Source organism: Liolophura sinensis, chromosome 11 (assembly GCF_032854445.1).
Source record: "Liolophura sinensis isolate JHLJ2023 chromosome 11, CUHK_Ljap_v2, whole genome shotgun sequence".
NCBI classification, from domain to species: Eukaryota; Metazoa; Mollusca; class Polyplacophora; order Chitonida; family Chitonidae; genus Liolophura; species Liolophura sinensis.
In genome coordinates, this window is record NC_088305.1 from 24,851,456 (window position 1) to 24,907,628 (window position 56,173).

The following is a 56,173-nucleotide window of genomic DNA, read 5'->3' on the forward strand; positions in this document are numbered from 1 at the left end:
CTGTAAGGATTTCTTCGTCGTCATCTGACTGAAAAATTGTTAAGTACGACGAGAAACCCGAAGCACTGACTCACGCACTCTTTAAATGCACACACGTGTGTTTAACAGTGTATTGCAGGTATTACTCCCATGGATACAGGGCTAAATCATGCTGTGTTGGAGAATAATGAAACGTTTAAGAACATCTGAAGCTCAAATTGTGGTTTGTTGTATCATGTATAAGACTGGTCAATTGGGCAGATGTTAAGTAACTTGTTCCTTGAAACCAGATTTGATCAAATTAATCACATGTGACCTGTCTCAACCTTTCTGTTCATCTGTTTTACTTGCAGTTGCTTGAGTAATTTTACCATGTGTACAGCAATGTTCCCTGGGTAACATTTTCTCTTGAGAGATTTTTTATTGAGGACATAGGTTGATGGAAGACATTTGCATCTTATAAACAACTAGGGTATTACATTTATTTCTGTATGTACAGCTTTAGGATGTTGTGGCAAAAGATTTTTGCCCAAGGGGAAAAGGTGTACTTCGTAGTTTTGGCTTAGTGGAAATTCGATAAAGCTGATCAGAACGCATGTAAGATGTTCTGCGAGACACTCAATGCAACAGACGAACCGATATTAAAATTTAGTGAATTTGTTTTACGGTCTGCCAATAGAACTATCCCTAAGACATCGACAAATCCAAAACTTAAAAGTAAACCCTGGTATGATAAGGACTGTCGCAAAGCCATTAAGGACCGTAAAAAGGTCGAGCGAAGTTTTATTATATGTCCCACTGATAATAATTTAAACTAGGTTCGTATTTTTCGAGCTAAGGCTCGTCTATGACGTCCAAGAGACGATCTTGTTGGTGGAACTTTGTTTTGGGCATTACGTCAAAAAAGCCTATGGGTAAGGTCTGGAATATGGTTCAGAAACTGAAGGGCAAAAATTATCAAGGGAAAGTTTAGGATTGGACAGATGGTATTATCTATATGTTAACTTCTCAACCTGATATAGCAAATAAACTAGTTGAAACAATTTTTAAGAAATCTTGGTCTGACAATTACAGTGTTATTTATTTATTTATTTATTTATTTATTTGATTGGTGTTTCACTTATACGACGGCGGCCAGCATTATGGTTGGTGGAAACCCACGACCATCCGCGGGTTGCTGGCAGATCTTCCGACGTAGGGTCGGAGAGGAAGCTGCGCTGCGCTAGCAGGTTATGCTTGTTTTTAAACGAGGACACCAGACATGACACCGCCCACAATTCTCACTATCTTGAAACCAGACCGACTAGTACTTCGCTTGTTTCTCTTATGATGAGCGCCAGTTAGATAGTAAAAAGATTACCGATTTTAAAGTGTTAGACATGGCCATACCCTAAAAGCATATATGTCGCTCTCTGCGCTCGCTTAACATCACTGCCACCAGAAGACAATAATATACTCGCGCGGAATTGTTTGATCAACATTCACTACTAAAACCGCTCACATCTGTCTAGCCATGCGTATACAAGAGAAGTGGAGGTGAACTTGAGGGCGGTGAAAGTGGAATGAGGACGGTGAATCTATGAAGAGATCGATGAAACGGCCAAGAGGTTGATAAAACTACCATGAAGACAGCGAAACTGGAAAGAGGACAGTGAAACTGGGCATTAGACGATGAATCTATAAAGAGATTAATTAAACGACCAAGAGGTTGGTGAACTACATGACAGCGGTGAAAATGGCAAGAGATCGGTGAAACAAGAGACACAGACACATTCAGATAGCATAAGCAGTAACACAACTCTCGCGCAACTGCCTTTCAGCTGCAGTCGATGAAACATATCACGATTAACGTGACGAAACGAAAACTATGTACATTTGATGATACTGTAAACACATGGATAAAATCAGGATTAACATGGCAAAACCAGAACTATGTGCATTTGATGAAACTGTAAACACTTGGGTGAAATCTGGATTAACATGACGAAACCAAAACTGTGGACATATGATGAAACTGTAAACTCTTGGATGAAGCCCCAGTAGGACTGAGCAAACTGTTCAGTTTACACAGACTGATTCGGTCTTAGACTTTGCCTATTTCATATTACATGTAGGTTTATGATTATAGAACTGGTCACTTCACGAAAATGGTCAGATTGAAAACTTGGACTGAGACTTGACCATCGAGTAAGCATTGTCAGTTTCTCAGACGCAAATGTGGTGTGTATTATGAGGTCGAGTCTTTAAAGGTTCCACACCTCCAACATTTGAAATGTTGGAAAAAATCGATTACCCGTTTGGTATTCGTTTTGTGAGGAGATGTAAATAGTAAAATACATGATCAAATACCTGTTCTTTTTTCACAGATTTACCTCTTACCTTTTTATTCTTTTTTTCTTTTTCTTCATTTTTTCTCCTTTTGTATTCTGCACGTTGACATAGCCATTAAGAAAACATGTATAAGTTTATCAGTAACCCCATATTTTCTATTAACATTAGATCTTTCTTCCACGAAATTCTTCTCCACACAGAAGTAAATAATGATGGGGAGAAAAAAGCATGTCATCTGCTTTTCGCCCAATCCCTGCTTACTTTCGTAAACGAAAATGGCTCACATTTTTTAGGCTATGGTCGTCAAACTATGGCGGGTTAAAGAATGCAGTATATTTCTTTGTCATCCGTTAGCTCGCTCCACTCATAAACACAAGTTTTGTTTACCTGGTCCTTCATTTGATACCGGCTGTACATACAATAAAATACCAGCTTGATATTATTAAAATCTGATTTTTTTTAATTCTTCAGCTTTGTCTAACCTTTAAATCTGCGAAACATACCTACACAACATTCTTTTTCTCACACAGTCTTTTTTCTCAGAGGTTACCCCACAAATCTTTCATTTTAATAGAGCGTCCAGAGTTCACTGAGCACAGGTGTTGCTTTCATGGCGGACATAACAAGACTGAGAAGAAAAGCCCGCTTCAACGTTACGTAATCCGTGGGGATGACTCCCATTACCTTGCGAAATTCTGACTCATCACGAATGTCACCTCAACCAGTTTGAGGAAGTCGTCTCATGTTCCAACCAAGTCCTCGATGTTTTGACTGCGGTTTGAAATTATTACATCTAAGTGAATCAGCTGTTTTCCCCATGAGTTCAAGTTTAGCGAAGATCATGAGATAAATTCTTATGGCCTCCGCTGCATAGTTTGATATGACAATCTCATGGTTCGAATCCGCAGTAAGATTGGAGTAAGGCTGAATCGCGGATTAAACGAGCGAAAGTGCAAACAAATAAACAAATTATCGAATAGATTTCGGTCATTACCGACCCTCCAACATTTCAGCAAAACAGGGATTATTCTGTTTATCATCGTGCTTTCCTTTCTTCACAAAACTGGCCATCGTGGTATGGGTGGAAATGTTTTGAGTAAATTGATCAGATATATAAACAAACTATCGAAGGCCAGTGAATGTTACATAAGCGTCATCAGGTGAAAAACGTAGTGGCCATTCAGTTAGCAGCTGTCAGATATGGTCGCTTAATACAACCAGAGGAGTGGGCCTGTGGTTAAAAATGCTTGTCTTTTAATCCCAAGGACACAAGCGTTACGGGTGTTATGGGCTCTGTCTCTCTTCAGCTATTCTTGGTAACATTAATCAGTTGACGACGCTCTTGTGACCGTTTGTACAGTCTAGTGGGGGATGAAGATCACTTGTCCGCCACAAATATAGAGTGCATATCTGCACGTCACACGAGAGAAAGCTCGTAACTAACATGCCAAAGCTCGGTGGTTTCCTCCACCCTTAGAACTGAAGTGAACATTTCTTCAGTGTAGATTTGAACAACAAAGAAGTAAATAAATACTGTAAGTTTAATTTTTTGGGTTAGTTAAATTTTTAACATTCTGTGTTTTAAAATGGTAGTTCACTTAACAAAGCTCTTGAGAGAAGACGACATCGATTATCACGAATTTGTGCTTTAGTTCAGCTCATCTTATCGCTGTAAAAATGTCCAGAATTTCCCAGAAAAACAAAGCCTTATCCTATCTCCTAAACACCATTTTGTTAAACATAAGACGGCCTAAAATACACCATCGTAATCAGACAAAACAACAAAACAATGGATCTGAAATCATCAAGATCATTTATGGATTAGTGTTAGTTGGATTTAAATGTTCAGCTATAACAGCCTCCATATAGTCTATGTTTACTGTTGTTTGGTAGTTTGTTGTTTGTTTGTTTGTTTGGGTTTGTATAAATACGTTAGACGCATCCAAAAGAGCTCTAAAGCAAAGATTATGGTTTTAACGGAAATAAAGAAAATTTTGCCATGTCATTTTTATTAACGGTTATCGATCTTTGCCTTCAGGACGGCAGGCAACTTACTTTCCGGACTGGCCACTTAGGTCTTTCGAAAACTCTTTAAAAACCATTTTTAAAACCATTTTTTACGCCTTTTTTTACCTTGATATGTAAAGAAACATTCCAAACTACATATTAAGAAATGAAAACTAAACGTTTTATCTACCCTTTAACCCCATGCTAAAGAAGACTTTTACTTATGCGATGGCGATGACTTTTAAGGCTGGGGGCAAATCAGAGTGCCCGGGGAAAACAACTCTTGGGCAAGTTACTGACGAGCTTTTCTACATAGATGCACATCATAGTGGTGTAAGACAAGTGATCTTTAACGAACTTTAGACAGCATAAAAGGCCCTCACCTGAGCGTCGTCTACGGCTTATTATTCTTCAAGGTTCAGATCAGGCGAATATACATGTATAAACCTTGTGTGCTCTCGCGATTGCATATTACAATTTATAACCCAAGAGATTAACATTAATAAACATTAATTACATTAATAAAATGTATGACTTCATGCACCCCAAAAATATAAATATGATCCATATTTATTTATTTATTTATTTGATTGGTGTTTTACGCCGTACTCAAGAATATTTCACTTATACGACGGCGGCCAGCATTATGGTGGGTGGAAACCGGGCAGAGCCCGGGGGAAACCCACGGCCATCCGCAGGTTGCTGGAAGACGTTCCCACGTACGGCCGGAGAGAAAGCCAGCATTAGCTGGACTTGAACTCACAGAGAGCGCACTGGCGAGAGACTCCTGGGTCATTACGCTGCGTTAGCGCGCTAACCAACTGAGCCAGGGAGGCCCCACTATGATCCATAAAGCTGACCTATAAATTCAGGTATATAAATGCGATTAATTAGATTCAAGAAAGTTTTAATAAGATAATGACTATTTTTTTATATACAGTTTTCTTAGATTTCTTAATCTCATAATTACTAATTTTTCTCCTTATTTTTACTCATTCTTCAATGTCCATCCAAGAGCTGGCTTCCTCACAGACTCACTATTAGGCTTACCTTTACATTCAAGTACATGTGTGTCTATCTCTATCTCTTGGTGTTTTTAGCTCTCTTCAGTTAATGGACATAAACACCTTATCGTATTACTGTATTTCACCTAAAGTTTACCCATTTTCAGGTGGCAAATGTTGCTTGATTAAAGCCTGTCACATCAGCAAAATGTGTTTTTTGACTAATTTTGATTAATGTCTTATGAGGAAAGTGGCATTAAAACTGTCATCTTGAGGCCTTTATGAGCTTCAGAAAGTGCATTATTAGATATAGGCAGCAAGCCTTAGGCATGTTACATGAAACACAGTGGATTCTAGTGACGTCTGGTGTATATCCAGCTATCAATACCACATGGTGACAACTAAAAGAACCTCCTGGAACTGCACGACCTTGATCAATATACATGTATAATGCTAAATTAACCTGAATACCAAACCATGGATTCCAACAGCCCAGGCACAACGCACACTTTACTCTTCATACTTGCCACAATGGGCAGGGCGGATACCGTTTTACACACGCTCAAGGCCACTCGACAATGAGACAATAACCACATGAGAACATTTACACAACACAAGACCAAGTCCGATCAAAGGCTGTTGAATCAGATGTTTACATATCAACTGAATATCATGTTTTATGCTAATGGGCAAACATGTAAAGACCATATAACTCTAACCAAGGTCACCGTCATACTTTTTCGGAGATATGTTAACAATTAAAAATTGTTAAGCACGACGTTGAACCCCAAGCGCTCACTCACTCCCGGATAAGTTAGGGGCTTCCCCGCTAGTTTCTGGAAAAAAAAACAAGTCCAGACATACTAACCTTTGTAATTTCTCACGTATGACATTGTTATTGTCTACAATGGATATAGACGATTGCCATGCAGTAAAACGCTCTAGAATAAACATATACTGAGAACTATAAGTGGAGTACACCGGCAACGTATCAACGCGACAGAAATTCAGTTTCATCATGTAACCAAACATATTAGCTTTTGTGCCAGAAACTAGGCAGAAACAGAAACAGAAGGCTAGGAACAATCCTGAACTCAACCAAGAAAACAGCATCTTTAGTAGCTTTATGCTGGGAGGCAATCAAAAACTGCAAAACCCCAGACAATCCGAAGGTTGCTGCAAGACCTTCTCACATAAGACCGGAGAGGAAGTCGGCATAAGCTGGAAAATAGCAGGTGTCAATAGAACACAATTTTATATAGTCCTACATTACATCCGGCTAATTGGCCTTATAAGGCATATATATATAACATATCTTATACTTAATTCTACTATCCTTACAACTGTAACCAACAGAAATAAGACAGTAATAAGGAATACGAAACGTATTCCGCGTTGAAGAATCAACCAAATTTTCCTGTGCAATTGTTCTTAATTTATTTCCAAAATATGAAATATTTCTTTCCACAAGGTCTAATGACAAAAATCCTCTACTATGAAATTACTGAACTGGATACTTTCCATAAGATTATTATTTTAAGAGTGTAAAATAATCTTAAGTCTAGATGCGCGGATTTGCCTTTTGGTTTTACCAGGCCAGTTTAGTTATTATGTAATAGGAATTCGGCGGGATTTCGATTTGTATGAAGTGCTAACTTCTACAGGAAGGGAAGAAGGAATGAACTGTGGTTTAATGCCACATCGGCAATATTTTACCCATATCGTGGCGATGCATGGGATTAAGCTAATATTCCCGGGGATAACAAACAGAGTCGTCTGGTCTCGCCATTCATGTTGTAGAAAACAAACCTTTAATATAGAAGTTTGATGGATTGGGATGTAACGTCGCTAACAACATTATTTCGGTCATTTTAGGACGGTGTGTCCACGTGGGAAGCTGGACCCAATGCTGACATACTCATAGATCTGACTCACCAGAATGCCATACCGAAGACACCAAACCCGACACCTCATTAAGTCACATTGCAATTCGTGCCCACCAGTACCTGGCCGATATTCCACTCATGTTGAGCGTCTAGCCAGGTGCGAAGACTAAATCGCAAATATGCCAACTCCTACGGACCAGGGAAATCCGAGTGTCGATTTCTTTATTCAAATTCAGGTTAAAAGATTTTTTAATTAACAATATTTGATCCACATTAGTCATTCAATCTACGAGACAGAATGTGTCACACAAAATATTATTCACACTATTGTATAGTTAACTTAGGTTTTTGTAGTGTTACATTTCTATGTTCATTTTTTCCCAAGTAAATTTGTTTTTTGTTAATACAATTGTTCAATAATTATCGTTCCTCACCAAGCATGTAGTATTATTATTTGATAATAATGAGTCAAGGATAGAACAAGTAGAACGCCTTTCTAAACCGGAATATTCCATCCGTATTTCATTGTTCAAATACATGTATATGTATTGAACTTATTCAAGCGTATTCGTGTTTCTTTGTTTGGTCTTGTGTTAGGCCTATCCCTAATTTGAGCGTTAAACAAGCCAGGTGTTTCTCATCTTTACTATCCGATAGTGGCACCCTTACAAGTGAAATATTCTTTAGTAAGGCGTAAACACCAATCAAATAAATAGACAATGTATGAGGGAAAGAGAAAGCCTGTGAGACAAAGCATGGTCGCATCTGGTTTCAAAACCTAATGCAAAAGTTTTTGAGCGTTGCGTTGACACTTTGCACCGCACAAGCGGTAACTTGTTCGTAGATAAATCTGGAACAGTATGCAAATGAGCATATTAGAGCAGAAATTAAGATTGTGCAAATAAAAAACTTTGAAAAGAGACAAATGTTATGCAAATGTTATGTAAGGAACGTTATTTTGGCCTTGATTTTTTTGAGAGTGAAAGGTTGAATTTGTAGCTCCTCAATGCCCTAATGAAATTAATTCTTCTAATGTTCCAGTTTTAGCCCTCCATTCAGGAATTCGTCGAGGATCTCCCGTTTACGAGGTAGCCTTTTGAATATATAGTCGTATAGTCATATAGGTGACATATTTATTATTTTGGCGTAAGATTTATTTATTTATTTATTTATTTAATTGATCGGCCATCATGGTGGGAGCAAACCGAGCAGAGCTCGGGTGAAGCCCACAACGATCCACAGGTTGCTAGAAGGCCTTCCCATGTACGACCGAAGAGGACTTTGGCGTTTTATTGCCATCAAATCAGTTTACTGGCTTATTTATGTGTTGGGTGTGTGCCAAGAAACTGGTTTACCTGAACTGGTGCGATCACATCCGGGAGTGGGGACATCCGGGATCTGTATACTATCTGTAAAAAATACAATAAAGTGAAATTCAACTCCGGCAACTTTCAACCACGATTCTCACGTGTGCTTTAACTCTTTTAACCGCACGATTAGCCCTTTGTTGATGCACTATATAAAGGGCTTTGCTGGTGCCCAAACTTGCAGAGTACTTCGGTGAGATGTCACAATGAAGGCTGCGAAGATTTTGCTCTTTGCTTTCTTAGCAAACGTTCGTGGACAATATATAGAACTGAACTCGTTTACTTTGGGTGGTAAGTAGCTGACATTTTAAAGATAAGATAATGTTTACTATATTTTCTCAGTTTTATTTGTGTCTTTGTTTTTTGGAGTTCTATTTTCCGTATATTCCGGATAAGTCGAGGCTTGATACACTGATTTATGAATTTCAATCATTGGTTTAAATAAACACATAAAAAAAAACATGTGAAATGCAATAAGGTGTTTGATTCGCTCTTTGATCGTTTTATTTGATATGGTTATGGTGTTTTGGTTTTGTTCTTTTAATTTGTAGTTTTTATCAATTATTTACCGATAATTTTAATTTGTTTCACTGTTATCAGTCTTTCTTAATCTATACCGTGAAGTTTTCGTTGACTTACTCCATTAAGGCGTTGTTCTCAACACAGCCGTTCAGCCCTCAGTCAGTGGTGTTGCGAGTTCGAATCCAGCTCTTGCCGCTTGTTATGATGCAAGTTGTTTATCAGGTACATGTACCTGATAACGGACCTTAGCAGCTGCCAGGACCGCCCTCAGCTGTGTACTGCATCGATTAGCCCGAAACCCACAGCTTTGGGATTTAGGACAAACCATGTCAAAACTGTTCGAACCAAGTTGTCTAGTAACTAAGAAAAACATAAATACATAAATATGAAAGCAATTGGTTTTTCACGATCGATGAGCTGAATAATGCCACAAACAGTGTGCCAGTAAGTTTAATTGTTTCAACAAAAAAGAGCACATGTCCAATAAAGAAAAAAACATTGTTTTCCTTCATTTCTGTCTTTTTTTTTTTTAGTGCTTGCGCCGGAAGTGGCGTCCCAGCTTGAGATTTTGATTCAAAACGACTTTGTTGCGGTGAACAAGACGATAAGTAATCTAAACGACCAGTTCAAAGTGTGCACTGACCTGGTCTCAAGAAGACATGAGCAATGTGGGAATTGCATCAACGAAAATTGCCAGATCAAGTGAGTTATACATGTATAGCCAGTCATTCTGCTGCGGCTTTATTTTTGTTTATTTATTTGATTGGCGTTTTACGCTGTACTCAAGAATATTTCACTTATACGACGGTGGTCAGCATTATGGTGGGAGGAAAACGGGCACAGCCCGGGGGGAAACCCACGACCATCGGCAGACCTTCCCACTTACGGCCGGAGAGGAAGCTGGACTTGAACTCTCAGCTACCGCATTGATGAGAGGCTCCTGGGTCTTTACGCTGCGCTAGCGCGCTAACCAACTGAGCCACGGAGGCCCCGCTGCTGCTTTAAGTCAGGCAATGTGCTAGGGATATGGGGCCACCAAGCCATTTCTAACTTGAGTCAAAATTTAAATCCAATTCACAGTGCTTTGCTTTTCAAAGCTGAAATTTAAATTTTAAGATAACACTGATGAGGTGGACCCAACTTTAATTTATAAAGCCGAAAAATAAGCTTTAAGATCGTATATCAAATTTTGAATTAAGTCGGAAATGGCTCGTGAAATCGACCTCTGATAAACTGACCGATTGACGACTACTGAATTATCTCGGGTCAATCAGGAAGTGGGCTAATAAACCTCAGTGTTGACATCTTCTCCGACAATCACCGCTTGACGGTGACGGTTGCTTCGAGCACGTTAAATTGTCAGATCGATCGCTAATATCGGCAAAATTCCTGCAAAAAATATAAATGATCTCGTTGGGCTGTCCAAATTTCTCTGAAATTTTACCACAGAAGAGTGAGTAGCCTACTCCGTTATCCCACTTGTCACTTACACTGGGTTAGCCAGTCAGCCTTCAGGCGGTTCAGTCCGTGGGGTAGTATGCCTCCCGAAACCGGACAGAAGTGTTGAAAGCTGCATATTATGAGTCCTGTCAGCACATTCTCCGATTTGTGCACAGTCGTGTATATATATATATATATATATACACCCTGGAAGTTCACGTGGAATAGAATCTATCCTACCTCCTTAGATATATTAAAAAATGCTCCGCATGGTAGGGTTATTATTATTATTATTACAATAATAATAATAAAAATAATAACAACAACAACAACAGCAACACCAACAAATAATAATAATAATAATAATAATAATAATAATAATAATAATAAAAAAACAAAAAAAACAACAACAATAAAAATAATAATGGGGTAAAACACTAATGAAATAAAAAAATAATAACAACAATAACAGCAACAACAACAAAAATAATAATAATAGCAATAAACACAACTATAATAATAATGAGGTAAAACACTAAACAAATAAATAAATAATAACAATAACAACAACAACAACAGCAGCAACAACAACAACAACAGCAATAATAATAATAACAACAAAAACAACAATAACAATAATTGGGTAAAACACTAAACAAAAAAAAATAATAATAATAACAACAAAAACAACAATAATAATAGTGTAGGACACAAAATATCCACATGCGTTATGCATAATGGATAATTGTCTGACACGATAGTTTGGGGCCCTTTATTTATTTATAAGATTGGTGTTTTACGCTGTACTCAAGAATATTTCACTTATACGACTGCAGGCAGCAATATGGTGGGAGGAAACCAAGCAGAGCCCGGGGGAAACCCACGACCAGGTTGCTGGCAGACCTTTCCAGGCACGGCCGGAGAGGAAGTCAGTATGAGCTGAACTTGAACTCGCGGTGGTCGCATTTGTCAGAGGCTCCTGAGTCACTGAGCCGAGCAGGCACGCTAACCTCCTAGACGACGAAGGCAGTGTGTCCGTTTATAGCTTTACTGCAAGCTCAATAAAACCATGCAAGAAAAAAAAATCAAGTATTATACGATGTTATGCTTGGGCATAATTTTTTTTTTACTACAGACAGCGGGTCATTCGATGTTGGTACTTCTCCTACATAAATTTCTGAAGCTATACGTACTTGATTTTAAATAATATGGTACGAGTTAATGGACCTGTGCTTTCCTCATGCACAAAAAGAACACCACAAAGACTATGGGACCACCATAAAGACGGTAGGAGCCTGACGTCTAGCTTAGCTGTCGGAACACTGTGTGAATGTATAACGTGGGCTATGGAGAATGTCAATAATTACGTTACAGGCGTCAAGTCAAAGACTAAAATGTACTGGAGTTCCCCACAACAACTAACACGTAAAACGTAAAACTAACACGTAAAACGGATATTACGGAGTGAAAGGGACATGGCGTGTTTCTCTTTTTTTAACTGTACGTTTTTGTTTTTTTTCACTTTTGCAGACGGAGGTTTTCTTTTCTTAAGCAGGTCCCCCCCCCACCTCTCCCTCCAAAAAGGAATAATGTCCAGAAAAAGAGATCAGGGTGGGTTTTTTTATTTAAGCAGATAAAAAAGGGCCCAATCCTATATCTTTTTCTCAAAGTTTTCCTTTTTTTTATTCATCTGCCTAAATAAAAAAAGAAAAAATCCAACCTGATCTCGTTTTCTGGGACTTTTATTCTTTTTGGAGGGGGAGGGGGCGTGGCTCAGTTGTCGCTGGCGCAGCATAATGACCAATGCGGTCGCTATGAGTTCAAGGCCAGCACATACTGGTTTCCTCTCCAGCTGTGTGTGGGAAGGCCTGTCAGCACCTGCGGATTGTCGTGGGTTTCCTCGGGGCTGTGCCCAGTTTCCTCCCACCATAATGCTGGCCGCCGTCGTATAAGTGAAATATTCTTGAGTGCGGTGTAAAACACCAATCACATCAATAAATAAATTTTGGAGGGTGGGGGTGGGGGGGGGGAGCTGGCGACCTGTTTTAAAAAAAGAAAAACTCTGACTGCAGGAAGCGGGAAATGAACAAATCTAATCTTGATACATATTGACCCAGGAGCCGGCGTAAAATACCAATCACATAAATCAAATCAAATAAATCAAAATGTGGTTTATTCTTATGATCAAACTTAAAAATCGAGAAAAAAAACCTTGCGACTGTCCTTGGACACATTTTGAATTCCAACGCCTCCTATTTCTGCTACGGCTTTGTCAGGATGATTTCTTGGTACTTTGGTACAAGGGTTCTCTACCATCTCAAACTTTAACCGTATTTCTATACTTGAAAAAGTATATAAACGTTGTTGTTTCATTCTGCCAGATTTGGCAATTGCTTTTCTTGGGGTCAAAAATTGTTTTGTGACTTATTAGATTGATTTTCAGGCTTCTGTACCCAGTGGAAGAAAAGGCGACCAACAATTAATTCTAAATGTCCAGACATACTAGAAGTAAATAGCGTTCGTATTAATTGCATTGAAAATGTAATATTTAATCAGTCATTTGGTAGTTAAATAATATGTCAACCAAAACCTGATAATTATATCGTTACAGGGCCCATGAATGCTCCGTGCATGTAGACATGAAGAAATTGCCATGCCAAGCATCTCCTACGGCTTGTAAGGTTATAAATGTGGTGAAGAAGGCTGTGGAACTTGTGAAGAAAACTGGAGACAAAATCAAAGATGGTCTCAAGAACATACTTGGTAAGATATTTTATCTTTTCGTTTTATTGGCTGAATGTTACAAATAACCTTCATTTAACTGTACAAGGCTTGATGGGCCTCCTTGCATAGGTGGTTAGCGTGCCAGCGCAACGCAATGACCCAGGAGCCTCTCACCAATGCGGTTGCTATGAGTTCATGTTCAGCTCATGTTGGCTTTCTCTCTGGCCGTATGTGGAAAGATATTTCTTTCTTTCTTTCTTTCTTTCTTTCTTTATTTATTTATTTATTTACTTGATTGGTGTTTTACGCCGTACTGAAGAGTATTTCACTTATACGACAGCGGCTTTTTGGTTCTTTGATATATTGAACTAGCCATTCTGATTGTTAGTAAACTTTGACCTCTGTAGTCAGCGATGTTTGCGGAGTATAAGATAGAGGTAGGGGTTTTCTTCTTCAGATTTTGTTACCAACTTTGTAAAAAGCAGCCAGTAAATTGGACTTCATATTAATTTAATTCAGTCATTCAATCCTTGAGCATTCCTTGTGTCTTTCCATCATCAATGAAAGCACCCAACATCGTGTTCAGTATCTTGGGATGATCAGTGGTCAGTACCGTTTATAAAAATAGTACGGTAGTATATTTATTCATTTTCTTTCCAACGAGTACGGAGACTCACTATTGGTAGGGCATTACTATATCACAGCTTTTTTTTAAATTTAATAAATTCTACGTCGGTCGTATTTCAAAAACACTTACGGATCCACTAAATCCAATGTTGTGTTTTACTTGTTAAACCGTCCGCTTCGGGAGCGGTAGATCCAGGGTCAATCCTGGGTCGAGTCACACTGAAGACTTTAAGAGAGGAAGTTGTAACTTCTTCGCTTGGCGTTCAGCATGAAGGGGATAGTGGAACGACTGGTTGAACCGTAACAGTATAATGATTCGAGTGGGGCAGCTTACTTGCCTTCAGTAAGGCGTCTCAGTAAAGCAGCACTAGATAAAAGAACGGTGAAAATCCGTCCTGCAACAAGGAGGCACATTACATCCACTTTAAGGATTTCTTTGTCGTCATATGACTGAAAATTTGTTAAGTACTACGTTAAACCCCAAGCGCTCACTCACTCACTTGTTAAACTACAGGGGGAATACGTCTACGCAGAGTCTCACTTCCCCCGATAAGGCTTCCGAGAATTAGATTGCCGAGAATCCAGTTGCCGAGAGTCAGGTTGCCACGGATCAGGCTGCCAAGAATCCGTTTGCCACGAATCCGAATCCGGACGCCTCGAATCCGTTTGCCAAGAATCCGCTTCCGAAGTGGATGGGGTCGACGGAAGCGCCAGTCGGCAGAGCCTAGTTGTGAGGACCTGGAAAGCAATGGAGAAACGGCTTGTCTGGTCTACGCGGCGCAGTGTTCTGTCTGTTCCGGAATGGATGAACCTCATGTACTTGTGTTACTTGAGAACGGTAAGTCAAAATTGTTATGCAGGTGAAACAATCTCTAAGTATTTATTACACTGTTAAAACTATTATGGGGCTCGGAGACATAATTTAGACTTCGAAATAAATGATCAGTGGACCACAGGTTTCTGTGAGAATGCGGCTAAAATTCCACAACTCCAGACTGCAAATGGCACCGTTTGAACGCGGGTCGTGATCTAGTGAAGTTCGTGAATAATTTGCCAAAAGTCGCTGGTTTACGACGAGGTTTATCAAGTTCCTGGCTGAGCAGCGGGGGTTTACCCCGGACCCTCCGGTTTCCTCTACTCATAAAACTGACTTCCATCGAGTAACAGAATAAATTTTTATTAATTACAGGCGTTAAGTGAAATATTCTTGAATACGGCGTAAAACACCAGCAAATAAATAAAAAAATAAATAAATAATTTTTTAAACATTTTTATTCGTTTCAGTGTGCGGCAAAAATGTGACACCCATTTTCACCAGCTTGCAAGCTAAAGAGGAAAGGCTTATCAGATTGGAAGAAATATTTGATATCAATAATTCCAGTGTCTTCAGTATCACTTCTGTAAGTACTGAATACCCAAAAGGGTTGAATACTCAGAAGTAGGCCTCTAACTAAAAATCCATTTAGACTCAAACAGTATGCAACTCTTATCCAGAAACATTTAAAATAGATGTGAATACTGCCTGAAGATAATAGTTGCGTTGGAACTTTTCATGGACTTTAACAACAACTGAGCAACAGAACCGTAGCTCCTTATTTCAATGCCTCTAACAAGAGGGAATGAACGAGATTGTTTTAATTAAGCACGCGAAGCAGGAATCCTTTTCTGAGAAGCTTTTTAAGAACACTTTCAAGAACGTGGTTATTATACACAGAATACTTCCCAATTCTTCCAACAGCAAATGTTAACATTGTTTTTGCTACAAAGGCACAAATAAATACACTGAAAAATGACATCAGACCACTAATGTAAATCGGATGTCTTGTTTTGGGTTTGTTCTTGTTAACAAACTTTTTCAGAGGCAAATTCGTTCACTTATTTACCCATTTAATCATCCGACTATTTCGTTCATTGGGGTGATCGTTTTATCCATTTCTTGTTCAGTGATTTTCTCCAGCATTTGATAACTCAAGTCCCATCCATTCAGGAGAGAATACTGATAAGCTGAGTTATGTGTGCACAAGTAGGTCATAGCCTCATTTACATAGAGATGAGAACTTCCCAGCTTGTTGAGGGAATGTGACCTGTTGATCTGTTCAGGATATAATAATATGTTTGCTCAAGTAGGTCTTGGCCCTGCTTCAATATCGATAGAAAATCCTTGTTACTTACTCTTACAGACAGGGGAGACTATTATGTCAAGTAATATGCGCACTCGTAGGCAGCTGTCCGATGTAAATTTCCCTAGTACGTATTTCTATAGACAAGGGAGAATATCGTGTGAAACTATGTGTGTACAAGTGGGTTATGCTGGTTTAAATATCAACAGGTATTTCCCTATCTTTTACGTAAATATGACCTCATCCAGTCAGCCAATCATTCACTCAATCAATAAATCGATTCATTTTTTCAGATCCAGTTTGACCCGTCCCAGTATAATGCTGAATCCTTAGGATACAACGCTGTCCGTGTAGGATACTCTCTCCTAAGAACCTCCTACGTGGTCACCATGAAGGATCCGGTTAATCCGACAAACCCTGTCGCCGCTATCCCAGTCATTTCACGACTCCTGTTTGAAGAGCTGGTAAAATAAGTTTCACGTTTACCGCATGAAACCAGCTTAAAATCCCACTACCAGTTCTGCCCAGTTTAGAAAGTAGTCCCAACTGGTAGAAAGTTTTTAATTTTCTCCAGCTTTGCATGTGGGGGAAACGTTTTCTTGTCTGCAATTATATTATTACAATATTCCTGTGAAAGTGCTACTTTGTTCTTATTACGTATTATTACGTAAAAAAATAAGTGAACAAGTATTGTATTACTTATTCCTTTAATATCTAATTAGTTACTGCCAGACATCTTTATTACTTGTCCTTTTCAATACCTAAATAGTTACTGTAAGGCATCTTATTATTTGTCCTTTTCAATAGCTACATAGTTACTGTCAGGCATCTTAATACTTATACTTTCCAATAGATAATTAGTTACTGTAAGAAATCTGATCACTTGTTCTTTTTAGTAGCTAATTAGTTACTGTAAGAAATCTTATCACTTTTTCTTTTTTGTAGCTAATTAGTTACTGTAAGAAATCTTATTACTTGTTCTTTTTAGTAGCTAATTAGTTACTGTAAGAAATCTTATGACTTGTTCTTTTTAGTACGTAACTAGTTACGGTAAGGGATCTCATTACTTGTCGTTTTCAATAGCTAATTAGTTACGGTCAGGCATCTCATTACTTGTTCTTTCCAATAGATAATTAGTTACTGGCCGGGGTCTTATTACTTGTTCTTTTTAATACCTGATTAGCTACTGTCAGACATCTTATTACTTGTTCTTTTTAATAGCTAATTAGTTACTGTAAGAAATCTTATCACTTGTTCTTTTTAGTAGATAATTAGTTACTGTCAGGCATCTTATTACTTGTTCTTTCTAATAGCTAATTGGTTACTGTCAGGCATCTCATTACTTGTTCTTTTCAATAGCTAATTAGTTACTGTCCGGCGTCTTATTACTTGTTCTTTTTAATACCTGATTAGCTACTCTAAGACATCTTATTATTTGTCCTTTTCAATAGCTAATTAGTTACTATCGGACATCTTATTACTTGTTCTGTTTAATACCTGATTAGCTACCGTCAAACATGATATCACTTGATCTTTATAATAGCTAATTAGTTACTGTCAAACATCGTATCACTTGTTCTTTTTAATAGCTAATTAGTTACTGTCAGACATCTTATTACTTGTTCTTTTTAGCAGCTAATTAGTTACTGTAAGAAACCTGATCACTTGTTCTGTTAAGTAGGTAACTAGTTACTGTAAGGCATCTTATTATTTGTTATTTTCAACAGATAATTAGTTACTGTAAGAAATCTTATCACTTGTTCTTTTTAGTAGGTAACTAGTTACAGTAAGGCATCTCATTACTTGTCCTTTTCAATATCTAATTAGTTATTGTCCGGCATCTTATTGCTTTTTCTTTCTAATAGCTAATTAGTTACTGTCAGGCATTTCATTACTTGTTCTTTTTTATAGCTAATTAGCTACTGTTAAACATCCTATCACTTGTTCTTTTTAATAGCTAATTAGTTACTGTCAGTCATCTTATTACTTGTTCTGTTTAATACCTGATTAGCTACTGTTAAACATCCTATGACTTGTCCTTTTTTAGTTAATTAGTTAATTTAGTAAATTAGTTGATTTAGCTAATTAGTTATTGTCCGGAGTCTTATTACTAGTTTTTTTTAGTAGCTAATTAGTTACTGTAAGAAATTTTATCACTTGTTCTTTTTAGTAGGTAACTAGTTACTGTAAGACATCTTATTATTTGTCCTTTTCAATAGCTAATTAGTTACTGTAGGACATCTTTTTACTTGTTCTTTTTATTACCTGATTAGCTGCTGTGAGACATCTTATCACTTGTTCTTTTTTATAGCTAATTAGTTACTGTTAAACATCCTATCACTTGTTCTTTTTAATAGCTAATTAGTTACTGTCAGACACCTTATTACTTGTTCTTTTTAATACCTGATTAGCTACTGTGAAACATCCTATCACTTGTCCTTTTTAATAGCTAATTAGTTACTGTCAGACACCTTATTACTTGTCCCTTTTAATTGCTAATTAGTTACTGTCAGACATCTTGTAAAATAAGACCCTCACTGCATGAGGTCGTACTGCATCGATAAAACATGTGGCCATTCGCCAACATTTTGCCCTCTATGATGTAGTCTTCAATATATGAGTAAACCCGCAGGACAAATAAATACATTTGTAGTCTGCTAATGACCGTATGTTAATTCAACCAATTTTAGTCGAGCAAATCTCCTAACATACATAACCTGCTGTGTGTAACTGTTGTCCGTATAATGTGGCTGGATGCGACATAGTGTTCCAGTGAGGCAGCACTAAAAAGATGTGGACACTGGTCACAGGGAGACACAGGCGTGATGTGAAGCGATCTATCATACATACAAAGGAGTGAGACTAATTCAAACCCGGTCGCTGTGAGTTCAAGTCCAGCTTGTGCTGGTTCTTCTCCGGCCGTAAGTGGGAAGGTCTGGCAGCAACCTGCAGATGGTCGTGGGTTCCTCTCGGGCTCTGTCCGGTTTCCTGCCACCATAATGTTGGCCGCCGTCGTATATGTGCGGCGTAAACACACCGAATAGAAAAATGGACACTCGCTTCTTCGGGCTACAGGAAAACCATTCGGACAACCGAAAATTAAGAAGCGGATTGCCAAAGGATGATCACAAAAAATACTTTTTGACCACTGAAACTATATTGCACAGCTTCAGGGCAGGAGTTTTCTTTAGAAAAAGCCCCAAACTTAGGTAGGAAAAACGTCTCCGAATCATTAGAGGAACCTCCGTGGCCCAGTGGTTAGTGTGCTTAAGGCAGCACAATGGCTCAGAAACCTCTCACCAATCAATCAGCCAATCAGTTGCGATTTCAATTTCGCATGGATGGAAAATGCAGGTACACATTTTAATTAAATTATTGCTAAGTTAAAACAAAGGCGCACTTTTTCATCTCGGATGTCGACCTGAAAGTGTGAAGCAATGAAGGTGTTCAAATCCATGCGCCACTAAGAACTGCGGTATATTCTGCGTATGTAAGTATGTACAGTAGTACAGACTACAGGCTCAAAAAAAAAACTGCAGATTTCACGGTTACCTCAACTAGAGATGCCCATGACGTGACGTATAGTCACAGCTGAGCGAAACTGTAGATCCGATAACTCAGCCCTCTAGAGTGATGTAGTTGCCCCAGCTGAACAAAACATGGAGACGGAGCGATTATCCGATGCTCATGAGGTGACTTAGCGGAAATAGGAGTCCGGCTCGGCCAACCCAGACCCCTGGCGTGATTACATGTACATCAGCTGAACGGAACTGGGGGTCCGACATGGTCATACCAGTCCTATGACGTGACGTAGTTACCACAACTAAACGTACCTGGGGGTCTGCCACGGTCATTTCAGGCCCATGATGTGATGTAGCTACATGTGCCTGCGCTGAACGAAACTGGGGATCCGACATGGTCTTCCCACGCCCGTGGGGGGACGTAATTACACGTACATCAGGTGAACGGAACTGGGAGTGCGGCACGGTTAACTCAGGTCCATGATGTGACGTAGTTATATGTACTTGAGCTGAAACGAATTGGCAGTCTGACACGATAACCCAAGCCCATGACGTAGTTATATGTACCTGAGCTGAAAGGAACAGGCAGGCTCTCACGATAACCCAGGGCCATGACGTAGTTACATGTACTTGAGCTGAAAGGAACAGGCAGTCTCATACGATTACCCAGGCCCATGACGTAGTTACATGTACCTGAGCTGAAAGGAACTGGCAGTCTCACACGATAACCCAGCAATATGACGTAGTTATATGTACCTGGGTTGAACGGAACTTGGGGTCCGGCACGGTCAACCCTGCCAATGATGTGACGACACAGGCAATGTCACCCCAGGCATGTCAGGCTCATTATGTGACGTAGTCACCTGAAGTGGATGGTAATTGATCTCGAGCTTGGTTTTCGCTGACGATGACGTGATGGAGTTACCGTAATCATTGGATATTAGAGAGCCATGCTAACGAAACTTAATCTATAGTCTCCAATAATAATCCTGTACTCACTGAATCACATTTCACGAAACATGAATGATTTTCTTCATAATTAAACGTTAGTCTTTTTTTTCCTGTCTCTGTTTTGATAAATGTGTGTCAGGGACTCGTAAAGTGTAGAACCACAGCACCCGATTGGCTTGATCGGAAATGATAGCGGTCGCCAGATTTAAAATATATGCCTTGTCTTCTTCATAAAGATCATTTTATTATTACCCATAATTATTTTAGTAAGATTCCCTTATGATTTACAACAAAGGTAAAAGGTACAACATCAGCTACTTCTTGGAAAATTTCGTACAAATTAGATATTTTAGGGTTTTAGGCAACGTACTAAGTAACTGAATAAACATCTTATTTTTTTTCAAGTGGTAAAATTGAAACATTTCCTTTTCATTCTATTTTGCGTTATTTCTAAAACCAATTTCTGACAAAATGCATGATATGTACATGAATGGAATAAATGTATTCATAAGATAAATACATGGGCGGCTATGATTTTTTTTTTGTGGCAGATGATTCAGTAGGTGAGTTTTGACATCGAACTCTTTCTCAAACGGTAAAATAATCCCTACTGTATCATATGAAGAAAATGTCTAGAATGTTCGGCTCCGTTTGTTGACATGAAAGCAACGATCACTTGCCTCATCTTCTTCTTTCAGGAACTTGTTAGGTGCATAAACACTCAGACCCCCACCCCCACCCACCCCCGTCCCAAATCTCACCGCACCCACATCCTAGTGCTCTCTATCGTTCTTTTTCTATAAACAACATTGTGTGAAACTTTTTAAGACACCCAACTTTACAGTAAATGGAATCAAAAATAGTTGCATCTTTACATGCTGATTACCTGGTCGAGTAGAACGTTTTTGCCTTTCGTGAAAAAACAAGTTCAAAGTTGCAATTTCCCCGTGAGTGACAATTTGATACGTTGCAAAACACAATATGTGCAAAAGTTATTTTCTAAAAAGTCACGCTTCACGATTAGCTGATTTTAAAAACATACAGGATCCAATCATTCTCAGAATGCTCCATTGTGTCAACAGGAAGTGGAATGAACGTGTGAAACACCTGGATCACTCGTACATTTACAGCAGATCAAAGCATGTGGTTCATTAATCAGTTACTGTAACAGGTCACCATTGTGTGGGTGAACGATTCTGGAACTTGGATTGAACAGTAGATAAATAAATAGTTTTCCACATCTAAAAAACCAATATATGTTTGTTCATTTATCTGAATGGATCGCAAAAAGAACCTTTCACTTTTACGACAGCGGGCAAAGCCAACCGACAATAGCAAATATTTTATTTCAACCTATGTAGTGCAGCCTTAATGGCAAAATCATGCCGCTGAAAACATGTGTGGCCTATAGGCCAGTCACCCCGTATTCCGCGCACCTCCCACCCACTCTCCGGGACCAAACGTACATGCCATCTTCCTTCAGGGAGAGCATATTTCAAACTTAAAAATCATTCTAACATTCCACATAATGCGGGTACATGTCGAATATTTTCTGAAATTTAATACTATTAGCTGTTTTTCGTAAGCAAAAAATTGTTTGATTAGCGAATATCGATTTTGACTAAAAATCTCCAGTATAGTTTAAATGAACGACCAGAGTGTTATAGTCCACAAATCCATTAACACAATGGCTGCGAGAAAGAGGGGTGTGAATTTTACAGTTAATATTTTATCAAACGATACAGGATCAATTTGTGAATCAGTGTATACAGTTTAGTCAAAACAAACCATTATCATAATACACATCCCCACGGTTTGATTTGCTGTGTCCTTCAGTGCAAACTAAACAAAGGACAAAGAAAGTACATGAGATAAGAAATTAGAAAGCACTGATACGAAGAGAAGCAGTCAATTATTTTTATTGATGACGGAACGACGCAGTGAAGGGTTTACTGACAAAGCGCTAATGTGTATTGTTTTATGTGTATCAAAGGTAAAGAATCTGGTACACATTTAAAGTGTATCTGCATACATATGATATGTGCAAGGCACACATTATTTTCCTGTGCACATTTGTTAATTTACTGTGTACCTGTAATACAGATCTTTTGTATTTTGGCTTATAACGAGTAACCGCCGAATGAATTAAAGCAGTATCCGAAAGCTATAGTTCATGCATGCAAGCTGTGGCTGGAGAGATCAGGCAGGTGCGTCATTGTAAAGCACGTGTTTTGTAGTCAACATCTCGTAGACAGCGAGAACTGCCATCGCTGAATGTCATCGGTCGGAATCCCCGTACCAGCGATCATACTTCGATACCACGTTCCCGTACTGTTCGTTCTTACACCGTCCATGTATTAAGGCGTAAATGATGTTCTTCAGGGTATCTCCGATATTCCCCCGACAACTTCTAACAGCGCCTATCACACCAGCTGAGGTGTGCCAGTGGAGACTAAATGAGTAAAGTCAAAACATACGCAGATATTTATTTACTTCTTTTATTTATTTATACATTTATTTCATCGATTGGTGTTTTACTCCGTTCTCAAGAATATTTCACTTATACGACGGCGACCAGCAAACCGCGCAGAGCCAGGGGGGAACCCACGACCATCCGCAGTTGGCTGATAAACCTTCTCAACATATACAATCCAAGCCATATGTCCGACATTCGTGTCCCACTCGACGACCCAAAATACGGGGTTTAAGTCGGTAATTGTAAGATCCTTTCCATAACAACACCAGTTACCAAGGAAATATGAATGGGTTAATACAGTGATAGTAAATAAAGCAGGCCATATGTGAGTGAGATCCAGTCGATACTTTTCAGTGATGCAAGGAAGAGAGTTGACAGTATAGGCATGTGATTCGAATCAACTTTCAAACCAGAGGTCCGTGAGAAATTTTCAGATCGAACACAAAACAAGTATCTCAGCTGCCTTTTTATTGTTACATTAACTGTTTATAAAAGCGGAATTTGATACAGCTTTGATATAGAGGTCTTCAACGGTCTGTCCTTATTTTTGTCAGAGTGTTATACTTGTGACCGAATTTATAAAACTCAGAATGAAAGCATTTGGTGGAGTATTTTGGACACTGGAGTATTTTTTAACTAAACGTTTGTGACGCAGAGAGAATATCACATCTTTAAGAAAACGCTCTCTAAATCTGGCCCTAGATTTCTAGTCTATAGTTAGCGGAGCTAACTTGTGGAGCGCTAACTTTCATGAGACGTAAATAGAAAACAATCAAGAACACTTATTCCTCAACCCCAACCCCCACCTCCGTCACCCGAAGAAGGTATAAGATAACTTCATTTTGACCTTTGTGTCGTTTGGGGTGGGTGGTATGGGTGGGGGAGGGGGTGGTTTGGTTGTGAGGAATTTAAATGTACACTGAACAGGTTTACTGTTGCCTTTCAACACCTGTGGATGGAACATTGATCTGTCTTATCTGAATGTAATCTGGATTTACTTAGTTATTTATTTATTGGATTGGCGTTCCGCGACGTACACGAGAATATTTCACTATACGGCCAGCATTATAGTGGGAGGCAATCGGGCAGAGAGCGAGGGAAATTCACGACCATCTGCATGTCGTTGGAAAGCCTTCCCCCATAAGACCGAAGAGGAAACCAGCATTACATAGGTTTGAACGCACAACGATCGTATTGGTGAGGAGATCATTGTGCTGCATTTGTGCACTAACACGCCAACCGTCTGTAAATAAATTAAGACAGCTGGCTATGTATCTACGCGTGCTTACGGACAAATCGTCTCTTAGAATGTCTCCCAGTCTCTCGTAGCATTCACTTCAATCATGGTGGTATATCGAGCAACAGAGTGAGTGATCACGCAGTCCCAGATTTCAGCACTGCTATCGTTGAAACACGAAGCTCCTCTAACATAAACTGGGGAATAAATAAACAAATACAGATGCATTCACAAGTATACCGGAATTTGTCAGTTATGGCCAACTATGACCAGTCTGTCTAACTAAACCAGTCTGTTCTTGAGAATGATGGTTTCTAAAAGTACCAAGGCCACTACCATTCAATCTTTGTAATTAATTATTTTTTCCACGTTTTGGTTATTTCGTTATTAATTCACTTTAGAAAAACTGAGTTAAGACAACGTGTTTTGAGACAAGGCAGTTTTGAAGAAGCACCCCTCACATAAACTGGAGAACAAACATATAAATACAGATACATTTACTAGTATACCAGAATTTGACTGTTATTGTTAGTTATGACATATTTTAACCGAGTCAGTCTGCTCGTGAGAATGATGATTTCGAAAAGTACTGAGGCCACTACCATTCAATCTTTGTAATTAATTGTTTTTTCCACTTTTTTGTTATTTGGTTATCAATTCACTATATGTAAACTGAGAAAAAGCAACGTGCTTTGCGACAACATATGAGACAATTTCAAAGGTCTGTAATTTTGTACGTCCACCACTATCACTCCATAATGGTAGTGTATATGCGGATAGAATCATGGAAGATAATAGATTCAGATCTTAAGAGCGTTCAGAAATCATGGAGGAAAATAGACTCAGATCTTCAGAACGTTCAGAAATCATGGAGGGCAATAGACTCAAGTCTTCAGAACGTTTAGAAATCATGGAGGACAAAAGACTTAAGTCTTTAGAAGGTTCAGAAATCACGAAGGACAATAGACCCTAGTCTTCAGAACGTTAAGAAATCATGGAGGACAATAAACTCAAGTCTTCAGAAGGTTCAGAAATCATGGAGGACAATAGACTCAAGTCTTCAGAACGTTCAGAAATCATGGAGGACAATAGACTTTTTCAGAACGTTCAGAAATCATGGAGGACAAAAGACTCAAGTCTTCAGAAGGTTCAGAAATCACGGAGGACAATAGACTCAAGTCTTTAGAACGTTAAGAAATCATGGAGGACAATAAACTCAAGTCTTCAGAACGTTCAGAAATCATGGAGGACAATAGACCTCTTCAGAACGTTCAAAAATCATGGAGGGCAATAGACTCAAGTCTTCAGAACGTTCAGAAATCATGGAGGACAAAAGACTTAAGTCTTTAGAAGGTTCAGAAATCACGGAGGACAATAGACCCTAGTCTTCAGAACGTTAAGAAATCATGGAGGACAATAAACTCAAGTCTTCAGAAGGTTCAGAAATCATGGAGGACAAAAGACTCAAGTCTTCAGAACGTTCAGAAATCATGGAGGACAATAGACTTTTTCAGAACGTTCAGAAGTCATGGAGGACAATAGACTCAAGTCTTCAGAAGGCTCAGAAATCACGGAGGACAATAGACTCAAGTCTTCAGAACGTTAAGAAATCATGGAGGACAATAAACTCAAGTCTTCAGAAGGTTCAGAAATCATGGAGGACAATAGACCTCTTCAGAACGTTCAAAAATCATGGCGGACAATAGACTCAAGTCTTCAGAACGTTCAGAAATCACGGAGGACAATAGACTCAAGTCTTCAGAACGTTAAGAAATCATGGAGGACAATAAACTCAAGTCCTCAAAACGTTCAGAAATCATGGACAACAAAAGACTCAAGTCTTCAGAACGTTCAGAAATCACTAAGGACAATAGACCTCTTCAGAACGTTCAAAAATCATGGCGGACAATACACTCAAGTCTTCAGAACGTTCAGAAATCACGGAGGACAATAGACTCAAGTCTTCAGAACGTTAAGAAATCATGGAGGACAATAAACTCAAGTCCTCAAAACGTTCAGAAATCATGGACAACAAAAGACTCAAGTCTTCAGAACGTTCAGAAATCATGGAGGACAATAGACTTTTTCAGAACGTTCAGAAGTCATGGAGGACAAAAGACTCAAGTCTTCAGAAGGCTCAGAAATCACGGAGGACAATAGACTCAAGTCTTCAGAACGTTAAGAAATCATGGAGGACAATAAACTCAAGTCTTCAGAACGTTCAGAAATCATGGAGGACAATAGACCTCTTCAGAACGTTCAAAAATCATGGCGGACAATAGACTCAAGTCTTCAGAACGTTCAGAAATCACGGAGGACAATAGACTCAAGTCCTCAAAACGTTCAGAAATCATGGACAACAAAAGACTCAAGTCTTCAGAACGTTCAGAATCATGGAGGACAATAAACTCAAGTCCTCAGAACGTTCAGAATCATGGAGAACAATAGACTAACATTTTCAGGATTATCAAGAATCATGGAGGAGGACAGACTCAAATCTTCAGAAGTTTCAATTCGTGAAATGGTTTCAATACTCAGTTACCTCCCACTAATTCAGTGACAACGGCAACTGTATGTCGACTACATGTAGGTTCTCTGTTTCGTCTCTCGGTCGCTACAGGAACCGCCTAAATATCTGTTTAAGTCAGTTTTCTCTGCATGTTTTACAGCCGTTACCCTGCCATTCTAGGACTGAAGCTAAATCTTTTACAGTTTCTACACCACACTTTTCCACACTGTGAAAACCTCTCAACCACTAACTCACTGAACATGTAAATCCTTACCTTCTCTATGGTCACAGAAGCCTATAAAGGCGATCCGCGTGCTCTCTTGATCGTAACCTTGCACGCTTAGGAAGGATTCGTCTTCTGGACAATCTTCGATTAGCTCCGACAAACAATTTTCATAATCCTGGTAGACACTTGAGTTAAAACGAACAGTATGGTGTACATGTCATTTTCCCAGACCGTTGTTATAGTCTTTTCAACTGTTTGACGAAACTAGTAAACTTACTGTAAATACACTGTCATTACAATTTTGTATTTTACTGAAAATTTCCTGGCAGATTATGTTATAGTGTATTTCCCTATAGATAAGCATCTCTCTTTTGAATGTAAATAACCTGTATCAGCCAGACGCATGCAATTAAATAGACAAGGTGTTGTCTAAGTACAACAAAGTCTCCTTCGCCATCAAAGTGCTATAAAATGCCAGTTAAAAATAAACCATCATGGTGTAAAGTTACAGGAGAAATGTGTCCGCAAATCGATGGTAAATCACTTCCTTAAACCTACTGCAGGTACTTGCGTTTGTACAATGTTTTTGTAGATCTACTGGGTTAATCATTGTATTTTTGTATATACAGTACTTTTTCTGCCGTAAAGCAATGCCTAGGGTTTAACGCCGTACAATTTCACATTGACGTCACATGACGACGCGGAATCATTTAGTGTGTGTCTTCGTGTGGAAATAACGCCAAAGAGCTGCCTCCACTGAGATATCATTCCGTAGACACCAGACAAAACACACCGCCACATTACACTGACACTGGTTCACTTAGCTAACCGGTCAATGCTGGGCACAAAGTGAGGCAGTAACGAGTACCATTCTTAAAGTCTTTGGTGTGACCACACCGGGGTTTGATGAGCTGTCAGTGACACGTAAGTGTCTGTTTACGCAGCATAACGTTCGTTTAAGGCCACAAGCACGTTCTTCACCGATATACAGTGCGCATATCTTTACGAAGCACATGGTAATGTTTGTCAGTAACTTCGTAAATCGGTGGTTTACCATTGTCACTCCGGCTTCTTTGATGCACAAAAATAATCCACATTGTATAATCAGGTATGTAACGGTAAAAGATAGTCAAATAAATAGAGCCTTCTATAAACAGTGTTCGATTCACAGACCATGTGCATATGCGTCATTGCAAACGAAGAGTTGCTTGTGCCAGCTAAACATTCATATATATAATTATACTCTCATAGCCGAGTAGAAAAACGCTGAGCCGAAGTTTTGATGTTTGTCTTCCGGGTTTGTTTGTAACAGGCTGGTTCAGCGACCAAACAATATGTGGATAGCGCGCTAGGTCAGCGTAATAAGCCAAGAGGCTCTAACTAACGCGGTCGCTGTGGGTTCAAGTCCAGCTCATGCTGGCTTCCTCTCCAGCCGGACATGAGGAGGTCTTCCAGTAACCTGGGAACGGTTGTGGGTTTCCCCAGGGCTGTGCCCTTTTTCCCAAGACCATAGTGCTGACCGCTTCGTATACGTGAAATATTCTTGATTACGGCGTAAATCACCAAACAAATAAATAAATTAATAAATATAGCATTTGCAGAGCCATTACAGGAACAATGAAAAGAGTTGAGAAATTTCTACAAAAGAAAATATATAAGAATATTTCTCTGTTGTTTTGAGAAATTTTATAAAGTAAATTGTGACTTTAAACAGCCTACCTGTTGCCATAAGAATGAGAAATACTCCCATATGTCGCAACGTCTCCATGTTGGTCCACGGCTCACTTGGAAAATGAGGGAAATATTAAACACTAGTGTTTTATTGCCTATTTCCTCCGATCACGTGGGAGGTAATGGTGCGCATGCATCCAGGTAAATATGTGTCGCTCTAGTCCATTAAAAGTGACATGTGTTGAACGCATTAACAAATGGGCATACGGAAACTACACTCAAAAAATTAATCTGCTCATTTTAACAAAGTCTTTTGTCTGAGTGATGCTAGATTTTATTCCGTTATTATAGCATGATACTGTGTTCTATTCAATATAATATCCTATTAGTTTAATAGAATCTTTCTGTCTGTTGGATTAATAGAATATTGCTGTTATATTTAACACGATAGTGTGTTACAATAGCAGAATGCATTCTAGCATTACTCAGACAACAGATTATACTTTTGAGTGTACTGTTGTGGTACTAATTATGAGCAACTATAGTCGTTTGGAAGGAATGGATGTGTTGGTGTGTTATTAGACTGAAACCATGTATGCATGTATGCTGCAGGTTTAACGCCGTACATAACAATTTAGTTATTAGGTATGTGTACATTGATGGTGTCTTCTTGTTGCAGGGCGAGACCATGCCGCCAAAGTGCTGCCGCTACTAATTTATCATGGCAAGGACACCAGACAGGACACCCCACAAATGTCACATTATACTGACACCGAGCCATCCAGTCATGTTTCCTTGCTCTAACCTTTCATTGCTGAGCGCCAAGCAAGGCAGGAGCAAGTGCCATTGTTAAACTCTTTGACCAGACCCCGCTGAAACTTTTGGGGAATGAATATATTATAAGTGGTAAAAAATACATTTGCTGTGGTATTAAGGAATAAACATGTAACTCTTTCAGACAAATATGCGAAAACAGTTAAAACACATAAACACAAAGTTTTATGTTGTATCCATATTAAGATATTACATGTGCAAATCTGAGTCGTATAAATAGAAGCTGTAAACCGAACTTTGCATGAATTGCTGCTATGATAAAACATATTCGCGCTAAGCAAATAATGGACACGAATTTACTCATGTACATATTACTGAAACGTTCAGAAGTCATCGAAAAAAGGTAGAAATCCACGTGACACTTTGCCTTACTCTGAAATCTTCGAATGCGCAAAACACATAGGAAAAAAATTGACTGTGCTGAGAGAAGTCCCTGTGCTTTGTTACGTTTTCAGGTAATTTTAATAATCGTTTCTGTTTTGTGGAAATAGTTATTACTTCGAATTTCACTACTCAAAAGTGTATACCATGGGAGCCTAGCCAGGCATTGGTCTTTGTCTGATCCAAAGATTCATTTGGCTTGCGGCATGACCTGGAGCATGACCAGTTTTAAGAGCCACGCACTCCACCACCTTCTCTCTACCCACCTACCCCAATCCCACCAAAGAAAATAAATAAATAATTTATTAGCTTCATTAAAAGCTACTTACCAAGAGTACACGTCACATGATTTAATCTGAGCGCAAATAATACTGGACAAACTGAATTTCAAACTAAGTTTGTTGATAAATAAACCCGTTTAACAATAAAGTTTGATGGCATAGCCAGGTTATTGTCTCAATGGAAATACTATATACATACATGTTATTTGTACATTACAGAAAAAAAGCGTCTTTCTGATATTTATCCGTAAACAACATGCCTCATAGCCAACTTTCCATTTGTTTTGTTAGCTGGAGTCTCCGTGGCCGAGTGGCCGAGTGAGTGAGTGAGTGCTCGGGGTTTAACATTGTACTGAAGAATTTTTCAGTCATATGACAACGAAGGAATCTTTAGAGTGCATGTAATGTGGCTCCTTGTTGCAGGACGGATTTCACCGCTCTTTTATCTAGTGCTGCTTCACTGAGACGCCTTACCGAGGGCAAGTACGCTTCCCCGACCGAGCCATTATATCGATACAAGTCTTTCGAAAGGTTGTTGCTGTTAACAGAAGAAAAGTATTGTAAAGTGGAATATGTGGTATGATCTTAATTGTATTAAACAAATGGTAAAATCTTTATATTTTAATTCATAACAGCGGATTAACTGTCAGGCGTAGCTCGCCCCAATGGGTAAACGGTGTGCGCCTGAGGGGTAGAATGTATCAGCGCGTGTTCAAATCAGAATCTGTGCAACCTAGGTTCTCCAGTCGGTGTGATTCACTCGTTGCTAAGACCAACAACTATAGTGAGTATAAAAAGCCTTGCCTGAGGGAAGGAAGTCATTTTACCTCATGTTGTGAGCCCACAGCAGGTCGTATTTTCTTAAGGGCAAATTGTAAAGACGGCTATACCATGTAAATCGTTGTGGATGTAATACACGAAACTTAACTATATATGTGGAATTGCTAAAGTTTAAATATGATCTTACTCATGTATACGCCTTTGTATGACAGGATTCTGTTCATTATATATACACATCCGTATCCTCTTATTTATAGCTTGATAATTGTGTATTGTAAGGATTCTGCCTTCTTGCCAATAAATTATACAAGTACTGATTGGAGAACCTGCGTTGTCTAGTTTCCAGCTCCTAACCAAACCTACCTCAACAATAACTATCCTGGCAAACAACTATCCTAACAACATAATAAGTGGTGGAGAGCTAAAGCCGATCTCAGTACGGAACTCTATCAATTCAGCAAATACTGTCTTACCGAACAAGAACCTTCATCTCACAGCGACGAGAACACTACGCCCTGAGGAGCAAAGGAACCATTTGAGAAGAATACAAAAGTCCAGAAATGGCGGTATCCAGTGCACTTGTCCTTGAAAAATACAACCGTTTGACAAAGGGACAATTTTGGTATGAAAAAGTTCGTTCGACACGCTGCATTCAATAAATGACAACAACAAATGATAAACAGTGTGAATTCTCATACAAGATACAAGTTTCGTACGTAGGTCCAGTCTAGTTGAGCAAGATGAAAGACGTTACACGTCTCTTCTTACTAGTAGGTGCGCTGTGAAAAGTGGTATTCTGCAAAGATGCCCTTTGCTCAGCAAGGGGCGCTCTGCGTGAGCCTTGCCGTGACCTCATTATTCGAGGCTCTATATAAGGGTACGCTGAATGTGAAAACAACTTCTCTGTTCAAGCCATGTACACTATTACACGGCAGGCTTTGGTAGCCTAATAGTTTGCTGTTCTTGTCATGTGCTATACATTTAGAATAAGGAAGCGAATTATATTAACAGAAAAATTAGTCAACATATTTGACCACCTGATTCAACTGTGGCCACCATATGTGGCTTTGGGGAACGCAAATGGCCGCCTCACGTCCTCGAGGTGTCCCTATATACATGGCGCACATAAGTCATTATTTTTTCAGATTTCAGGATTTTAAAACTACATGTAAACAATATAGCGCTTCATTTTCAGTTGTTAAGTTTATTGCACAAGTCTAGACAAGTCAACCTTGCCAGCAGGGATTAGGCTCAGCGGGTTGTTGAAAGATCTTGTTCCCATAGTTCCATGCAGAGAGAACGTATATTTGTGGCTCAACTCTTAGTATAGACAAGTAAATAGAGCTGAGTTCCACAGTTGCCAATCTGATGTGTTTTATACCAAAATACCTTGTTTCTACAAGAATGTCGACATTTGTCATTTGATATATAAGACTAGAAAGCTGCTGCTTATTCACAGATGAATCTCCGTCTGTTTTTGCTGGCGTATATTTGCTTGTCAGTCTGATAGTCAGTCAGTCAGTCAGTCAGACAATCAGTCTGTCAGTCTTGAAGTATCTTACGTATTTCTACATATGTATATATGCAGGCGGCCACGTTTATTCAAGCATGAGTGAAATAAACCAGATCAAATCTATGCGTCGAAACAGTCTTTCCTATACCAACCCGACAACCCACATGGGCGCTTCCAGGATAATATTCACAACGTCAGTTCTCAAAATGACGTCCAACGCAAACCACCAAGAAAACTTAGAAAATGAAGTACGAAATTAGGATGGAATTATGAAAAGAGACAATCTTAACAATCTTAAATGCTGTTGGAAACGTATGTTTTAAGCGAATAAGTGAAAGTAGTATTCAAACCCTGTACTATGCTAGTATACATGATGTCGATAATAAAATATGCATCTCAGTTGCCCTTTGATTTTTTTTTTTTTTTTTTTTTTTTGATTGGTGTTTTCCGCCGTACTCAAGAATATTTCACTTATACGACAGTGGCCAGCTTTATGGTGGGTGGAAACCGGGCACAGCCCCGGGGAAACCCACGACCATCTGCAGGTTGCTGGAAGACCTTTCCACTTACGGCCGGAGAGGAAGCCAGCGTGATATGGACTTGAACTCACAGCGAGTTGCGCTTTGATTGTAGCCTAATGTGATCTAATTCAGCACCATGAAAACGCATTCCTAACCCCGAATTAAGCGGAACTGACACATGCATGAAATGGATCGCTAGATATTCTGTGCGCTCTGTCCATATATTTACTTTGAAGAGAATTATAATCATTGTAAGACTTAAAAAAAACTTAGAGTGAAGGCGTTTGATGGAATAACTTTGACACACTAGATTTTGCAGTATAATTTCTGACTTTGATAGAAATCGTCACATAACACACGATCTAATGAATGCTACAAGGCCAGATATGTGCATGCCATGTACAGGGCCCTTCGGTATATTAGTGTCCAAGTAAGGATGATTTGCAATGTCAAAATTGAAGCTATCCGTTTTGATTGCGGGGGAGAGAACCGTTTCGGTCTATGTACAAATGTAGGTCTAGGTAAGACGTACCATCTGGGTGGTTTTCTTTTCAATCCTGCGAAGGTGGGTACATATTTTTCACGGTCTTTGCTCTTTGTGAATTGTTTAAAGCTAGGATATCATCAATATACCGTGAGAAAAATCGGGTCAGGTGAGGAGTACTCCTTAATTGTTTCTGCATTTAGTCGCATTCATACGAGAACAGGTATAAATCAGCCAAAAGGGTGGCACAATCTGCACCCAACCGAATACCTATACACTGTTGATATCTGGTTACCCCAAATTTCACATAGATTCTAATAATGAGAAATTCAAGCAACTTGAATGCTTGGTATCAAAATGATGGAAATTGTCTAAGATTTGGGCAAGTATGAGTTTGAATGGTGAAAGTTTGAAAATCCGGGCTAGAGGACACAAGGAGACAGGTGGTGATGAGGATGCGAGTGACGTCCCCTTGGCGTTGCTAGGCACCCCTCCCAGCTGCCGGCATAGAAAGGTCCAGATTTTGACGGTCAACCTATATCAAAAATTTTATGGCTTCTTTCTCACAGACTGGGCCAGGTATGCACCAAGCTAATTGGCCACGGAATATTTGGGACTGAGCTACAGCGCTGAACTTTAACATTGTCGCTTATAGAAAACTAATGGGGGTCTGTGGCCTGATCTGTCCACTTGTGCCAAACCACTTAATATGTCACTGTGTGCTCAGATTTCGCAGCAGCCTGATAATATTTGGTGGGCACATCTGCGATGTGGTTTGCATTGAACTTGACTGAGCAGTTTTAAAGCTGTTTAGTTCTGTATTTTCCTCACATAATTGTCTAAAAATCGGCTAAAACACTCTGTGGTCAAGGGTAGTACAGGTGTATGAGCAGGCTTGAACAAACACAGACAACGTTTCATTGTTCCTGGTTTTTAAAATGTCTGTTTTGGGGCTGACATTGGATAAATAATGCAAAATTTGAGTGCTGTGAGTGAAATTGGAGTATCTGGCTGGTAGATAGGGTGTGTGATTATGGATGGTTAATAAGGCCTTGCATCACATATAAGGGCCCAGCCTCACACATGTGGATGAAAACACATCAGACAGATTAATTTACTTGGCTAGAGTAGTAGAGAGGGCCAGCATGTATTTAATTTACAAACCTAATCAGGTTCTTCCCATGTGTGCCACCACACACTAGGTAAATGTGCATCAAATCAACCTGTAGTCACAAAACAATAAAATCAGGCATCTCTGCTACAACACTGGCTGCTGTTTTGGGCATAGATTTGAAGTGGATAAGGTTAATTTTACTCTTTAAACTTAAAAATAAACCACTGTAGGCATGTAGTTGCTATTGCATGTGTGTATTCATTCCTCTGACCAGTTACTCACACATTATGTACGGCGATGGAACAAAAATTATCGATTTCAAGTATCTAGCATACATGTAAGTGCAGTCTGTTGGGATATTGTTGTAGTATTTGGCGCAGTGTGGCATCCACTTCCCTAGGCAGCTGGGATTTTTTTTCTATGTTTCCAATGTCCTCACACACAGGTTGAGAAAACAGACAGCTACACATGGCTTTCACATCCTAGTTCAATACCTTTTGGGCTTTCTTCTTGGTTTCCCTCTTTAGACCTTGTCTCTCAAACATGGCTTCAGTGAACTTTGCCTGGTTTATGCATATATTAAACTGGGATCTACCTAGGTGGGTGAGGTCCGCTAGCAGTTCAGCTTCCTCAAAGGCCTGACCAATCGAATGCAGTCCTCCACTCCCTTGGCCGATCTAGAATCCCCGTCATTGGTTCGGAAGTACACCATGACACATCCCCCCAATCCCCCCCAACCCCTTCCCGGGGGAAACTTCACAGGTTTCTCATATATGTACGGGCAGTTTAAATGTCCATTCCTCATGCCCACCCAGGAGTACCCAGTGTGGAACCTTATTACGGATGTAATTTCTCACTGATTATTTAAGGATTTCTGTGTTGTTAGAGGTTAAAAAGTATAACATTTTACCCCTTTTTGGGTCCCTTCATCATGTCTTGGGAAGGTTGCCTTGCTGACTGTCTGAATGTTCAATGTGCATGTACTGTGTGGCTTTCTTTTTGTAAGTGGCAAATTCATATTTCTCCCCTCTATTTATCTCTTGTAAATGCCAGTGTCACACTTTGGTGTTTGTTATGTGGAAAGTACTAATTAAGTCTGAGGCAACAACACAGGTGGTGGGATTCTTTTGCACTGTGAGTTGAGGTAAGCCAGCCAACCAATGGCAGCCATGGGGAGACGGGGAAGGGGGTGGGTGGGTGTTCTTTTACAGGGTTTTATATCATGTGAATCAGTATGTAAACGGGATACTAGTCTTTTTTTAAGCCCTATCTATGGAAACTGTGCCTATGAGCATTTCTGTATCAGTTTGGATACATATGTTTACTTTGATATTGATCAAAGTGGACTTTTCTGGAATTTTGAAAATCCGCTTTGCTACTCTCCCTCACCCCTGTATCACTGTAAGTCAAATTTTTCACAAAGTTACCAAAAGGCATGTCCTATATTTTGTAAGTGAATTGTCAGATAAATTACCTATCTTTTGATATATATTTTTGCGCCTTTGGCCTTTAACTATTTTCTTTGCACTGCTGTAAACAAGAAAATCGTCAAGAAAATCCATAATTTTCTAAATGTTTGTTATTGGAAAATGTAAAATACTTAGTCATTGGATTTTTTTCATTTTTCTTGCAAATATACATAGCAGCTTTCCAAAACATTTGACCTGGTTGAGATATTTTGAACGGTATGTGCACTACAGAGCTTTGAACTTCGTGCTTGAGAGCGGACAAACAGACGCATTTCCAAGATAGGGGTACCCGAAGTTAAATTCCTCCTCAAAAGTTTTTGCATGTATCAAGCCCTAACTTTGTGTGTGAGGTTAAGAGATAGTAGGAACTATGTGGTGCAAAAATTATTGATTTTGCAAAAAGTTGGCTGGTGTGATAAGACACAGACCCCCATTACAACTTCCGTTTTTCGGTAGGACAAATGTAATTCTGTGTTTTAGGGTGTTAATTTTTTTTTTCTTGCTGCCAGCCTGCCGTTTTTGCTGTACAGGTGCATACTTGGTATCAAAATGGTGGAAATTGTCTAAGCTTTGGGCAGGTATGAGTTTGAATGATAAAAGTTTGAAATTCTGGGCGAGAGAACACAAGGAGACTGGTGGTGATTAGGATGCGAGTGACGTCCCCGTGGCTTTGCTAGGCACCCCTTCAAGCTGCCGGCATAGAAAGGTCCAGATTTTGACGGTCAACCTATGTCAAGAGTTTTATGGCTTCTTTCTCACAGACTGGGCCAGGTATACACCACAGCTTATTGCCTACGGAATGTTTGGGACTGAGCTACAGCGCTGAATTTTAACACTGTCGCTTATAAAAAAACTAATAGGGGTCTGTGGCCATTTCTTTGGCCACATGGTGGGAGAAACGCTCCTCAAAGTCGAATAGCTATCACACTGTCGTCGCTACTCGGATATTATTCTCTATGATGTGCGTCTTTAATTATAATTTCCTATACAACGGCTAATCATTATTCTCTTACGGTGAATGTTTAATACGTTGCGAGTCAGCTAACCAAGCGTAGACGCAAAGGAAAGCATAAACAATTGGCTGGGCAGCAAAGGTCAGAATCACATGATTACTTTATGCAGGAAACATCTCACTCATTGGACAAACTGACAGGTTGACTTTAGTAAATATTGCACTGCATCATTGGGCAGTTGCAGAGACTAGGTTTGTTCTTTTGTTAGTCAATGAGCCTCTTCTCAGAAGATCATTGTGGAAAGCTGGTCGTCAGCATAATACTTTATTGGCGACAGTACTTTGGTGGTATGGACTTACCCTGCCACAAGAAGACACAGTATATGTAAACACACTAAATGGCTCCTCATCATCACATGACTGAAATATTGTTAAGTTTGACGTTAAACCCAAGCATTCATTCAGATCACATAAAAATACTCCTTGTTTTTGACCCGCCATTTCCATTTTATTTAGACACAGGTAATTGGGGCAGCGCTTCTTGCGTCATGTTAATCGACTGTTTCATGACAGCCATTAAATGGTCCCGGTGGAGATGGTCAGAAAGGAAATGAGTATGTACATTTTCTTCGAGAAAGTCATCGTCAAAGGTGAAATGTTTTCATGCAACAAGTGTGAACAATGGTAAGTAGAAGGTTCACCCAAAATTACATCAATAAAGGCAAATGCCCATGGCAAATGAGTCAGGCACCGCTGAAACTGCTTCTGTATTTCTCCTTACATAAATCCATCCTAGTTTTCTTGTGTTGATCGTTGTTTTGGAAATTGGTGTGGAGCATGCGTTATTGGTATTGGAATGTTTGTTTTGACTCCAAGTAATTCGGTGTCTAGCGTGTGCTGTGGATTATTAGTTCCTGAATTGGGACGGCATTTATTATTTGGTGGGATGGGGGGTGGGGGGTGCGGGGACAAACCGGCAAGGTTATGAGAGCATATTCTAGGGTTAACAATCGTACCATAAATTAGCTAAGTGTTCCGTAGTTTTGAAATATCAATAGGACTGAAAAAGCATTTCCGAGTCGAAGTTAAACCCCAAGCATACATATATACATAAATACACCGAACGGCAAATCAGTGCAGGTTATGCTTGCTTTTAAACGAGCGACATAATTTAGCCGAAAAAGAACATAGTTTGTTTCTGCAAGACTTCAGTCTTCAGTTATTAAGGATGAAACGTCGTCCGGTGGATACATTCATGGTCTTTATTGATTGGGTTTATTGTTTTGGTCTTTATTGATTGGGTCTCTAGCTATACTGAGGTAGATGCTGGGTATTGTTCTCCACACAAAATGTTATGACTGCAACCTACATGTTCGTAGCTCCATACTGCAGCTCCTACGGCATGCCTCTTTTCTTCGTTTTCTGGGCATGCGGAGTCCTAATTGTTTCGAAGCTGAGAGTGAAACTGTACGTTCACAGTGTGTAGATATGTGGATAGATAGGATAAATTTTAGCACAGTTGAAAAATCATCTTGTTTTAAAATAAGTTTGTTGGTTTCCCCAAAAAGTACAGGTATAATCTGTAATACTTTTATGTTACCGTCTTTGACGTAAGAAAGTATAAGTAAATAAAGGACTCGAAACAGCGTCTCCTTTCAGACAGTCACACTATTCCGCTCCCGGGGGTCTCCATGGCTCAGTTGGTTAGCGCGCATATAGTGAGTGAACCTATCCCAGACAGCGGATATATTATCCAGTGTACATGCATTTGTCAACAAAATTCAGGCGCCAAGACCGACCACGTGATCACCCATGGGTCATTTTGGGCGCCAAGGAACTGAAGAAGCTGGTCAACTCCAACATACCAAGACCGCGTGGCTGCTCATTGGCCCATCACGCAAGATCGCGTGGTCACCCATGGGTCTGATTGGTCGCGAAGGAGCTGAATGAGCTGCGGTCACTGGTCCGTTGAACGCGGACTCAACGACACTTTAGGCGCCAAGATCGCGTGGTCACCCATGGGTCCGTTTGGGCGCCAAGGAGCTGAAGGAGCTGCTCTCGCGCGCGAAGTCACGCGCCTCATTGGTCAGTTTTGGCATGAAAGAGCTGAACTAGCTGCCCTCATTGGTCTGTTGGCGGGCCTCGCGTGACGTGTGACGTCACACGCTTCGCTCATGGGAGCGTGGACTCAACGACACCTTCCACCTCCTCAATTCCACCTGCTTAATCGGACACGTTCGGATCCTTCTGTACTACTCCCCACCAAGACTGACGTCACAGACGCAATCTCGTTTCCACATGCAGATTTCTTGTTTTAGATATTTCTGTGATCCTTCAACTTTTCCGCATGTTTGCAAAGTGTTTATATATTCAGGCATAATTCGAAGGAATCATTCTTTGCAGATTGCTAAAATTACACTTTGTGTCAAGCAAACATTTGTGAAATTGGCCAGTCCACAAATTGTAGTTTTGTTTTCAAAATCAGGTTGCAAAATTGATTAAATTGCATTGAAAGTTTATATGCGAAGAGGTTCAGGAAATAGGTTAATATGATTTGCTGTGTAGTGAAAAAAATTTCACTTTGCCTGTAAAAGGGCAGTCATTTTTAAGGGTTGAATAACCCGAAATGCATGCTGTAACCTAAATGCCTTTGGCAAGTAATGGTGAACCGTCTAACAAATGACGTGTTGGTGTACGTCATACTGATAGAAATCAAGTGACCTGTAACAAAGTTTACGCGAGGTCATCTGATGAGTACAAGGGTGTCTGCCCACCGCCTATAACATATATTTGCGATGCCCCGAAGGCGTGCAACGTAGTCAACTCTCAAAAAATGATGTGTTAAATTTAATAGAAAGACTGCTGTCTGTGTGATGCTAAAACGTATTCTCCTATTGCAGCAGATTATTCTGTTAAATATAACAGACATGTTGTATTAAACCATCATATAGATCCTGCCCCGTAGGTGGGAAGGTATTTCAACAACCTGCGGATGGTCGTGGGTTTCCTCACACCATAATGCTGGCCGCAGTGGTATAAGTGAAATATTTTTTTCATGCATTTATACGGTAACCGTCAGAAGTGGAGGAAATCGGAGTTCTAGGAGTATACCACCGACCTTTGACGGGGGAATTTTCCAATATGTGGTGCTAGTGTGTACAGATATTCGAATTTTTCTTGGATCCACTAATTTAGCTTAGCATATATTAAACCCCATCTCACAGAGCCCCGCTTGTTGGCCTGATGGTTAGAGCGTCCGCTTCGAAGTCGGGAGATTCTGGATCAAACCCTGGTCAGGTCATACCAAAGTCTTTAAAGACGGCTATTCTTGCTGCATCTCTTGGCTCTCAGCGCTGAGAGGATAGAACAAGGAAACAGGACTGGATGACCCGGTATCAGTGTGGACTCGCCCTATTCACACGAAGACACAGTATATGTACACAGGCCTAATGACCGTCGTTATATAGCTGAAAAATTGCTAAGTACGACGTTAAACCCCAAGCATACAAAGATAAGCAGAACAGTGAAATCGGTGTAGGTTATGCTTGCTTTTAAATGAGCGACATATTTTAGCGGAAAAGAGCACAGACAGTGTGTTTCTGCAAGGCTTAGTGTTAAGGGGGAAACGTCGCCCGGGATACGTTCACGGTTTCGTGCTTTATTGATTAGGTCTCTAGCTAAAGTGAGGTAGATGCAGGGTATTGTTCTCCAGACAAAATGTTATGACTGCAACCTACACGTTCGTAGCTCCATACTGCAGCTCCTACGGCATGCCTCTTTTCTTCGTTTTCTGGGCATGCGCAGTTTTAACTGTTTCGATGCTGAGGGTGAAATTGGACTTTCACAGTCTGTAGACATGTGGATAGATGGGATAAATTTGAGCACAGTTGAAAAATCATCGTCTTTTAAAATACGTTTGTTGGTTTCTCCGAGAAGTACAGGTATAATCTTCAAACGTTCGCCAATGAACAGTCTCTGTGCTGTTAGGAATTCAAAGCGGCACCACTCACAAGAACGATAACTCTCGCTAAAAATGACCATCACTCGTCGGCATTGATTCATGGCTTCTACTATATTGTCAGACTTGCCTATGAATGGTAAAAAAACAAAACATAACAAATACAAACAAAACAAAACAGACAATTAACAAATTAGCGACAAATATGATACTCATGGTAAGATGTACGTAAACAAAACTATTTGTCTTTGCCTGACCCACTACCAACATTTTTACAGTGCTACATCACTCTAATGCCATGTCATGACACCAGACATGACACCGCACCCAATCACACTATCCTGAAAACAGACCGACTAGTTATTCGCATATTTCTCTTATGATGAGCGCCAAGTTAGATAGTAAAAAGATTCCCGATTTTAAAGTCTTAGGCATGGCCATACGGGTATAAAGTATGACTAAAGCGAAAAGTGGAGAGTTTTTATGTTTTCTGACATCACGGACTGCCTCATGACCTCAGGGTTGTTCGAAATTTCTGTATAAAATGTAGCAGTGATGTAAAGCGAGCTGAGGGAACGCCGACTGCGCTGTAACAAATATCAGATATGACTCCATTTCAGGATTGTGGATGGATGGAATAAACAAAGCGCAAAGAACAAAGCACAAAATGTAGCTTATCTAACTACACCCAGTATCAGAAAAAACTGCATCGTTCACAGTGGTGAGTGTTGATTACTAAATAGCCTGACAGATCAGACGGATTCAGACAGACGGGCACATCTCACAAGCTCTTTTATAAGTGCCTTCATAAATTTTATCACTTCGTGTACTGCATGCATTGGCTTGATCCGAATTTATGCAAATAGAAAATTTCAAACGTGCCAATCGAATGTACTGTGTAGTTGAAGCACTTAAACTAACTTGTGGAAGGGATCGAACGCCTCAGTAAGTATCTGACATCATGTTCGCAAGATACATGGAATATTTATGCTAAACCTTCCTCACTGGTGGTAGGGGAGCTTTTGGTTTCGGAAATCTCTTGTCGTCAGAGGTAAAATCAATCAGACTGTGCCATGTGACTGGTGAAAAATGTTAGGCAACCTTTTTTGAAAATGACTTACTGATCACGTCTTTCACCTTTTCCCATACGCACAAAAGACACCTCTTTCCTTTAATCCTCTCCTGAATTTTTGTTACCATTAGTGCATTCTAAATGATTTTATTACACTTTTCAGACGCCGTAATATAGTAAAGGCGATCAAAATAGTTGCCTCACATTTTTGACAGGTCACATGATACAGTTGGACATTTTCTATCTTCTACTGTGAAAGAGTTCAAACATAAAACTCCCCTGTTCCGGCCTATGCTGTGTAGCCTGTTTTCTATTCTTGTCTTTGCGGTGACGGCTTGTATGCAATCTAGTAACGCATTGACGATTTGTATGCAATCTAGTAACGCGATGACCATTTCTATGCAATCTAGTAACGAAATATAATAATTTTTTCTTTCAAGAGAACTATGGTGAAGCTGTGGTGCACCCGAAATAAGCTAGTTACATATTCTTGGCTAACTGGTAAAAATTCGATCAGATACATAGTGTACGGCATGAGTTATTTCCCTTGTTAAGTAATTGTACACATGTACATTAGACTTACGGTTTAGGGTGTAAACCGCTTGTGTTTGGTGATTTGCATTAGTGCCGAATTAACTTTCATTTGTAAAGTTCCTTTCGCTGCGCAGGTCTCCATCTAATTTATGTGGATGTTTTGCTAAGCCCCGTCGACGTTAGGAACCGTGCCTAGAATAACGATGCACAGCATATAAGGAATGGGTGTGTTAAGTTAACTGGGACTTTGTAATGTTATACACTCAAAAGATACCATGCTTACCTGAAAGGCCTAAAGGATGGAATTAAGCTGCCGATAGGGAGATATTAGATCCCCTCACTATGGCACTTGAGAAAGCGACACGTTAGGATTGTTTGCCATCTGTACAGTCTTCATTATCGTTAAAGTCATGTATCTGTTTAGCAAACATTAACTTCTTCATGGTTTACGTTTTAATTCTGTAGTGTCTTTGCTGTACTCTCTAGAATCCGTGAAATCTCTGCACCGCCACCGATGTTTATATAGTGCAGGCATTCATGCAGACACCGTTTACCAGCCGTCAACCAAAATGGACGTTCCCGACCAATAATCGAAAGACTAGTTTCCACAACGACGTTCAGTACAAACCATGAAAGGACTACGGAAGCATATAAGTTAAATAAAGAGTAGTGATCAGCGGTACTTACTCATCCCTGGCTGGGAGTCCACAGGAAACACGAAAGCTGTGTAGTCATTTTGTTGCATAAACTCCCGAATTTTACACAGGACAAAACGTAAAACGGTCTGGTCCTCAATGTCAAAGGATACGTAGACGTCGTACAATTTTCCATCTGAAATAACATAAAATATGAAATGTAGACAAGATTTTTGATCTTTAAAAGTATAACTTTACAATTAATATCAATGTAGTTTTAATCTAAACAGTTTCAGCATAGAGTGTGATAGTTGGTAAATGGTCAAACGTAACCGATGAAATACAGCCGCTTGTCAGTTTACCTCAGTTAAGGTTTTATTCCGACATTTCATGTAAATGCTTAAATAGTAGCAACTTAAATCCCCATAGCACCACGGCTTTAGCAGAATTAGGTAAAGAAATGCATTCATGTTCTGGCTATAGACGTCAGTGACAGAAATAAAGTTTCCCAGCTATGCGCATTTATATAGTGGAGCAGTCATTAATTAGTACAAAACACACGGCATAATAATGGCGACACCAATTTCATTTGTTGGTTTGTTTAATCATTAATGTTCCGTTTGGAGCTTAAAGCTCGGCGTGGAAAGATCTGCCAGCAACTTGCGTTTAGTCAGGGGTTTCTCCCGGGTTCTGCCACAATGCTGGTTGCCGTCACATAAGTAAAACAGTATTGAATACGACGCAAAACACCGTTTTAAATAAATAGAATAAATAACTAAATTAAAATTAAATAAATGGAATAAAAAGATAAATCAATAAATACTTAAGCTATCAGATGAATGAATGAATGGACGAATCCTTGGGGTTTGACGTCGTACTTAACAATATTTTTATATGACGAGGAGGCATTAGGCATGTTTACATATATTATGCTGCCTCCACGTTCTAAGCACTAGGCCACCGAAACGGTCAAGCTGTCACACGAGTTCATAACGAAAGTTTAATGATACAAATATAGCCACATCTCACCGTCGTCCTCAAAAGCTCCAAACCAGTACTTGAACCAAATTTGAATGGCGCGACTGCGTTTATAGACGACAATTGGCAAAACTATCGCGACTAGAGCCAAGAGACCAGCCAGGACAGCAGGAGCTGCAATATTGATTGGGGTGGATTGGGGAATCGATTGCATTTTCACTGGTACTATCTCTGGGCAACAACCTGAAAATATAACAAAAGCCAATGAGATTTTCACAGTTGAAAAAGTTTCATTGACTACATGTCTGATGTAAAAGAACAGTGCATGGGGTATCTCCCAGTGACACGCCGACAAAGCAAGCGGTAAGACGAAAACATAGCTTTTTCAACTGTCTTACATGATATTGTGTGCAAACAGCAATGCCTTTTTTTTCATTTCTCCAGATTTCGAAGAATTACACGTTTACAGTTCTATCGTACTTCAAAAACACCCCGGCATATTTTGAGTGTTATTCCTAGAAATTGACTTACGTTAGTTTTGTTACTTTTAAATTGAACGTATCGGTTCATCATTGGTGGAGAGTTTTAAATTTTATTAGCTTGATCATTCTGTTTTTTTTAATTATAGACGAAGAAAACCAAAGAGCCTTGTGCAAACCGTCGAACTTTCGGCAACTAACTAACCAACTTTCCAACGTGTGACGTACGTCAAAGAGTAGTAGACAAGCTGAGACTGAGGCCAAGACCCAATCTCAAAACCATACTCGTTTTATACACGTTTTCATGTATCCTTTGAACATTAAGTTTGGATATTACGGTGTATATTTATCCAAAATTATATTCACAATATCCTGCTATTTATTTGTTTATTTGATTGGTTTACGCCGTATTCAGGAATATTTCACTTATACGACGGAGGCCACCATTATGATGGGAGGAAACAGGACAGAGCCCATTGAAAGAGAACCGCCTTCCAAAGTACGGCAAGAGAGGAAGCCAGCATGAGGTGGGCTCACAGTAGCAGCATTGGTGAGAAGCTACAGAGTCATTTCGCCGGATTGGCAGGCTCACCCTCTCTGCCACGGAGGCCGAAAACCAGAATGGGTATACAAGGTATCTGCGTAAGGCTTTCAATTTAACTGTGGATATAGCGGTCATATGAAAACTGCGTACTGTATATACAAGCCCCTTGACCCGGATTAAAGTAAACAGATACACACCTACAAAGCCTAGCGCTAAAGATCTTCCACGCTATATGGCTGTAAATCGTCATTTAGACTAGGCTAAGCGTGTTAGTTCACTTCGACAAGTCTAGTATATTTATTTATTTACTTGATTGGTGTTTTACGCCGTCCTCAAAACTATTCCACTTGTTTGACGGCGGCCATCAGTATGGTGGGAGGAACCCGGGTATAGACCGGGGGAAACCCACGACCATCCGCAGGTTGCTGCATGCCTCACACGGCCGCAGAGGAAGCTAACCAATCCAGTTTTTTCCACCTATAACCTCATCCCGCCATACACACATACAGACATACAGACAAACACACGTATTTGCGTGCTAAATCATCTTTAGTACCACATTAACTTTAGTACCACATTAAACACCAGTCTGCTTAACACATTAGTTACTTACTGTTTCCAAAGTTATACTGTGTATGTGAAAAGCTGGGGAATTTAGGACATCCCAGATGGACACTGTTGTTGTGTTTGCACTGCCCCACCCTGGCCTGGCACACGTACTCCCCTGCCATACAGACAGAAGCGTTCACAACCGTGAGGGTGGAAATTACTCGAATGCCTCTAACTCTTTCTCCAGCTATGCTCTCTCCAAAGCCCTCCATGATGTCCACCTCGAACAGTGTCGTGACAGCCACACCATTAACCAGCCAGACGATTTCCGTCGGCTGCTTTTCGCGGTGGTAAAAAAACAGGACTTGACAAACGAAGGTTATGTTGGCTGGAACTGCCTGCAGATTTTGATCGTGTGACAGTACCTGGGATTTCGGTGTCTCGACGCCACAGACAGGTGAAGGCGTTGTTGGTGTTGATTCAGATGACTGGAAGGTCGACAGGGTTGTCCACGTTGTTACTTTATCAGTCAAAGTCGAAGTTGTTGCAGCTTGAGTCCAGGTCAAGGGGAATGAGGTTTTGAAGGGCAGTGATGACGTGGTTGTTTGTGACGGCCATGGACGTACTGTACTTGCTGGCAGTGGTTGTGTCACGTGTGTTGTTCTTAGCGGGGATGTTCTTCTTATATCTGTTGTTTGCCGTTGTGTTGTTCTTGTTGTTAGTATTGGTGCTACTGTTCTTGTTGTCAGTATTGGTGGTATTGTTCTTGTTGTTCGTGGAGGTGTTGTTCTTGTTGTTGGTGGCATTGTTGTGGTTGTTGTTGTTGTTTTTGTTGTCTCGTATGTCGTTGTACCTGGGTTTGAGAGAAAAACGCCAAACAATATGGGCGAATCAGCATCTAAGTTACCGATATCCAAGAACACTAAGCACGTATGGAGCGTATCAATGTTCGTTTTCAAAAGAAACAATCTCTTGGCCTGTTCGGACATGTCGCAATAAAAAATACTCATTATAGCCGTTGCGTCGCCAATGACCACAAAATACTTCTCCACATCAACCATATATTATTTAACAATAGTCCCGAAGTAATACGCAGTAATTTTATGTGTATGTTAACAAGAAACAAGACTGTCCTTGTATCGTATATGATCGCTACAAATGGCTTTAATATTGCTACATTTATTTAATATGGCGATAAGCCACAGTCATACATTCACTTGTTTCAGGATATTGAGGGCTGTTCTAATTTACCCCCTCCGCAAACTATACAGAATAACATGGTAATTTAACATGGACGTTAATGGAAGAGAATCAGACATGTACCGTTTTGCTATTTGACATCCTTTTACATAAATCGGTTTCAAAGTACATATTCACAGCTTGTCCTGATGTCTACATTCGTTTGACATCAAGTGCCGCCAGTACAAGCAAATTTTGTACAGAAATATTGAACAGCGCCCAGATTACTGGTTTCAGGGCGAGGAGGCAGGAAATAATGTCATGAAACACGAAAATCTTGTTTCAATCTTTGCTTCTAATTATACTTAACACACATACATTCTCTTTATCTGAAGTGTGCGCGATTATATCCAACACCTGACACAATTTTATTGATGAGTGCTTATTAAACAGTCCCGCGCGAAGATACCTGTGATGAGGCTAAGTCTAAATAAGCCCACGTGAGCGGGATCCAAAGGTCACGCCTGTCTAATGGTGGGAGTGATGTAAACCGAGCTTAGAGAATGATTTATATGCTGTATGGAGTATCATGTCTGAACCCTGTGTTATCTCCCCTTGTCTAAGGGAGTTATCTCAGCTGAGCGATCATTATAGGCTTGGATTATAGTAGTGCCGGAGGGAGCGCACTAAATCACCTAACCTTTCCAACTAGACCTACGTTACAAATCTAGTTTAAAGACCGTTTGACGTAAAGCAAAACAAACGTTAATGATATATTTTTAAAAAAAAACTCTTACCCATATCACAGTTGTCTCCCTTCCACCCTGGACAGCACGACTTACTGTAGTGAGTCTCTGTGCGCAGCCTCAGTTTGGTCTCGTAAACAATTCTGTACTGTAGACTGTGAACAAAGGTTAATATATTACAAGACTGGCAGTATAGAGGGAAAACCCAGAGCAGCAACGAAAGTGGGATAACTGGCGAATGATGACACGTAACCGGTGGAATACGGTCTCCGATCAGTTTATGTCAGTCAGGATTTTATTCTAATTGCGCTTGTAAATGCTGAAGTAGTAGCCAGTTACACGCCCCTAGAACTACGGCTTTGGCAGAATTAGGTAAATAAAAAGTGTTGTGATGTTAAGATAGAGATAGGTAGATGGGAACATTTCATATGTAACCAGGTTAACATAAAAGCTGGTAAATTCTGAATGGCAGAACGCTATAAGCATGATACATGTTCTAATGGTTTATAAATCTGATGCTTATCACCTCTGCCTGTAATACTAAAATGCCGGTTTATGCAGTTAAAACACTGGTTTGTGAACTTGATAGACGTTAATTTACACAAAATGAACCTGCAGATAACAACAACAAAAACAACAATAACAACGCTTTATTTCGTACACCAAGGTCCATATGAAAAGGTTGTCCATAGAAATAAGAGAAAGGTCACGAGCACAAATGCTCTGGCCTATACCAATGTACAACAGACTGATCCGAATAACGACATATATCGCGAATGTCGTTGGATAACGAATTCAGATATACAGAGTTTTACTACCAGTGATAACTTATTATCCTAACCTGTATCGGGTACAACGTCCTAGACTCCATAGTCCACACGACACGGACTGCCTTACGCTGTACGACTTCACCACGGCTTCCGCTGTAGTAACGTTTACTCTTCGTGAAGAAACAAAAAATAGCAGAGCTACATTTTCATTAAAAACAGAAAGTTGCGGTATTTACAGTAGACGTTTAAGCATAGACTAACAAGATATCATGAGCTTATTTGTAGCCTTCTGCCAGAGTTTCTCCAAACATGTTCAGTTCTTGGTTTGGCCCGATTTTTGTGCTTTGACGACACTGTGTGGATTTTAACTTTGTTTGATTCATGGGTCATAGCTTGCCATTGCAAAACTATTTGAAGGGTACACATAAAAAAACTTTCGAAAATAAACGTTTTTCTGTAGATGCTTGCTAACTATTCAACAAAACTACATATGGAGGAGAATGGGATAAGCTGACCCGAGGAGTAAGATGAGCCACCCGTATAAAATGTACCAGGATGCACAACGTAAAACGAAAGCACCACATATATTGTCAAAAACATGTGCTAACCTTTTTCACCTGGTTTTATAGCAGCATTTATCAACAACAAGGAAAAAAAATTACAAAAATTCAATTTTTTATGACAAAAAACATGAATACTGTTAAACCAGGTATATGCATGTGTTCCTCTAGTAAACAGACCAATATGACTTAGCTTGGAAGTAATTTCACGTCTAAGACATTATACATGTACTTCAACCATTACGTTCGTGATGTAAAACCAGGTTTAGCATTACTAGTTTTGTAGCTCCTAAGAAAAAAAAGTAGTTGTGCGGTTAGGACCGGTATGATGAGCTACTCAGGCTGGGCTAAGGTGAGACATAGGCTATAACATATTCATACAGCTTAAATAAATAAATAAATAAATAAATGATAGCGTTGTACAGAAACTCCGAGTTCTCGACACTTAGCGTATCTGTCCGAAGATCTATTTTGCTCACAAAGGTACAATATAAACTATAGTCTATTTCATTACGACCGTCGCCTATGTTTTGCTCTCCACATAAAGAATTTGTCGGGTATATAAGTATTAGTACTTTTTTGCTTCATTTTTGCTTCAGTATTTAAATTACAGGCTCTATCGAAAAAATTACAGGCTTCATCGAAAAAAGTGAAAAAATGTCTTGATCCCGCTCCCCCCATTCACAATGGTAACATAAATGGAATAAAATATATACGGTTGATATTTTATCAACAAACAATACGTGTAGATACTGATACTTACAGTTTTAAGATTGATACGGTACTGTGACATCCCGCGTTGTTTGGGGTGGTGGCCACACCTTGAACAGCCTCCGCGATGACCAGAAGAGACAGACTGAGGCAGACAAACCAACCCGAAAACGGGCTATTTTTTGACCTAAAGTAGACATAAGCTCCGTGTGTATAGAATAAACAATTCATTGTCGCTCACACCTGTCTAGCCATGCGCATGCAGGAAAAGTGGAGGTGAACCTGAGGGCGGTGAAACTCGGATGAGGATCTATAAAAAGATCGATGAAACGGAAAAGAAGTTGGTAAAACTACCATGAAGACGGCGAAACTGGGAATAGGACAGTTAAACTGGGAATGGGACGGTGAATATATAAAGAGATTAATTAAACGGCCAAGAGGTTGGGGAAACTACATGAAGGCAGTGAAACTAGCAAGAGATCGGTGAAACAAGAGACACAGACACATTCAGATAGCATATGCAGTAACACAATGCTCGTGCAACTGCTATTCACCTGCTGTCGATGAAACATACCACGATTCACGTGACAAAACCAGAACTATGTACATTTCATGATACTGTATATATTTAGATAAAATCAGGATTAACATGGCAAAACCAGACGTGTGTACATTTGATGAAACTGTAAACACTTGGATGAAATCAGGATTAACGTGACGAAACCAGAACTACGTACATTTGATGATACTGTATACACTTGGATGAAATCAGGATTAACATGGCAAAACCAGAACTATATGTAGGCCTATTTGATGAAACTGTAAACACTTGGATGAAATCTGGATTAACATGACGAAACCAAAACTGTGGACATTTGGTGGAACTGAAAACTCTGGGATGAAATCATGAATGCCCATTAGCTGAAGAGGGCACAAGTGCAAGAAGCGCATAAATATGATGATGAAACGGACGTGAGCTTAACATTCACACCAGGGAAAAGCTCAGAAGGTCTTGACACTTTACGCAACCTGAAGAAACCGTTTGATAGAACTGAATACACCTTCCAGAAACCGGACGTGAATTCATAAAACTCGAACTCGAAATCGAACACAACTTCACGACACTCTCTACAACGACGACAACTCCTCACAGCTGAACGAAACCGGGCATGTCTTGAAAAAAAATCAGCACAGCTTGACAAAACCGAAAACAAATTGAGAAAACTCAGTAGAGCGAGACGAAACAGATCACAACTTAATGAAAGTCAGCACTACCTCACGAAACCGATCCCAACTTGATGAAACTTAGCACAGGGCCTCACGAAACGAAAGATAAAACTGGGGCGAATCAAGCTGGAAAAGTGTCTCGATGAAGTGCATGGACAGATTACACCACGGCTCTGAACACGGATGAGTTGACATGAGCAAACGGACAACTGAGTACTTGAACGGTCTGATACAGTGACTTTTCCGTCACACATAACATGTTGACGACTTCGTTAGCGGAATGAGTATACTCCGTGATGTACAGGGAAAGGGAGGAGAGCTGGGCTGTCTACTGCGTGGGCCTAGCTCTGTGCATCAGAATTTATGTGGGACACTTTTTTGTGTGCCTTTTTTTCTCGTCTGGGCGTTACAAGGCTTGTGTGACACACTTACATACAACTATATACGAGAGGTTGACATACACAGAGAGTAGAACGCCCCAGTAAGACTGAACAAACTGTTTAGTTTACACAGACTGACAGGGGTTAACATGCAACTCTGGCTGGCTGTAACCCGGATGTACATAATCCTTGCCTCTAGCCAGAATTTGACCCACACTAATTTTCCACAAGAGACAACGTTAACGTTTAGTGCTGTAAAAATTTTGACAATTTCCATGAATTATATCCTTGTTCTAGCATTCACCTGTTCATCAAAAATGACCGGGGACAAACGGAATTTACACCCTAAAATAGAGAATTACATGTACAGTCCAATAAAGACGGAAGTGGTATTGGGGTCTTGATTCCCGTCACAGTGTAACACTTCAAACATAAACATGTGTTATAGAGAAGAAAGTTTACTCACAGGGACTTTTTTTCTGAGATAATGAAAATAATATTCCTTTGTGACATTCCATTCATTAATTCACCAGTCTAGCATAAATGAAGACATACCTGGAATAAGTTGCAATTATGAGGATAACCTTGTAGACATAAATATACAAAGTACAACGTATTATACATTACTCCATGTGTGTAGATCACTATGTTCGTGTAATCAGATACTATATCCACGAGATGGTTAGCTCACTAGCACAGCGCAATGATCCAGGAGCCTCTCACCAATGCCGTCGCTGTGAGTTCAAGCCTGGCTAGCTTATGCTGGCCTCCTCTCCAGCCATACGTGGGAAGGTATCCCAGCAGCCTGCGATTGGTCGTATGTTTTCTCCGGGCTCTGTCTGGCTAACTCCCACCGTAATGCTGGTCTCCGTTGTATACAAGTAAACTATTCTTGAGCGAGGCGTAAAACACCAATCAAGTAAATAAAGAAATGAACAAAATACATGTATATCCACTTGCCTGTGAGCAGACATTTAAACCTGTATGCTGGGAAACAGTGTCCACATTATGACACACCGTGGCCAAATTAATGGGACTATACTAAATATTTTTGACCCCTCCCCCCAAAAAAACAGTGAATGACCATTCAATCGTGTTTTGGCTCTTTATCATTTTAAAATAGCACACACGATTATCTTTCACAAAATATCAGCCTCACCTGCGTACGTGTTACCGTTCAATCAAGAAATGAAGTTCTTAGCCTTTGCAAAACGGACCGCACTATAACTTTCAGTCTGTAGAATTATGTTAACACTGTAAATAACATACAGATACGAGTCTGATATGTACTGAAATACTGTCACTTGAGCTAATCTAGCTATATAGAAAAACTTTAATTTGATTAATGAAGAGGTTTTTATTCGCGGAAAAATCTCCGGTATAGCTTCTTTAACCAGCCTTAATGTCCCAACAGATGTCCACATCAGGATATAAAACATTTTCACAGGAAATATTGTGACTTACGTCGTACAGGGAAATGGTTTATGAAGCCTAGAGCCGAAAACAAATTAAAAATGTTCCTAATTAGGCATGTCTTTTATTTTCCGAATTCTAATTAACAGAAGTTCGTCACATAACACATATAAAGACAGTTTCTTGCTTCTCTCGGCGGTGGGTGTCTCTTTTATCACTTTGCTTGTCAAAGGCATCCGGGTTTGCTCAATGCAATCCTCTTTCTTGCGTCATTCCGACTCCCCAAAACCTCACAGCTGATAGGATTAAATAGGATTTCGTAGTGTGGCTTATAAAGTTAAGTACATAATTTCCGTTTCGTGACTTTTGACATAAGCTCAACCCACTTGTACATTGGTACACGTCTACAGTTGCGGAGATAGGCCAGCAATGCATGTCGTTATGACCATGCATGTGCACTAAGCATGTCTGGGACGAGTTACTCAAAAGTGTATACCATGGGAGCCTAGCCAGGCATTGGTCTTTGCCTGATCCAAAGATTCATTTGGCTTGCGGCATGACCTGGAGCATGACCAGTTTTAAAACCACGCACTCCACCACCTTCTCTCTACCCACCTACCCCAATCCCACCAAAGAAAATAAATAAATAATTTATTAGCTTCATTAAAAGCTACTTACCAAGAGAACACGTCACATGATTTAATCTGAGCGCAAATAATACTGGACAAACTGAATTTCAAACTAAGTTTGTTGATAAATAAACCCGTTTAACAATAAAGTTTGATGGCATAGCCAGGTTATTGTCTCAATGGAAATACTATATACATAAATGTTATTTGTACATTACAGAAAAAAAGCGTCTTTCTGATATTTATCCGTAAACAACATGCCTCATAGCCAACCTTCCATTTGTTTTGTTAGCTGGAGTCTCCGTGGCCGAGTGAGTAAGTGAGTGCTCGGGGTTTAACATTGTACTGAAGAATTTTTCAGTCATATGACAACGAAGGAATCTTTAGAGCGCATGTAATGTGGCTCGTTGTTGCAGGACGGATTTCCACCGCTCTTTTATCTAGTGCTGCTTCACTGAGACGCCTTACCGAGGGCAAGTACGCTTCCCCGACCGAGCCATTATATCGATACAAGTCTTTCGAAAGGTTACTGCTGTTAACAGAAGAAAAGTATTGTAAAGTGGAATATGTGGTATGATCTTAATTGTATTAAACAAATGGTAAAATCTTTATATTTTAATTCATAACAGCGGATTAACTGTCAGGCGTAGCTCGCCCCAATGGGTAAACGGTGTGCGCGTGACGGGTAGAATGTATCAGCGCGTGTTCAAATCAGAATCTGTGCAACCTAGGTTCTCCAGTCGGTGTGATTCACTCGTTGTTAAGACCAACAACTATAGTGAGTATAAAAAGCCTTGCCTGAGGGAAGGAAGTCATTTTACCTCATGTTGTGAGCCCACAGCAGGTCGTGTTTTCTTACGGGCAAATTGTAAAGACGGCTATACCATGTAAATCGTTGTGGATGTAATACACGAAACTTAACTATATGTGTGGAATTGCTAAAGTTTGAATATGAGCTTACTCATGTATACGCGTTTATATGACAGGATTCTGTTCATTATATATACACATCCGTATCCTCTTATTTATAGCTTGATAATTGTGCATTGTAAGGATTCTGCCTCCTTGCCAATAATTTATACAAGTACTGATTGGAGAACCTGCGTTGTCTATTTCCCAGCTCCAAACCAAACCTGGGGCCTCCGTGGCTCAGTGGGTTAGCGCGCTAGCGCAGCGTAGTGACCAAAAAGCCTCTCACCAATGCGGTCGCTGTGAGTTCAGCGACTCAGTTCATGTGGAGGCCTCCAGCAACCTGCGGACGGTCGTGGGTTTTCCCCGGGCTCTGCCCGGTTTCCTCCCACCATAATGCTCACCCCCGTCGTATAAGTGAAATATTCTTGATTACGGCGTAAAACACCAATCAAATATATAAATAAATTAATATAGCCATTACAAGAACAATGTAAAGAGTTTAGAAATATCTACAAAAGAAAATAAATAAGAATATTTCTCTGTTGTTTTGAGAAAGTTAACTTTATAAAGTTAATTGCGACTTTAAACAGCCTACCTGTTGCCATAAGAATGAGAAATACCCCCATATGTCGCAACGCCTCCATGTTGGTTCACGGCTCACTTGGAAAATGAGGAAAATGTTAAACACTAGTGTTTTATTGCCTATTTCCTCCGATCACATGGGCGGTAATGGTGCGCATGCATCCAGGTAAATATGTGTCGGTGTAGTCCATTAAAAGTGACTTGTGTTGAACGCATTAACTAATGGGCATGCGGAAACTACACTCAAAAATTAATCTACTCATTTTAACAAAGTCTTTTGTCTGAGTGATGCTAGAATGTATTCTGTTATTATAGCATGATACTGTGTTCTATTCAGTATAATATCCTGTTAGTTGAATAGAATCTTTCTGTTGGATTAATAGAATATTGCTGTTATATTTAACACGATAGTGTGTTACAATAGCAGAATGCATTCTAGCATTACTCAGACAACAGATTATACTTTTGAGTGTACTGTTGTGGTACTAATTATGAGCAACTGTAGTTGTTTGAAATGAATGGATGTGTTGGTGTGTTATGAAACTGGAACCATGTATGGATGTATGCTGCAGGTTTAACGCCGTACATAACAATTTCAGGTTCATGCTTGGAACTCACAAATGGATATGTCAATAAAAATTTGAAACTTGAAAGACAGAAAAATTGCACCGCTAGAGCCTACTTCTGAAACGAGTAAATTAGGCATAGCAGGAGGCAGATGTCTGATTTAATCTAACAAAGGTAAGTTATTTACGAGATTAATGAACTCAACCAAGGCACCAATCCATCTTCCTTCAAAGAAAGTATTGGCGACTGTGGGTGACATTCTACCCAAAGCGGTACATACAATATCCACACCCACGGCTTTACGTTTTGCAGTCAGCTATATTGTAGTACAATTGAATGCACACGGCAAAGAGAAAGTTACAGCACATGGAGGCCGAGAATTGAAAAGTTATAAAAAGAAAATGACGATCACTGACAGGGAATGCCTTGTTGTCGTCGAAGGTGCAAGAATTCACAGAGCACATCTTATTTTTAAGGTCATCACTGACCACAAAGGTCTAACCCTCAATAAATTATAACCCTCAATAACTACTGCTCAGAGAACCTGTGTTGTCTAGCTCCTACCCAAACCTACCTAAACAAGAACTATCGTGGCAAACAAGAACTATCGTGGCAAACAAGGACTATCGTGGCAAACAAGAACTATCGTGGCAAACAAGAACTATCGTGGCAAACAAGGACTATCGTGGCAAACAGGAACTATCGTGGCAAACAGGAACTATCGTGGCAAACAGGAACTATCCTAAGGACATAATAAAAGCCAAAAACAGGATGTGATTATATGTATTGTATCAGCATGTAAGTGGCATTCAGCGACGAGC

At 39.7% G+C, this 56,173-nt stretch overlaps 1 protein-coding gene and 1 long non-coding RNA gene across 2 annotated transcripts; one reads left to right on the forward strand and one right to left on the reverse strand.

The window, feature by feature from the left end:
* Positions 1-8,705: 8,705 nt before the first annotated feature.
* Positions 8,706-18,618, forward strand: LOC135477644 (uncharacterized). The gene is made up of 6 exons (XM_064757818.1): positions 8,706-8,865; positions 9,630-9,798; positions 13,148-13,299; positions 14,402-14,725; positions 15,172-15,287; positions 16,301-18,618. The coding sequence occupies exons 1-6, from the start codon at positions 8,781-8,783 to the stop codon at positions 16,478-16,480; spliced, it is 1,026 nt and encodes a 341-aa protein (XP_064613888.1). The 5' UTR covers positions 8,706-8,780; the 3' UTR covers positions 16,481-18,618.
* A 29,031-nt stretch (positions 18,619-47,649) lies between these two features.
* Positions 47,650-49,822, reverse strand: LOC135477530 (uncharacterized). The gene is made up of 3 exons (XR_010445205.1): positions 49,695-49,822; positions 48,443-48,541; positions 47,650-47,756 (listed from the first exon to the last, which is right to left on the reverse strand). It is a non-coding gene; the product is annotated as an uncharacterized LOC135477530 (long non-coding RNA).
* Between the last annotated feature and the right edge of the window lie 6,351 nt (positions 49,823-56,173).

What these genes read in the sequence shown, in the direction of transcription:
- LOC135477644 (XM_064757818.1), top strand. Translation starts at nt 8,781, where the DNA reads ATGAAGGCTGCGAAGATTTTGCTCTTTGCTTTCTTAGCAAACGTTCGT. An exon ending in GAACTCGTTTACTTTGGGTG is followed by an intron (nt 8,866 to 9,629) that starts GTAAGTAGCTGA and finishes TTTTTTTTTTAG; the next exon opens with TGCTTGCGCCGGAAGTGGCG. An exon ending in ACTTGTGTTACTTGAGAACG is followed by an intron (nt 14,726 to 15,171) that starts GTAAGTCAAAAT and finishes TATTCGTTTCAG; the next exon opens with TGTGCGGCAAAAATGTGACA.